Raw genomic sequence first — 64,039 nt, 5'->3', positions numbered from 1 at the left:
TCAACCTTCATTATGGTGGAATGATGATATATCTAAACGGTGTTTAAAATCGGAAGAAAATTGTAACCTCTAGAGAAACCACAACCTAATAATGCGATTTTTTGACCAATCAGGGGCCATAATCCAGGAAGTTACGTTCGGATATGTATGATTAACAAAGGGAACCAAGATCTTTAAGATTAAAATATATATTTAAAGTTTCATCCAAATCGGATAAAAACTGTGGCCTCTAGAGGGTCCACAACCTTGATATACCACATTTTTACACCCAAGATCGTTCGGTTATAAACATGCATTTCAAGTTTCATCAAAATAGGATCAAAATTGTGACGCCTAGAGTGTCCACAAGCTACAAACGCGATTTTTCGTATATTCAGGGGCCATAATCCATGAAGTTATGGTCCGGTACATGTCAATATCGAAGGGAATCGAGATCCCTCGGAGATAGACCTATATTTCACGTTTCGTCAAAATCGAATAAAAATTGTGACCTGTACAGTGTCCACAAACAAATTGTGGGTGGACGGAGGGACGGAGTTCCGGACGGACAGGGGCGACGAAAATATACGTCCTCGTGAAAATGTGGGCGTATAAAAAAATCGGTTAAAAATGTAACGTTACCAATCCTTGTGACATTTTACCAACACTGTTCTTACCCGCATTGCCGCTTGGTTCGCTCGCTTGTCGCTTGTGTTCCAGACCTGGGCCCTTATTCACGAAAACTTAAACTAAGATGCAATCGAAATTTTAAGAAATACTGCAATTCGATTGGCTGACCAGTAAAATCAATTTGCATATATCCAATGAAGTTGCAGTATTTCTTAAAATTTCGGTTGTAACTTAGTTTAAGTTTTCGTGAATAAGGGCCCTGGGCTGGGGTGTGGTGACTGTTGATTTTAAATGAGGAACAAGATCAAGTGGGGATAGGGGCGGGGGCTATTGCCCCTGAACCAAATTGGATCAAGTTTCTAAACTTAAGGAAGACAATTAAGATCATTTTAATAGATAATATGGATTAGTTTTGTATTATATAAAACAATTAACTTCATGTTAAAATACAGTATAAAAATAGATTTTATCAAAATATATATAACGTTCAAAATTTTAAACAAAGCACACTATACTGTACATGTGCGTTTGGATTAATAATACATGCACTAAATGCTTAAAATAAAGCTTATAACATAATGCTTAAAACTTACAAAACCAGCCAACAGTGAAGCTGGTGTCCCCCGCTGCAATCCCAAATAAATATACGTGTATAACACATATTAATTAATTGCACATTTATCTTTTTGAACTGATTATCTATACTTAGTCGAAGCAGAAAATGTTCACGACCGAACTCGGTAAAGGTTTTGAAGTGCCTGGTAGTGTATCTCCACATTAAGTTTCAATACTCCCCATAAACTTAGAAGTTATGTTGTCCCAAAGCATCGACCAATGAAATTGCTTAGATCTGCTTAGCTTTAGCGGAAAATGTTAATTATTGAACTGCCAAGGCATCACCTAATGAACATATCCCTCAAGTTTTAACATTCTACATCAATTAAAAGCAGGGTTGTTATTTTCCGATGTCTTGGCCAATCAAATTGCTTATCGCTACTTAGCCTAAGCAGAACATTCCCATCATCAAACTTAGTCAAGGTATTGATATAATGAAACTATACTCCCGCCCAATTAGAACTAAAGTTATCGTGTTCCAAAGTCTCAACCAATCGAACTGCTTATCTCTGCTTAGCCATAGTGGAAAATGCGCACGATTGAACAATGTCAAGGCATTCAACTAATAGACAGCTACACCAAGTTTGAACATTCTAACACAATTGCAAGGAGGGTTATTGTGTTCCAAAGTCTCGACCAATAAGATTGAAGTTTCTACTTAGCCTAAGCAGAAAATTCGCATCACCAAACATAGTCAAGGTATTGATGTAATGAAACTATACACGAAGTTTCACCACTCTCGCTCAATTAGAAACAAAGTTATCGAGCTCCTAAGTCTCGACAAATCAAATAGCTTATTGCCCTGCTTACTCTGAGCCGAAAATGCTCATTATCGAACTTAGTCATGGAACTATCCACAAAGTTTCATCACTTTAACTTAATTAGAACCAAAGTTATCATGTCCCAAACCACCAACCAAATTGCTTATCTCTGCTTAGTCTAAGCAAAGAGTACTCATCTTCTAACTCCACCAAGACATTCACCAAATAAACACCTACACTAAGTTTGAATATTCTACCTCGATTAGAAGGAGAGTTATTGTGCTCCAAAGTCTTGACCAATCAAATTGTTTATCGCTCTGCTTACCCTGAGCAGAAAATGCTCATTATCAAATATAGTCAAGGTATTGATGTAATGAAACTATACACCAATTTTCATTACCCTCACTTACTTTCGCTCATGATTATTATTTACAGCAAATGCCCATATGAGATGAAGTTTTATTACAAAGCTGTTGGTGGGTTGCATTTTTAGAACTAACTTGGGGCACAAGTATTGTATTAAGTGACTTGTGCTTTAAAGTATTCTTTCTCTGCGATAATAAATATTTGTGGAGTTGTTTCCCTTCTCTTGCATAAAACAAATATCGAATAATTTACCCCGGTTTCTGAAATCAGATAGTGAATTTTATCACTACATAAAAAAACCCAAAACACACAACGTGACAGCAAGTTGTCATGTATTTTCTTGTTAAATCAATTTAATGTCGTTTGGATTGTGTCTAATTGTGAGTTGCTAGTACTATACATCTGCGTACACCAAGGTGATATCGGACTAATACAGTCTCGTAGATTGTTTCGTAAGTTGCCGGAATTGGGTCTCATTACTACTGTCCCGTTCAAAATCGTAATTGGACAGAAACACATTTTCTTGATTAAACCTATTGCTTTTGCAAGGTCTAAAACTATGTTCTGGTGACCTGGTTAGGAATAAAACAAGCCAACAGTGAGGCTGATGTCCCCCGCCGAAATCCCCAAATAAATAGATGACACATATTAATTAATCGCACATCTATTTTTTTCAAATGTATCGAGCAAACTGATTATCAACTATACACTAAGTTTCATCACTCTCTGTCAGATAGAATCAAAATTATCTTCTCCCAAAGCATCGACCAAGGAAATTGCTTATCTCTGCTTAGCTTTAGCTTGATATGTTAATCATTGAACTCAGTCAAGGCGAACATCTACATCAAGTTTAAACATTCTACCTCAATTATGTTCCAAAGTCTTGACCAATTAAAATGCTTATTGATCCTTAGCCTAAGCAGAAAATTCTCATCATCGAACTTAGTCAAGGTATTGATGTAATGAAACTATACACCAAGTTTCATCACTATCACTTAATTAGAACTAAAGTTATCGTGTCCCAAAGCATCAACCAATCAAATTGCTTGTCTCTACTTACCATAAGCAGAAAATGCTCATCTTCGCACTCTTTCTTCGAAAGGCGGGGGACGCGTTCACTACCAAGATTCTTTCACACTTTTATTGTATTTACAATAAGTATGTGATTCGTTGAATATTTATGAATATGGATTTTATGAATCACATGACCAGATTTTCCATTTATTAAGGAATGTTCATTTGTTCTAAAGATTTCTCAGTTTTGATAAATATTTACTTATGAAAAAGGCATTAAATCGGGATTTGGTATTGAAGTTTAAATTGTTATACGCTCACATTGTAAACGTGGTAGAGTCTATAGTAAATATTTTATGTGAAACATAGCGATCTGAGAGGACGAGCCCTGTTGATTACCATTATTACATGCATTAGAATTACACCAAGCTGTTAGATTATTGTATATGTGCGCTTCCCCTTGCCATATTAACAGGTACAACTTTTTATTATAAAGGTTTCTCATGTGGCAGATCCCCATGGTTTTGCTCGATTTGTCCAAATTTGTCCATTTAACGGTCGGAACCCAAAGGCGCAAATAAGATAGACTTTAACTTTATTTTAAAAATGTTCACCTTTTGTGTATATAACCTGCTGAGGTTATAGCGATAAAAGCGTTGCAGTAAGGTACGTATTTATAGAAGACACACCTACATATCAATGTATTATATAACGCATTTAACTGTTTCTTTTCCTTTGATGTACATGTATATATTCAATTCGTCAAGTTGAAATTTTTAATTTTTGGCGTTGTTTATAGAAAGTACACCCCAAAAAAGTAAATTCCGAGAAATCAGAATTGAAAAGTTACATCTTTTCGACATTCGGCTTATAGACAGATCAAAGAGACCGCCCAACATTTCTTCATATGTTGACGTTTGGGTTGTATACTTAAACCATTTTAATCAAAGAATAACTTGTGAATTATATCAAGTATATTAGTCGCACACATTTGCCCATTTTGCACACAGAGATCTATCTTCTTCGCGATTAGATCTCGGCCCTAACTGACTAAAATCACCAATATAGGATTTAAAATAACGGTCAACGAGCTTCGTGTCCATGTCTGTTCTAAAGCGGAGCTATGAAATGAAATAAAATGAGGTTAACCTCCCACTGTTCTGCACCGACGGGGCTAAGCAAGACGGGTCAAGTGAAGCTAATTGTAGCCTTTCATGAGCAAAGATCTATAGTTTGATATACAAATTAAGCCTTAATGTCACCCTGCACCCTGCACGTTTCAAGTCAGTAGCTTGAAGCGTATATATGGTATTAGTGTCAGTGGCTTGTGGCACGAAGTAACAGTATATTGTCGCATACATAATATATTATGTCAACGCTTGGGCGACATAATATATTGTGTTGACGCTCCAAGCGTGTTAGCATATTAGACCTGTAGACTCAGTGGAATGTACGCGTCATCAGAGCCATAGAAAGTGTCCCTGTAAATAAAAGAGGGCATCCTTATCAGAAAAAGGGCACCTGTGATGTCAGAATTTCAAAAAAGGGCACTTTTCTTTCGGATTAGGGTTAGGATTAGGGTTAGGGTTAGGACACAGAAAAGAGAGAAAAAACAGAAAAGAAAAAAACAATCGAAACTTACCGATTCCATGATGGAAAATACCGCCAAAATATGTCTCCAAAGCATTCATTGGTTATCAAAGCGCCAATTAAATCTATCGTTGCAAGTTCATGCCTAGTCACCTCCATCCTAGTTCCAAGCGTTGACATAATATATTATATCGCCCAAGCGTTGACATAATATATTATGTATGCGACAATATACTGTTACTTCGTGCCACAGGCCACTGACACTAATACCATATATACGCTTCAAGCTACTGACTTGAAACGTATCGCCTGCACGTTAATGTAATAAGGGCAATCAAATTTTTGCATGTCCCGTGCCGTGAGCTTGTCGTTCTTGCTATACTAGTTCAAAAATAGATAATGAAAAATGGATATATTCTGAGCGAAGTTAAAGGTGTTTGAAGTTTGATTAGATAGTCTCGATTTTCAAGTACCGATGCTACGATAATTATTCATCTAACGTTAAATCCATTCATTATCACGACCATCTCATTGAAGAGCAGTTTATGTGTTCGTTGTTTGAATACATACCTACTTGATAATTTATATAACATTTGCAGTGAAAAAAACCCCAAATAAACCTAGACTACATAGCAATAGGAAGATTTGGCTCTTACATAATGTATCGTTAACGTCATAAAATAAAAGTAAATCGTTTTTTATTGAAATAATTCTCTCGTATTTATAAAGTGTGAAGAAACCCTATATATTTTAGCTAAATATATTATGGGCTATACCGGATGTAAAACTATTGAGACATGAAAGGATTCAAGTGACATTTTGATGAGAAAAAACGCTTTGTGTTAATGGTCCTCCCTTTTTTCGTTGGGGTTAAGGTCCCCTTCCCTTTATTGTGATATCACAGAAACTTGCCAGAGAACTCAATCGTGTTTGCACGGCTAGTCCAACATAATAATAAGCTTGGGAGGACGAGATACAGAGCCTAATGGTTATGTTATTGTGAATTTCTTTTTTTTAAAGTTAAGATTTTCACTATTTTGTTACCCTGCTTCACGAATATAAAGTTTAACATGCTATTTATCCCACTAATCAATAACCTATCAGAAAATGTGGGATTTTACTTTAATATTGTACGAAAATATTTCCTTTAACAATGTCCATTAAAGATCCACTGGAACGTTGTTAAGTCTAGTATCGTATCTTGTTACGAGTGCAACTAGTTTTCTTTCCCACTTTGCAATAATGCAGGTAGATACTCATATGCTTCAGCGCGTCGACCCTTTCAAAGGACCTATTGAAATATTTAATATAGGCCGTCGTGTATTCATCCAGTGGCTTCGTTTTATTTTGGTTTATCTTCAATCTTTTTCATTTTGTCAGTGAAATATTTGATTGAAGATCTTTTTCGGTGGAAGACACTTGTCTTTTGCGATTAAGACTCGGTAAGATTGTTAATGCAAGATGGATGACACATTATGTATTGGGGACAATATAAGTTTATATTCAGAAGATGCAAATGGCTATGTTTTATCATTTCAAACAAGGTAAGCAAACTCTTGTTATTGTTCATATTGTATTTTAAGGTTATGTATCTCACCCATCTATTGTGTTTTAAGTTTATGTATCTCACCCATCTATTGCGTTTTGAGTTTATATATCTCACTCATTTATTGTGTTTTGAGTTAATGTATCTCACCCATCTAGTAAATAAAATCTTCATTGTGGTCTCAGTTCATCGACATCAACAAACACTGTTTCTAATTTTTATATGGTTAGTTTTGAAATGGTAAAGAAGCTGCGCTGGGAAGCCCACTGTGTTCACCGTAGGTTTGCATTATAAATTAATTATATAGGAAATGATAAATCTATTAATACATTTATTGGATTTATAATCAAGCAACGAGGTTTTGGCAACAACGTCTTACTTTTCTACACCAACCGGGTTAATTTTTTACTTCCAACTGATAGGGATCTTTATGGGATACATAAGCACTTTTCCTTGCCACACCCCCGACCACTGACAGATGGAACCAGAACACCCGGATCGAACTCGTTACTTCCCCTTTAGTGACTCACAAAGTTCTGACCACAAGCAAATCTTGTTTATAAAGCAGTTGATTGTGTTGATCTTTTTAAACCATTCAGTGAAGTATGCATTTAAAGTTTATACCGTGTAATAAACATGTAAAATACACTGTTTCAATGGCATTTAGTAATTGAACTAGAGTATACAGGTCACAATTCTATGGAATACAATTACTGCTTTTTACTGAGCGACGTTTCGACTAGGCTTCTCTAGTCATTATCAAGCTATGATAAAAAATGAAAATATGACAGGACAATATATACATGTACACCACAATGCTAAGTTAATGATGACAAACCAGGGATGTAACTTATCGGCATCCCTGCATCGCATCAAGAAAGTAAGATTATTACATACATGTACATATTTTCCTTCTGTTCTTCGTATCTGATCAATGAGTTTGACTGCCACATCTCCATACTGATGTCTGATAAACTGTTTCAATGGCATTTAGTAATTGAACTAGAGTATACAGGTCACAATTCTATGGAATACAATTACTGCTTTTTACTGAGCGACGTTTCGACTAGGCTTCTCTAGTCATTATCAAGCTATGATAAAAAATGAAAATATGACAGGACAATATATACATGTACACCACAATGCTAAGTTAATGATGACAAACCAGGGATGTAACTTATCGGCATCCCTGCATCGCATCAAGAAAGTAAGATTATTACATACATGTACATATTTTCCTTCTGTTCTTCGTATCTGATCAATGAGTTTGACTGCCACATCTCCATACTGATGTCTGATAAACTGTTTCAATGGCATTTAGTAATTGAACTAGAGTATACAGGTCACAATTCTATGGAATACAATTACTGCTTTTTACTGAGCGACGTTTCGACTAGGCTTCTCTAGTCATTATCAAGCTATGATAAAAAATGAAAATATGACAGGACAATATATACATGTACACCACAATGCTAAGTTAATGATGACAAACCAGGGATGTAACTTATCGGCATCCCTGCATCGCATCAAGAAAGTAAGATTATTACATACATGTACATATTTTCCTTCTGTTCTTCGTATCTGATCAATGAGTTTGACTGCCACATCTCCATACTGATGTCTGATAAACTGTTTCAATGGCATTTAGTAATTGAACTAGAGTATACAGGTCACAATTCTATGGAATACAATTACTGCTTTTTACTGAGCGACGTTTCGACTAGGCTTCTCTAGTCATTATCAAGCTATGATAAAAAATGAAAATATGACAGGACAATATATACATGTACACCACAATGCTAAGTTAATGATGACAAACCAGGGATGTAACTTATCGGCATCCCTGCATCGCATCAAGAAAGTAAGATTATTACATACATGTACATATTTTCCTTCTGTTCTTCGTATCTGAAGGAAAATATGTACATGTATGTAATAATCTTACTTTCTTGATGCGATGCAGGGATGCCGATAAGTTACATCCCTGGTTTGTCATCATTAACTTAGCATTGTGGTGTACATGTATATATTGTCCTGTCATATTTTCATTTTTTATCATAGCTTGATAATGACTAGAGAAGCCTAGTCGAAACGTCGCTCAGTAAAAAGCAGTAATTGTATTCCATAGAATTGTGACCTGTATACTCTAGTTCAATTACTAAATGCCATTGAAACAGTTTATCAGACATCAGTATGGAGATGTGGCAGTCAAACTCATTGATCAGATACGAAGAACAGAAGGAAAATATGTACATGTATGTAATAATCTTACTTTCTTGATGCGATGCAGGGATGCCGATAAGTTACATCCCTGGTTTGTCATCATTAACTTAGCATTGTGGTGTACATGTATATATTGTCCTGTCATATTTTCATTTTTTATCATAGCTTGATAATGACTAGAGAAGCCTAGTCGAAACGTCGCTCAGTAAAAAGCAGTAATTGTATTCCATAGAATTGTGACCTGTATACTCTAGTTCAATTACTAAATGCCATTGAAACAGTTTATCAGACATCAGTATGGAGATGTGGCAGTCAAACTCATTGATCAGATACGAAGAACAGAAGGAAAATATGTACATGTATGTAATAATCTTACTTTCTTGATGCGATGCAGGGATGCCGATAAGTTACATCCCTGGTTTGTCATCATTAACTTAGCATTGTGGTGTACATGTATATATTGTCCTGTCATATTTTCATTTTTTATCATAGCTTGATAATGACTAGAGAAGCCTAGTCGAAACGTCGCTCAGTAAAAAGCAGTAATTGTATTCCATAGAATTGTGACCTGTATAATGTAAAATACAGTTCCATTCTTGTCATTCGCTGGTAATTTCTACAAACTGAAACGTTTGATGTTGTATTTGTTATTTTGTATTTGTTGGAATTTTTCTTTTCCAATTCTTATTATTGAGTTTACTTCAGTCTAACCAGTACTGTATTGTATTGTATTGTATAGTATGTATGGCTACCATTTCACTTACAAGGTGTCAAAGATAAGGCCGCTTTTTTGTAACTAGCCATTTAGTGGATGCGGGCCTGTGGGTCTAATTGTATTTCCAGGCGAAAAGGTGGTCGCCATTGACCTCAGAGTTAATATTAATGTATTATATAAACCTTCTAATGGATGCATTAGTTAAAAATGCTTTATGCAAGAGCTAAATCTGTCTAGTGCAGATCTTTCTTCGGGCTTTAAATGTTATTTAAATTATTAATTAGACATTAATTAACTTATCAAGACCGTTATCAACTCTCGATGCCATCGTTAGCCTGCGATATTTAGTGGATTTGAATACGTATTGTGATGAATGATTTAACGCAAAACTGGATAATCGTAACCGTGTTATTATTGTACAAATGGTAGTAATGACGATCGAATGTTCAATATGAAATCTTATGCGGGGGTGTATGTCCGGAAGGCATAATATTCTATAATATATAAATCAAAAATATTTTTTTCAATTAAAAAATTTAAAATATTTAGTTAGTTTAAGCGAACTTTAGTGCGCTGAAACCTCAAGCGTAAAATAGCCTGTTTAGCGAAAAATGTCAAGGACATCTGTAAAACGCACCCACATATACCGAAGTTTTAATCTATAGAATATTTTGTATTGAGGTTTACATTCTTGATCATGTCGTGATGAACTGAATTAAATGCGTTTCATGTACTTTAAAAGAAAGAAAGAAAATAAATGATGCTTTATTTCATCTTTTTATGCGTGTCAGCATTTATTTTGAAATCGGATATTTTATTTCGCAATGCGATATTTTATCTTACTCAATGCACCTAATAGTGTATAAACAATGAGTCAGCCTAAAATGCCCCGTCGCCCCGCCTTTTTACATTGCATACAACATGTAAGTTTTTACATATAAGCATATAATCTTAGAACATTATTATGATGTCAAATCTTTATTAATAGTTAATATATCATAAGCATTCCTAACATTGATATGATATACTAGCAATACTCTGACAAACGTTAACAACAGTATCAATAATCATCATTAACACCAACATTGATCTTCAACAGATTCAACTTGATCAACAGAAACATCAACATTGATCATCAACAGATTCAAATTGACTAACAGAAACACCAACACTAATCATCAGATACATCATTAATGATAATCATTAAAAAAGCATTATGTAAGATTTATCTAAAAGATTGATCGTTCTTGTTATAATATTACTTCAAATATACACAATGAGAAACGAATATTGAAAATTTTATTCAAATTACATTATTCTGGGTGAATATCAATACTAAGTCTCTGTTATCCATTTTTAAATTTTGCGGGTGTTCTAATCCATTTAAATCTCGGCCATTTGATGGCCTACACTGTTCATCATAGGCTTGTAAAAAATGTCTATAAAAAAATAGTTGTATAACATTTGAAGCCAAAATAAAGACATGCGATGGGCAAATTTAGCTCTTACATAATGCATCTTTAACTTCAACATTGGTCACCAGAAATGCAACATTAGACATCAGAAACACAACCGTGGTCGTCAGAAATACCAACTCGACAGTCAAAAACCATTTAATGATCACCAAAAGAAACGGCCAACACAGAAAACAATTTTCATGCTTGATGATCTGAGATACGCGAATTTGGTTTGACAGGCAAATTTACGTTCCGTTTTACCCTTTGATAATAAATGCTTTAATATTTTGTTGTATTATAGTTCTGTGCATTCGGAGATAGCCGTAGCATCAAAACAGGGGAGTGTTCGATCACATATATCTAATCAACAAGGTACGTCTTTCTGTACAGTAGTTTAGTACCTTTTCAAATTAAATTATAGAGAAGTTTTATTATTCATTTATCGCATTTGTGCTTTTTATATTAATAATGTTCAGTAGTTCAGGTGAACACATTTTCTATGAGATTCTTTCGTTTTATTAGCCTTTTTGGCTCTAACAGATATACAATTACACGTTATTTATTATTTTGAATTATATAATCAAATAAATTGGCATATTAGGAATTGCTCTATTTGCAGTAAAAGCGTTTGAAGTTTGTGTGCCCAATAAATATAAACAGAGATCGAAATACTTGAGATTATTAGAACAGCTAAAGAAAGAACCAGAGAATATTAATCTGAAGAATTCTGTTGCTCAAGCCAAGGTAACGTGCATATACTAATCTGATTAAAATCGGATATCAAATTGGTTTCGTTTGCACTTTGAACTATATTTACATCCGATGAGATTCATGTTTCTAACGGAGACGGTGTTTTTAGGTCATAACGTCGGTATGGGTATACGTGGTTTCTTTTGGCTCTAACTTTTGGGTATTTTAAACATAAAAGAGTGGGTCTGGTAGGGTTTGTTATATACTCTTCAAAAAAAAGTAGGGGATATTAAGAAAAATTACAAAGCTGCGAAAATGCACTGCTGTTTTTATTAGAGGTAACGAGTGTATGTTAATAACAGGCCAATTGCCTACACATGAACATAAACAGTTCATATGGGCGGCTTATCTAACGGCATCATTTCACTCGCAAAGAGATACACTGTCAAAATTGAAAATGGAGGTTTTTGATTTTTGTCTTAATAATGAGTAATTGCTCCACCAATCCTAAGACATTCAGCAAATTCGTCGTGGCATACTCCTAATCAACCGTCCTATCACGATTTGGGGAAATCTGACCCACTCCTCTTGCAGTGCCATGGCCAATTCTTGCAGTGTTGTCGGTTGACGTTGACGCCGACAAACACGTCTCCCGATCAAATTAGACGAAACACACTAAAGCAAAGATACGCTATTCAGTACATCTTATACAAGAACCGGTAGGAAAGCAAACATAGATAGGATAAACCAGCAAGCGGCATTTTTCAAAGTGTCAAATTTGACAATGAACCCCTCCCACGTGTATGGCGCTATTGTGTGTCGCACATGCAGCTCAGTGGTCTGTTGGGGCGATAAGTTCTTCATCTGTGAGTATACTCTCAAAGAATGTCAAGTGTCCATGACTCTTTATCATATCACAACCTGCATAGGTATTTGCATTTCAATATCCCCTACTTTTTTTGAAGAGTATATATGGCCATGGCTGATCGATATACATAGACCAGACACTGACATAATATCGTGATGACAGAAGTAGTTTAGATTACAATGTAGTGTTAAAACCTGAAAACTTAAACGAAACGAAATTGTTATCTAGCTTTTTAAACTTTATATACGTAAGTCCATGTTTTAATTGAAGATAGAAGCTTTTCATAACACACGAAGAAATTATTTAATAGAAAAAAAAAGAAAGTTCCCCGAAAAAAAGCTTTGTTGGATGGATCCCCTGGTACTACCCAGAATTATAATAATATGAAACAGAGAATTCATGTCCTACATCACATTTACACGAATATCTTGAAGAAATCCCATTTCTATCGCTTATTTTATTCAGGGCCTATTCTGGTGCATCTTTACCCCAGGATAAAATCCCTTCTCTGTTCGACATGAAGCAGGCCAATACGAAGATAATTCTCGTTTACATGACCTATTTGAGTTTCTTCCTCCCCCATCAACTTAATTTGAATCTCCTATTAATCACACGAATTTTATGCTGAAAGGGCTTCTCGGCGAAACCCCCAAGGCTTACCCACTCCTTTCCTTGGTTTGTTCTTATTTATCACTTAAACTAAAAGCAAAATGCTTGATGAAATACATACCATATATATCCGTATGTGACGTAGTATTTAGTTATTTTTCTTACAGATTGTATATTTTTTCCATTCGAGTATTCGTATCTATTCAGATGTTTCACACGAGCATGTCAGTGGAAAATACAAACACCTAAATATTTCATCACGCTAGATTAAACGACTAGCAATAGGGTGTTGCTTGAATTTATTTTTTTTTTCTGTGCCACCTCATGCATATCAAAGGGAACATCCTATTTAAACAATATTAAGATATTAGAAATCAGAGGGGGGTATGGTATTTGGGTCAAATGATAACAAAAAGTGAATCTATCAAGTAAAAATGTAGTGGATTACTTAATTTATTTGTGGTGTTAATTGAAGTTAGAGATGACTAACATTAAACTTCAATTTACATCCTCAATAATTACAAAAATAAGAAATTCTTGCTCATGTCAGGCCTTTATTACGTTTCTTAAACCTGAGATATATGAGACTTAAAACACACAAATGAAAGACAAAAAAAACACCTACAGGTGGAAAGTCGAAAAACTAAAATTAAAATAAGAATCTTAATAATCGCTCATGTGAACAGTAAATATTGAATAATTAATATCTTTGCAAACCGAAATGCAATACTTTTCACCTATATACGAGAGTGTTTCTCTTTCTAGTATCTTTTATAGACCATGTAAACAGATTTTTATAGTGAGTATAGACAGAAACACCGGTGTCCCCCCCCCCCCCGCCCAGCATCACCCAGCATCACCCAGCATTACACAGCAATCCACACGTAACCATAGCAAAACAAAATATGTTAGCCACAACCAAAATTGTGTTGACATCTTAAAGACCCTCCCCTTTTCGTTCCAATTATTGAAGAATTTGTGATATTTAGCCTATATTAAATATATTTTACATTGAACAAATGTTTTTCTTAAAATATAGAGTGACAACTGATTGGTGTTTATCTTAATGCTATATTATTACAGATAACAGCTGATCAAGAAAGTGAAGATAATGGGTCTGAACAAAAGAAACAACAGGGTAGAAAAGTTGTATATGGACAACTTATACAGGTAATATACTATGGTTCATAAGTTTTGTGAAATACCTTCTTGTTCTGGAAAGGACAGGGGGCAAGAGACAGCGTATAGTCTTTCGGTGGGACGAAACCGAGGCCCCGTGTATACATTGACCAACACGTAAAAGATCCCTTGGCAGTTGGAATACGATATAAGGGTAGGCCGTGGCGAAATGTATGACGTATTTCATTTCTTATTCTGGAACACGCCACTAGCTTCATCAGTGGCAGGATCGTGTAGTTCACATTTTGCTTTACTTTTGCAGTTTAAATTTTACTGCTTGCGTTCTGTGCATAAATGCATTAAATAGGATTTAAAATGTTTTGAAATTACCCCTCCCCACCATTCCCCCTGGCAATAACTTTGACTTTCCTTTCGTACGCATTCTGATTTATCAATCAGCGCTTTTTTACCATGTAACGACAGCTTGAGAATGCCTTTTACCTTGATTAAGTGTTTCGACTACCAAAGCTTTTCGAATGATTTTCTGGAAAACAGAGTTTGATATGGAGTCGATTAATCATAATCTGCGATTGGACGCGCCTTTAAAAGAAACATCTTTAGCTAAAGATGAAATGGAATAAACAAACAAAATATAAAATCTTGGTATTGTTGTAATCAGACTTCTTTCAGTGGCTTATGACGGAGATCAGACAGAACCCGCTTATTGAAAGACTATTAAAGAATTTACTACAGAGAAGAAAGCACTTAGCATCACATACGAGATATGGACGCGTAGATTAAACTTAAAATCAAAAGTGTTAATCGTCATTTGATTTACAATTTGAAGACGGAAAAGTATTAAAAGTATTCCTTTCATTTCAGATACGTCATTTATTTACTGGTAAATATGTACATGTATCAACAACGAAAACTTCTAATACGGAATCTAATAATATGGCGGTAAGTTATATCTTAAAACATGGGTATTAAATACAGAATGTTTGTAGAGTGTGGTGGATTTGACACAGCTCCAACATGCTACATTTATAACCAAACTGACTATGCTTGAAATCTAAATTTGGTTGATTTGACGCAGCACCAACATGCTACCTTTATAACCAAATGTGTTTGCTGTATTTGAGCTATCCTTTACCAGCAAGATAAATATGCAAACTTCTGGATTAAAAGTAAGAGGACTAACGGCCTCCATAGAGTGTTGCACGGTATGGTTAATGATACAGATAATGGCAGTCTTTAGCTAATACTATTAAAAATGAATATATCAACAAAAGTCAGTTACAATAGACGGTGTCCATAATATAAATTTAAAATAGAATATTCTAAGATAATTATGAGTTTTTCCTTGTATATTATCAAGGTGGAATTGAAACCAGAAAATGCTAAACACTGTCGATTTCGAATCATGCCACGATATAAGGTTAAATCTGAGGGTGACGTGGTAAGTATTTCTTTTGAAAATACTTACAATAGATCAGCACTCTCCATTTCTAAATCATATTTATTACTATTTGTCAATCACATCTCAGATTAAAGTCACCAAAAAATCAAAAGCATTTATTGTTTACGATTTATATTTAAAGATTAAAAAAACATTTATCCTGATTTTGTATGATTACAATATTATTTATTTAATTAAAACATATTTTGATATATACTATTCAAAAAAAGTAGGGGATATTTGATTTTGGGGGCATAATACTAAAATATGCAAATGACTACGAAAAAAGTCACTATAGAACCTAACAGAAGAAACATTTCCAGTTACATGTGACGACCAAACGCACCAATAGCTACCGCATGGAATGCAGGTGATGCTTGGGATCATCATGGGGGTCCAACCCAAGATTTGCACGACTCTGACTTTGAATGTTACAGTCATTGTGGCATTGAATTCCAGGGTGGAAACATCAGTTTAATTGTTTTAGTGACCAGAAAACAAATTTTGATATGCGTCGGCTTACCCAAAATGAAAGGTTACGTGCCCTTGGCATGCTACAGATCGGCACAACACAGGCGGTTGTGGCGCGGACGATGAATGTTTCTCAGTCTGTCATAAGCAGGCTATGGTCCAGATACCGTGATACACAATCTGTACAGGACAGACCACGCTCAGGTCGACCAAGGGCGACAACTCAAGCCCAGGATCGATTTATCCGTACCTTGGCCTTGAGAAATCGTGTCATCACAGCAAATCAGATCAGCGCTCGTCTTCAAACAGACACTGGTGTGAGAGTGAGTGGCCAGACGATTCGGAATCGACTGCATAGGGGTCACCTTCGCGCCCGACGTCCTCGCGTGATCCCTTGTTTGAGAGATCATCACATTCAGGCAAGACGTCGTTGGTGTAGGGATCGTCAACACTGGGATAATCGACGCTGGAGCAATGTGATGTTTTCAGATGAGTCAAGGTTCACTGTTGATTTTTTGGACAGACGTAGGAGGGTGTGGCGTCGTCGAAACGAGCGCTTCCAAGACGTTAACGTCATCAGACATGATCGATTTGGGGGTGGTTCTGTTATGGTGTGGGGAGGCATCACTGTTGCTGGAAGAACGGCTTTACATGTTGTTGCAGGGCGTGTTACAGGCCAGTACTACCGGGACAACATCTTGGCAGTCCATGTTGTGCCGTTCGCACGACGTCATGGCCGCCGTTTCATCTTCCAGGATGACAACGCAAGATGTCACAGGGCCAGGATCGTTACAGGTTACCTCCAACAACAGAACATCACCACATTACCTTGGCCAGCACTGAGTCCCGACCTCTCCCCCATCGAGCATGTCTGGGACATGCTTGGACAGAGGTTACGTCAACGTCAACAACGTCCTGCCAATGTCCAAGAACTTGCTGCTGCGTTGCAACAGGAATGGGACAATCTGGACCAAAATGACCTTAGACGTCTCATTAGGAGTATGACACGTCGGATCAATGCTTGTTTGGCAAACAGAGGAGGATTTACCCGTTACTGACTTGGTTGTGATGCTGTGTTCACTTTGCTGTTTGACCCCGGGTATCATTTTGCCCTTATAATGGTCAGTCTGTGCCTTACTTAGTCTAACGATCATTTGGAATAAATCGATGAATGTGAACTTCATTTCATTTTGTCATTTGTTTCTTCGTCAGTTTCATTAGGTGACTTTAATAACACTTAAAAATCAAATATCCCCTACTTTTTTTGAATAGTATACGTGTACTTGTATATTACTTGTTATGTAATTTAGGTTCAAGTTGGGGATCAAATCGTGTTGGAAAGCGATAAATCAACTGGACAGTTCCTACACGTTAGCCGCCAACTTTTTCCTAAAACATCAGTGTATACTCAATGGTAAAAACATACATTTCATAGTAGACATAAAATAATTTTAATGTAAATAATCTCTTCAAGCTTGAATTGTGGTTAATGACCAGGTGCTAAACAGTCCAGTCAAATCAATGACTTTTCATTCGATTACCAACCCAGGCCCTTACTCATCTTGTTGTTCAATTCAGTTACGATTTACACGAAACTTGTCATGCTTCTTACTGGGACAATTTTGAATCGATTGCCGGACTTCGATTTTAGATATGACGTGAAAATTCCAAGATGGAAGCGATGGTGGCATAACTGGTTCCCGGATCATAGTATTCTCGTACTTGTTTAATTAATTAGTTGATTTATTGTTTAATACAAAAATAAAAGAGACACGGTATCAGATACTGTTGTATACGTAATTGTATTTTCAAAATTACACATTAACAATTTTATCATATAGAATTTAGGATCTTTTAAAATTAACTTCAAATTGTTTTACTACGGAATTGTTTTACTGTAAAGCACCAATACATTCTTAATCTATTTATTCTAATACCATACAGCCCTGAGTTGAACCTATCTGTTATCCAAAGTGGTTTTACTTTACACAGAAAACACAAACGACTATACGATGATCACAAGAAAATAAAGGTGATTAGTTAGTGAACCTTGCTCATGTAGTTTTTGTTGTTAATTGGGAAGTGTGTCACACTGTGGTGACACTTATCCTAGGTCACGGCAGCTAAATCGTCAATATGACACTATCGGTATCCAATCAGACTTTCACGTTGTGTACTTTTTTAAATTGATACAACTCGGAGAACCTGTGTTGTTATAAGGCCCATTTTATATACGAAATACAGGAAACTGCAACATCTATGATAGTGCCTAATATGAGTTATTATGACATCTACAGCCAGAGTTTAACATCTACAGCCAGAGTTTAACAAGCCAAGAACTCAGACTAAACGACTGAAACACTACACGATTGCTCTACCCGGCCTCTAAGCCAAGCCAAGCGTTTTCTCAAGGAACGCCGTATGATGATCTCCCAGGAACCTTAATCGAGCCCCTTCTTATAAAGATGATACGCGCATGAGTCATAGACTGATCCCCTGGGAAATTGGCAAGGTATTCCCCTTTACCCGATTGGTCACCTGCACAGAAGCTACCCTGAATTTAAACACAATGTTCTGATATGGACACCAACGGTAAAGGGTGGATGAAGGGTGTCAAGTTGTCTTGGATAGGATTTTCAGACTATGACGTCATTGACTGATTTTAATCAGCAAGGTACCTGATTAGCCCAATTATAGCCGTCACCCATTATGGTAACGACTTCAATACATTAAGCAGAACACCATTCAGGGAGCTTAAATAATCTCTGTAGACATATGGTATTAAAGAAGCACGAATCAACAAAATTCCATAAAAACTGAATGCGCATGTCAGACGTTGATGCGAAATTCTTCGTGATTCAAAAGCTAACTTCGTCTTCGGACTACCGCACATTCGTTGTTAATTTATTTTTCTATGAATAAAACGACAATATTTCTCGTCCGGAATACAGTAATGCATAGACATGTTCATGTTCATTTAAACGTTCCTTTCAATGTTCTAGGATGGTGATGTTATACGTTTTTTTCACAAAGAAATGGAGGCCTATTTAGTGGCAGAAGGATTATTTGATGATAAAGTTGTCGAAGACGGTAAGATACATTAACTCAACAAGTATAATTATCATGTACTGATCAATTGCAATTATCATGAAAGCAGTTACATGTAAAAATTTTTCAATTTATTCTAGAAACACCCTTTTAAAACTCCAAGGTAGAGAACATAGTATATTGGTAATCTTTTGCTGTTACCATTATTTATATTGCAGTTTAAAACGAATCAATACATATTTTGATATAAAATAATATTTTGGGGTTTATTTAACTTTCAGTCCATTTAAGGATCCGAACAGTTGATCAAAATATTCCGAAGACATTGTTTCCTAGTAGCTCTGCTGTAACTTACTGGCAGATAGAACTTCAAGAAGGCTCGATTGCAGGTTTGTCGTTGTTTATTTTCTTAGAAGTTGGAACGTTTAAGGGTGCCATATTTTTTTAGTTCAGGATATACTTACGATTTTGTTTTATATGTTGTTATATTCCCTCTTATTTGGGTGAAATATCGCCATCACTTAATGCATGTTCTAAAATTTATATTTTATTTACCTGCCTTTGCCTTCCCGTTCTCCACTGCAGTCATGTGAAAGGGATGTGGCATGGACTTTCCGGTGGAACTTTAAAAGTTCACAAGGCCAGGGGAAAGAGCCTTCTTCTTAGAGTATATAATATATAACCGTTTACGTTACAGAACATTACAATAGGGCGACCTTTCTGCAAGTATAAGGGGTCATGATACTTTCCTCATCCCTGTCTCCATTTGTACATTCTAGGAGGCGTTCTAAAGTGGGAACAACGATGTAGAATAATACACATGTGTACACGTAAATATCTGACTGTCGATATTGATGGACGAGTTACATTAACATCAGATACTTCAGATCCACGAACTTATTTTAAACTACATGCTGTTATTAGGGTAAGTTGTAAATGGGACTACACCTTCTTATTAATTTAAATTGTGCACGAGACTACACGCTGTTATTAATAAAAGTTATTTCTGAGAATAAATGCTATATAATTATTAGGGGTGATTTATATTTGGAACTACACGTTATTTTTCTAAGTTGTACATGAGACTACACACTGTTATTATGAATAATTTATAGTTGAAACTACGCATGTTATTAATGTAAGTTGTACATGAGACTACACGCTATTATTAAGGTAAGTTATATTTGTAACTACATGCTGTCATTAGAAGCAGTGTAAGTTATATTTGGATCTACAAGCTGTTATTAGGGTAATTTCTAATTGAAACTTTACATTGTTATTAACATGCTGTTAATATTAAAGTAAGTTATATTTGAAACTACACGCTGTTATTAACGTGAGTTGTAACTAAAATTATCGTTTGTTATTACGGTAAGCTTATTTGAAACTACACGCTGTTATTATTAAAGTAAGTTATATTTGAAACTACACGCAGTTATTAAAGTAAACTGTATTTGAACTACACTTTGTTATTAGGGTAAGTTTATTTGAAACTGCAAGCTGTTGTTAGGATATGTTATATTTGAAACTACACACTGTTACTAAAAGAGTAGACTGCATGCCCTCGTTAAACGATCAACAATATTCATGTACAAGCATCGTCGAGCGAATATCTGGTGGCAGTGGATACATAATATACATACATTTTTTTATAAGGTGTTTTATTAAAACTCACTCTTTGTTTCAGGATAGTGATGATATACCATTTGACAGTTATTGTCGCATGGAACACGTTGTAACCGGTAAATGGCTCCATGCCGGTTCAGGTACACATGTTTACATACTAATTGTTTTCTCTCCAAACATGCTAAATCTTGTACCAAATCATATACTGGACTTCTTTTTTAAACACTGGTCATTATTCACCTGATGTGATAAAGACATACTATTATCAGGTTCGAATTAACACCTTTTCAGCAACCTCCGTCTCACACTGAGCTCTTCCCGGATCGATCCATTCACTTGATTTGATATTTGTTTATTTGGTGCAAATACTGCAATGTCTATTTTCTGTCTTGTCCGCAGGTTTATCTTGTAGATTTTTGTTTTGCTTGTAGTGCGGTCCTCCTGCACTTACTATTAGATGATTTTTATTGGACTCCATTCCAGCCTTAGCATAATGAGAACCTTCATCTGCCATGTTACTATAATGTGTTTTTGTTTGTCATTTTAAAGCCGACTATAAATTGTCAAGCCAGCTTGATAATGAAGATGACAAATCAATGTCTGGTTTAAAATATAGTACGGCAGAACTTAAAGAGGTATGTACATTCATGTGTATGGGAACTGTGGTGGATCAGTGAGTGCGACACTGTCTCGCTAACCAGGATAACTCGGGTTCACTCTCGCTCTCGGAGAAAGTTCCTCGGAATTTTCTGGCACATTTTCTCTTGTCAGTACTGCAGGATGGATTGCCTGGCAAGGACCGTGTCATGTGGGGCGAAATACCGAGATCCCGTTACACATTGGTTAAAGAACCATTAACAGTTGGAAATCGAAATAAAAGCAGGTCGTTTAGCGCCGCTGTTCGGACAAAACCACATCAAAGCACACTGTATGGCGTAATCCCGTCTTCATTCGCCTAATGGGTGCGAAACAATAGGGCGTTAAACCACATTTCAGTTCATTTTTGTGCATGAGTGATATGTAAGATATTACATGCCTTATAAGAAACACGGTCGCCTTTCTTATAATAACGCTAATATGTTTTATTTCTTTTCCACACCACTCTATCTATCTTTCCGGTGTGGTTTCCCCTTGTCAGTGGTACAGGACGGAGGGCCTGACAAGGACAGCTGTCTAGTCGTTCGGATGGTACTAAATACCGAGGTCCTGTTTACATATTGGCGTACACGTAAAACATCCCTTGGCAGTTGGCAGTGGATATAAGAGTATGTCATAGCGCCGTTGTCCGAACAAAATTACCCTCAAAGCACACTGAATGGCGTATGCCCGTCTTCATATCCCAGTCGGAGCAGAACAGTAGGACGTTAAACCCCATATCATTTCATTTTTGTGTCTTATCATAACAAAATATTTGTTTTGCTAATACATGTATACTACACCATAGTGCACCTCCAACTATTTCCAAACATGCTCCCCAAATAAAACTTTCTATATGCAACCATTTCCATTGTGATTAACCGGTTGCATGATTTGTTTTTCGAACGAGATAACCTCTTTTTCAGATTACAGCCATTAAAAACAAACATTACGATGATGCATTTACAGTACAGTCTGTCAGCACAAAATTATGTTCTATATTTAATTATGTGTCAGGAATGGTTCCTTGTCTTCAAAAACTTCTCAGTGATGTAAGTCATTCCACTATATGGTCTGTAATAGTTTTATTATATGATTGACGAAAGTCGTAAAAGTTAAGTATTGGTGACGCGAAATAGAATTAAAATTTTTCACACCAGACTTTAAATATTAATCTCTAGCTAAGTTTATACCAGATTAACCTATATCTAACTTTAGATACTAATATTATGTTAACAAGGTTTCAGGTGACCACAAGCCAGACATTAATTTTAAACTCTAATATACCGACGCCTGGATATACGCTATTCATATATCCTGTCTCCAATAGCCCGATGGAGCAGAAAGATGGGACGTTAAACCCCATTCCATTTTTATGTATAATATGTTCATTTGTAAACTTTATAATACTACAGTATATATTCTTTGAATGGCATTCAGCAATAGGAACATAATCAAATAAAAACACTATTTATTGATAACAATTATTATTTATTTCACTGCTTGTGAAATCTTGTTGAAACGTCGCAGTGAAATAAACAATAGTAATTGTTATCCATAAATAATATTTTTATTTGATTGCAGTATACTTATAGAAAATTTATGTATGTCTTCTTTTTTTCTCCAGAAAAACGATGATATGGTTTTAAAATACAAAACAACATATGACGTCATAACGGTAATTAGCTTTGACTTTAAGTATTTCACTCATGTATGCCATAGTTAGTAAAGCAATATTTCGTATCTAAATTTAATATAAATTCAATTATTTGTATTTTTAAAGAATCTCGCGACGTTAAGCCTTTCAACAGATATTTGTTCTTATTATTTCAGGCCTTAAAGGAATTAAATTCCTTTATGATCGTACACAGTTTACCATCTAAAAATCGTCAGAAACTGATGAGAAATTTACGAGTATGTATATCAGTGGTGAAATGATTGGGGCACAGATGAAATTAGTTCTTTTTTAAAACTCAAAGAAAATATTTAAAGTGGGTGGTACTTTTTGATAAAGCTAAGAAATTCTCTAATAGCCAGCTGTATATCACGAACGATTGCACATTTCTTTATTTTCTACATTTGTTGATTAAATAAAATTAGCAAGGTGTGATTTTTTTGCTTTCAGATCGTAGATTTACTTGTAGACTTGCTGCGTATCCCATTTAAAGATACACCAGATCAAACGTACGTACATATATTAACATTTAATGTATCATAGGCTATGATTAAATATTATTATCTTTTTTTTTGTTCCACAATTTGAAATTTGCAATAGGCTTATGTGTAAATAGCACAACTCAGTAAAAAGTATGTAATCGCTCATGGGTACCAAAAAGTGTGAGTGAGAATTTCTTGAAGGGCATATCCCTTTATAACGAACGAGTTTGCTAATAAAAGAATAAGAAAAATGTCAGCAATGACATATTTTTTAGTTTTAGATTAAAATTCTCACATAGCCACCTGTGCCATAAAACATTTACTCTTTTTAGATACAAAACCCCAATAAAACAAGTCAAAGACCTTCTTAGGAGAACGTGAGATTTAAATGCCGATTGAGAGTTACTGCTCCCAAGTTTACTCACACAAACAACATATTTCTTTATAAAACCACAATACACCTTAATAAATCGTTAATTAGTTAAACTAACAATTTCTCTGTAATTATCTTCAGGTATCTAACGAAGATTTTTGTAGAAGCTTATGCTGTATTAAAAACCTACCTTGTTGGTAACAGTAGAAAGAATGAGTTGTATATAGCTAAATATATTGACTTCTTCTTAACTCAATTTACATATAAAGAGGTAATCTTAAACACACATTATGCCAGAGCTAAATCTGCCTATTGCAGGTCTTTCTTTAGGCCTGAAATGTTATCTAAAGTTTTAATTGAACATTAATTAACACGAAAAGACCGTAATCAACTCTCGATACCATCTTATGTGTCAGCTTGTCACTGGATTTGAATCCGATCTGCTGCTCAAAGCTCATTCATGATTAAATCAAAAAATGGATAATCGAGACTTTAGTAATTTGACCGAGGCTAGGCCGAAAAATCAATCGCTAATATCTCGGTTTAGGGTGGAACAATTTGACTGAAATTTTCAGCATATTCCCTTTACATTATCTATTTTTTTTAACTATTATAGCGAGAACTGCCAGCACTATATCTGAAATATCTGCCAGCTCTTTAATGTACATATAAATATATAGTAATGCAAACAGACGATCAGATAAAACAATATGTACAGGCTTTAGCGTGGATGTTAGATTATGTGCAAAATATGAGTTCATTTCCTAGATCCATTCAAATACCACTTTGCAGACAAATTCTAACAATGGACAAGCCAATCTGTATTATATTACGTCATTGTAAAGATATGATATTAACTTTTATCACCCAATAATACATTCTACAGTAGATATCGTTTGTGTGATAAACTTCATAATCTACTGCGATATCTCCTTAGGAGATATCGCTTTACACAAATCTGATTGGTCAATGAAAAAGGAACTACTGTTTTTACTTTCAAAGAACAGTTCATTTTTATTTTATTTTTTTTATTAAAAGTAACGTCTTTCTTATTAAAAATGAACTGTTTTTATTTAATTGACCTTGTTGGTATCATTGGGTCAATATAAAGGACTTTGCAATGGTTGAATTGCTGTCAAAAAATGATGTATCACTACGTGGTAATGTAATCAGTTTCAGTGAAAGTGAAATCTATAGCAAAAAATTATATTTATTTATTTGTGCATGTAAGAAAGAAATGGGTGATAAAAAACCCCACCTACTCGTCTTTTTCCATATAAAAAAAAGACTTGTAGGAGATTCTCTATATAGTATTTTATGGAAGTGAGAATTAAACATTAAAATAAATAAGTTTAATCTTTATTGAATGGTATATGTTATTGTTTCTCTTAGCAAGTTTAAAAACCCTATCGTATAATCACATTTATCACATACTCCTCGCAGTGTTTTGTTTGATTAGAGCTAATCCCAATTAACACTGCTGTAATGGAAACAAATTTCTGTTCCAAATTATGATTGGTCAATAGTCCGATTAACAACCAATAACTAACTGCGTAACAATATCATACACTTTAAACAGAGCTCCAAATTGGACCAAATATGTTTACATATGTTACGTCATAACTCACGATTTTATTATGCCCAATTAACCAGTGCATAGCAGAATATTGCAGAAAAACTAATTGTGGGACAAACGAGGCTATCAACACGTATACAATGTAAACAATACTGTTTGGAGACGAACAATGCTTTCACCGTTTTTAATACCTTAAAGACCCCAGATCAAACGAAGGGCTGTCATGTTGCTGTACTTGGGATAGATTTGATTGAACGGAAAGAATAGACACACTCCCTCAAAAGCTCAAGTATAAGAAGCCCATCCAGCAATGGCCAGAAAGAGATTTCTCGGACCATTGCTTCAGGATACACGGACTATTTTCGCAGGTCGCTTGAAAACAGGGAGTTCCCCTATAATAGAACATAAGACTAATTAATACGCTATTTAATATGATACATGTATACAATATTTTCTTAATTCAGGCAAAGATTGGTCTGTACGCTGCTCACATGGTTATGGAACTGATTCGTGATAACAGAAAAATTGTAGATCGCGTGTCACATGAACAGATAGATCACTTCATAGACCTGCTGAATAGTGAAAAGGTTTGTTGTACGCCCGTCCAGAATTGTATACTTTCTTACGGTATTTAGAACTAGTATATGTATGTGACGATATTAACCAATGTTCACAGAGTCCAAGGTAGCTCTATGGGCTACTATTTTAGAACGCCTGGTATTTATGTATATTATAATATACAAAAATTCAGATCTATAAATATTAGGAACTACTGATCATTTATATGTTAAATCATATGTTTGTTGTTTTAGGGCTATCGCTACTTAGCCTATAACTATTAGGCGTGTCGTCTTGTTTTTTGTTTGTTATCTATAGGAAGTTATAACTACGTGTATCATGATTGTGTAGTATGTGGTGTTTGTTATTTTAGAACTACCAATATTTAGATCTATTAGGCGTATTGTATGTAATATATTATGTTTGTTATTTTAGAACAAAATTAGAACTGCTATGTGAATTGTGTGTAGCATGATATGTTTGTTATTATCCGCATTTTGTGTAGTGTATAATGAAGTGTTTGTTATTTTAGAACTACCGATATTTAGAACTATTAGGCGTATTGTGTGTCTGTGATGGTGTATCAATAGCTGATAATCAAACTTACATCACCAAGAAATGGCTGATAAAAGACACCGAGGTATGATCTCTCATTTCAGAAATATAATCATGTATCGTATTGTGTTAAATACATGCAGTTGATCAATGCACAAGAAAATAAGTTAAAAATAAACGGTGTTTAAACTCAGTAAGTTATATTGATACATGTTTCATTTTGATAAATTACTCTACTTTGAAAGTATTGAAATGGATTATTTATTTTCAGGATTCGGGTCAAGCTAATGTACAAAAGCCCGATTTAGGTCACGTGGTGAGTGTATAATTGTACAAAATAATAATACTCTAATGGTATAATGTAACTGTTTCTGGTATCCAGTATTATGTGTTAAACATCAAATAAGTGTCCTGTGTCTTCTGTACGACACACGTTACTGCTCTGACACAGGGGGACTGAGCTTCGGACCGTCGGACTTCCGAATGCTCAGAGTGGCCGGCGCCAATCATCTCGATTGAACAAAAATTAGCATTACATCGTGTTATCGTCATATAACAGTGGGGTGGTGGAAAGGTGCTTCAAGTTAGTTTCTATTGATCGTCATGTCACGTATTCTTCGCCGTGATGGAGCCCTAAGGAAACCAGTTTGTGCGAGGTCCCCGAACTGTCCAGCTCATGCAGCCTGCTCTGGCATGATATATATGGGATTCTCATTGTTAAACCATATATCTAACTAAAACGTGTACGATCTAGAGTAGTGGGTCAGAATCATGTACACAATATTTATACCTGAATGGGAAACTAAAAACAAATAGCATCAAATCAGTATTACATTTTATTTTCAGACACGAATATACTTGAACAGTAAAAAGAATGAGAAAACTCCAGACACTATTTTACGTTATGGCGGACGGCTATGGAAAGAACCAAGCAGTATCTCCGCACAAACAGTATGATATAATTTTATTTACCTTTACTGAAATAATCATTATCAGACAATATGTATGTATTATTTATTAATTGAACTTAAACTAAAACAGGATCAAGACAACAGGGAAAGAAAAATGTCGAAAGTAACTGCATAGGCTGAGGGAACCAAAATAGCAGAGCCGCATAAATAACTAGCACTCTAAATGGGTAATAATAATGAAGTCATTATGTGGGAGAGAAATGGGGTTTAACGTCCACTCGACACAAACTAGGTCATTTCGGGACTAACATATGGTTCAATTTTATTTCCATAATTCGCTTGCGCGTAGGGGTCTTTAGCTGTGGGAGGAAACCGGAGGACCCGGAGAAAACCCACGAGGTTGGACAGGCGACCCTACTCTATGTCACGTACAACCGGTGAATCGAAACCCCGGCAGTTGACTCAATGACAAGTCATTATGTATTTGCTTTGTATTATTGCAGAGTTCCCAAGATGGACCCCAAGAACATGAAATGTACTTAGAGCATCAGTTGGAATTATTTAGAATGTTATGTCAGGTAAGTTTATAAACTAATTATTATATTATGGCAATCTCGGGCGTACCACGATCTAAATAGTTTGATGTTACATTTGTTGACCTAACTATGGTACAAAATTGTCATGGTTTATTGATTGATAGATAAGCAGTCATTCAATTATGTACGCACGAGCGTGGCCATGGTAATTTGTTTTCGCAGAAGGCTTATAGTCCTCTTCTAAAAAAAAACCACTTAGGTTTATTTGTTATACTTAAAAGAGCGTTAAGAGTTCTTATAGTTCTCGCTATAATAGTTAAATCTAGATAGTGTAAAGGGAATTTGCTGAAAATTTCAGTCAAATTGATCCACTCTGAACCGAGATTTTAGCTATTGAATTTTCGGCCTAGCCTAGATCATCATTACTAAAGTAGCTACGATAAAAAACATAGTCTCGATTATTCATTTTTGGATTTAATCATCAAGGAGCGTTAAGCAGCAGATCGGATTCAAATCCGGTAAATATCGCAGGCTAGCGATCACATCGAGAGTTGATTATGGTCTGGATAAATTGTTTAATGACTAATTAATAATTCAGGTAACATTTCAGGCCTAAAGAAAGACCAGCAATAGGCAAATTAGCTCTTGCATAATGTATGTTTAAGTCCATTTTCACGCGCGATTTGTCAGTGTGAGTACGGTCATGTGCGTAAATATAGCCCCGGTTATCCAAGATAATATTAATTGTATTCAAACGCCTCTGGTATACAATTATAGTAATTAGTCCTTTTGCCAATAAGGTTTGAAAACAGTAATATTATGAAACCATGTTTACATGCATACATATCAATGCACTGCCCTAATTAGTATTGAAATACCCCCGGCCAATGCCTATTTAAGCCAAGCATGTTGTGTTCATATGCAGTATCCTTAAACACTGTTAAACTGTTTTTCTATACAACAGGGACAGAATGAGTTTACTATTGATGTTATAACATCGCAGTTGAAATTTCTGACATGGGAAGAAGCGTTTGATTGTTTAAAAGATGATACAATACCAGGCAGATTAAGAGCTAAATATTGTGAACTAATAATCAGTAAGTTTTTTTTATACGCAGAAAAAAAGTTAGGCTCAGTTACATTTAACAGACACAGTCAGAAACGTACTCGTACAACGGATAAATTCTGGAATTATCCGACCTGTCTGAATTTTTCCTCGGACAAAATGAAAATATTTACTTGGGCGTTTGGGTGCCAGATGATCAAAATGTATCAACATTGCGCTGGTTATTATTTTTTTCTAAAAAGATTAAAGATTAATAATGTTAGCATATACCCTCAAAATACAGATATTCATAAACCTAATCTAAATGTGGGCCATTTGTTTTTTCAGCTTTATATGTAGACATTGTTAGCAATGTTTCAGTAATTGATCGTGTAAGGTTGTCTTATAACTATAAAGGAATTTCCTCTGACGAAGTAAGTAATGCATGTACATTCTTAAAGGAAAGTGTTGAAACCGTGTAGAATCAGCACGATGGCTGTCATTGGCTCCTTAATTTGATGATAATTTGCATTGTAGTAGGCTTAAAGCTTTACGAAATATGCCACTTGTTGTTTCTTTCTAACACATGCCGCTGTTTTATTTTTTAAATTATATTTCAGTCAACAGTTGATCAATCGTCGTCACCTACCACTGAATATTTTCCACAACTAAGGGATTGGATAGCTTATTTTCTTGGTAATAATGGTGATATGACAGCATCGGAGTTTGGACATAACATGCTGGTTAAACAGGTATGGTTATGTTCTAAAATCCATTGGTACAAATACTGAAACCAATTGTTGCTATGAGAGAAACCGGCACTGCTTATGCATGGATATGATATTTTAATTCATTTTTTCGACTGAAAAGGTTGATGGGGTAAACGTATCAACCATTTAGCAGAAAACGTGGCCGTACTGTCACTTTCTTCTTGAATTTTTATTTTGAAAAGTAGCGATTAGAATTTGAAATATCTACATCAGAATTAATAAGATAAATGTATTACTTCTTAAAGTAATTTTGGTATTTGTGCCATGAGACCACCGAACCAAAAGTTATCCGTGTACGTTTCTAATTTATAATATATTTGACAGGTATTTAGGCTGGTGTATTATCTAATTATGTAATGTTTATGATATATTTAACAGATATTAAGTCTAGTGTATAATATATTTGACAGGTATTAAGGCTGGTGTATTATCTAGTTATGTATGACTTTTATAATAAAAGAGAAGACATAGAAAGTTTACTTAAACCATTACTAAGTCTACTAGATGGTAGAAATGATAAACCTTACCCAGATACAGCGAGGGGTAAGTATTAGTAATTTAATATTAAAAGAACAAATAAAGGTGAAAAAGTTCTCTTGATGTGATTCTTTGCTTTTATAAAAAAAAATAGTGTAACGTGTCAAATCGCAACTTTTTAAATTAGACACTCGAATATAGCCCGGTTGATTTGATTTCGGTTTATATTTAATTTTATATCGTCTCTTGGGAAATGCATTTAATTGTACTATGTTCTTGTATGGTTCGTTTCATATGTCTTGTTATGAGGTTTGCCTACATTGTCAATTTGTTGGGGTTTTTTAATAGCGGCGCTGGTTATTTAAGATACCGGTATGCAACTATAGCGCCGAGCTTTGTCATTGTAAAATGTGTGTTGATTGGAAGCGAAATGAAGTTTCTTGAAACTGGTTAATTAATGTATAAACCATTGTTGAAGTATATTCATGTATTAATGATATCACTATATTACAGGGCACGATGCCTCCCAAGTTCGGAAGAATTTTCGTGAAGTTGCCAGATACCAGAAAAGTCCTGAAACACGAGCTGTTGTTGATGCTAAGATACAGTAAGTCCACCGACAATGTAAGCTTGTCAATTAAATAATCCGCTTTATAGTTTCTACCTACGTGTAAATTAATTACTACCTCGTTAGAAAATAGTTTACTAATTATTAAAAAATGTTTCTACGTGGTATTTTAATTTCAAACCAAGTAGAAACTAAGTTTTCCTGCGTAGAATTTATATTATTGCTGACTTGAATTTTAAAAAATATATTGATGCCATCTATATGCGCTGTATTATTGTTAATATATTTTCTAAATGCTCTTTTTGATACTAAAGCTGTATCTGGTTTTATTAAAAGAAATAAGGCCCGGTTGGCATGGCAATGATTTTGATAACGAGATGTCGATTTCCAAGACTCAGATACAAAACGGTCTAAATTCCTCGAAGATACTAAGGATTTTCAAATGATTACGTTCAAATGGACACATATCTGTTAAAGATAGAGCACGGAGTCACTGTTAAATTGTATCCATTTAATTGTTTATTTATAGAGCCTTGGATGTTTTGAATCTTATTTTTAACTTCACCTTTAATCTTAGAATAGAGGTATGTAATACTGTTTGTTAATGTCTCTCCGAGAAAAGGTGAACAAAGTTTCAGTAGTTAGCTGAATCATTTAAAGGGATAGTACATAGATAAAAGTTCACACTTTCAGTAATCTTTTAGAACTAGAACATTCTAAAAACTCGTAAAAAGTGCATTGGTCCAATCGAAAAATGAGCCATGTTTTATTTTTTAAAAATAATAATGTTTTGGGACTTGTCTTTCATTACATTTCAATATTTTTAATTTAGAAATTAATTCAACTATTTAAATCAACGTATGATGAAGCCAACCAATATCGCCTGTTTCAGCCAGAACTTAGTGTTCTTTTGTACGAAGGCTTTACCTTAGAACATGCGAAGTAAGTTATACGATAATAACGTACAGGTTATTAATATGACGAAAATATTAGTTCGTAATTAAGTGGTGTTGACTCTGATATAGAAATGTTAGTTTATGGTAAACATGTACGAGTGTACATGTCACAACCAAGTGCTAACAAGAGGAACATTTATGTGAACAATTCTATTCCAAATTGCTTAAAGCGATACTTTCATATTTTCTAAGAAAGTCAAAACATAATTATTTCTGTCTTTTGCTCAATAGGTTGTCAACTCACGATTATACGATCGTAGGTATCATTATCACACTTATAAAATCATTCATATTTGAAATAATAACACAATTATCCCCCTTGTTTTTCTATCCCCCCCCCCCCATGAAATAGCTATCTTCAAACGTTTGAATTTGAAGTTGAAAATGATATTTTTGCCAATTTCTCAACTGGCAATAGTGGATTAAAGGATTAAAAGTATTATTCTTTAACAAGGTAGGGCTGTTTATAGATACCATCTATTTTAAGGCTTTATTTTAATATATTTTAAAAATATAACTTGAAAACATGGAATTCTCGCTTTAAACTTCTCAACATTTCCATCCGATCATTATTACCACCGCGAAGGGGATAATAATAACGAAATAAATCGACCCACAAGGACGTAAACGGCAACCCATTTGGTAAATTTATGACCTCCATCATATGGGCATAAAGGCCAACGCGGGTATTTTGTTTAGAAGACCCCTAACCCTAAAAGCGAAACATAGTTCCGACACACACACGGACGCTTTAAATCCAGGGACAGACGAGGGGAAAATAAAATAAAACGAAACAAAATTAAAATCTAGTTTTAATCAGATTGAATGTCTTCAAGTGACTGTTACATTATAAGCCCATGTTGAAATTAAATTTAAATCATTTGGAAACGGTAAGCAATGAAACATTTTTTTTTTCAGAAGCTCAAAATCGGCAGTAAAAATTTTGGAGAACATTTTTGAAGAAACAGAATTTTTCATACCTGATAAAATTACACAAATTCTTCTGGTAAGTACAAAGATCAACATTTAACATAACCCAAAAACCAAGCATTTAGCTAAATATCATTCATAAAAATTAAAATACTGCAAAATATTAGCTGCGTAAATATAGCATAGTACATATTATTAAACGACAGTACACATATCAAAATTTACATTCAAATGCGCCACAAATTCCGAAAATTACAGATGTCTAATATATCAATTGACAACAAATTGATATTGTTGGGTTGTTTTTTTCAAGGATTTGTCTCATTATCATTATGATGAAATGGTATGTAAATCCATGCACCTGTTAAACAGATATTATTCCTTTCATCAAAAACTATTTAGTCAAGCTATACAAGCTCAGGTAAGATTGTTTTTTTTAGAAAGATTAGATTCACTGCAATCATTTCACTTATAGCATGGTGCTTCTTCATAAAATAATCTGAGAATTTTATGAAATACATCTGAAAATTCATTTAGATTCTTTTTGAAGAAAACGAAACAGAGAGTCTATGCAAGCTAAAACAATCACCCGTTAGTAATACTGAATATTAATCTTAAAATCTGATTGTTTAAAGGACAATATTGGTGCCAGTCATTATCACATATGTGATAGAACTGGTTAAACACGTTCCAAATATTATTTTATCACAGAGATCAATGCTACGATAGATGCGTAAACAATGCTTGACAAAGTGACAAACGCAAAAGGAAAACACGAGTTATCCCTCTATATAACTGATTGCAGTGACGAGTGATAACAGATACATGGGCAAATTACTGCTCACTAATAATTGTTTCGAAGACCAAAAGTGGCGTGCACGTAATGGATCCTTTGTCAGTTGGAATTTCAAATAAAGAGTAAGCCGTAGAGCCGCTGTCTGGACAAAATTTCCCTGATAGCACACTACATTGGTGCAGAAAAATAGCTTGCTTGATAAACTATGCTGGAGTTTAAAATAACATTCGTCTGCACCTAAGAAGTTTATTTTTGTCCCCATGCTGGCTTTTCCAGCGTGGTATCACCTTGTCAGTGATTCAGGGATGGAAGGGAACAGTGTCTTGTTTTTCTGATGGTACGGAAAAGCGTAGTCCCGTGTAAGCATGCACGTAATGGAACCCTAGACGGAATTTGAAATAAAAGTAGGCCGTATCACCGCTGTCTGTGCAAAATGAGGGGGTTGGATGGCCGAATGGTTAGCACGTGCGTGCTGTATCACAAGGCCTGTCATTGAGTCAACTGGCGTGGTTTCGAATCCCTGGTTGTACGTGACAAGGAGTAGGGTCGCATGTCCAGCCTCGTGGGCTTTCTCCGAGTCCTCTGGTTTTCTCCCACTGCTAAAGACCCCTACGCGCAAGCGAATTATTGAAATACAATCGAAGCATATGTTAGTCCCGAAATGACCTAGTTTGTGTCGAGTGGACGTTAAACCCATCTCTCTCTCTCTCTCTCCCTCTCTCTCTCTCCCCAAAATTTTTGTTTTTGTTTATAAAAAGTATATAATTTCTAATAAAAACAATACAGTTTCTAATTAACAAAATGACGTGTTATCACCAGGAACCTTCAAATAACGACATATAATGATATGTGATTTGAAAATGAAATGAAATGGGGGTTTAACGTGCTAATGTTCTGCTCTGATTGGGCTAATGAAGGCGGGCACACAAGTCGAGAATGTAGAATAGCCGTTAACAGCCACCATATCTAGTGCTTGCAATATTCCCGAGTAATACCCCTCGTTTAACCTGTCATCACTTACTTTAAGAACTGTGGAGGTTTGTAAGAATTTATAAGATTGTAGACGGCCATAATATAGTATTTTGTCAACAATTGCAAAGACTGGGCGTGGTTGGCTTTAAGAAGTGTATTGTTACTTTAAGATATTAGGAATATATTTCTTATTCTAGGTATTAATCACGGATTCATCTGTTGAAATAATGAACAGATTAAGTATTATTCTTCCCAAACTACGTCGCTTGGCAACAGCAAAACTCAGTGATGACCAAGCCGTGGAACTTAGTAATATTTTAGATGAAATGAAAAGGTAAGCATCGTCAACTAACTAAATTCAAGAGATTGCGACGAGTGGTTTGTTTGAATCTTTTGATTACTAGTTTGAAACATGAGTATTTTTTTTCTTGAATTTCAGAATGTGTCATTTAGATGGTGATGTGTGTGAAACACATAGGATGAACCAAACCATTCTTTATAACCATGGTAGGCTACGTCTTTAGACAATATGACTGTTCTTCTTTTTGTTTTTCTTTTAACAAAGAATAAAATAATCAAATTAATACAAAATGATATTATGAATTACTTATCTCTTGTAAGACGTGAGATAATTACCAATTTTGTTTGTTCTTTCGTTTCGTTTTAGGTGTGCTCGAAGATGCTCTAACAATCTTATCTCAGGCAATCGACGTCAAGTTGTTGGTATATATATTTGAATTCATAATTAATATACTCGTATTTGTTAAATATTGATTCTGCAGCATTTAACAGCGTGTGTTTAAATTGAAATTAACTCCGAACTCCTATTTACTTAACCATTGACATTGCTGCTATATACAAACTACGGCGAAAGCAGTGGTTGCCGAGAACAACATTTTACATATCTTACTAGTCAGGAATAGAAACGTGTTCTATTTCATATTTAAAATATCGCCATTATGAGTACAATATTGTGGGTTTCAAACTAATTTCACAAATCATTAAAGTAACCATTTGTTTATATTATTATGCTTGTGTATATATATAGATATCCAAAAAGACGAGTAGGAGATTTTATTTATCACCCAATCCTTTCTTACATGCACGAATAAATAAATATAATTCTTTGCTGTAGATTTCCCTTTTACTGAACGTGAATACATTACGGCGTAGTGATACATCATTTTTTGACAGCAATTCAACCATTGCAAATCCTTTATATTGACACAGTGTTTCCATCAAGGTCAATGGTCAGTTAAATAACAATAGTTCATTTTTAATTAAAATAATGTTACTTTTTAATAAGAAATGAACTGTTCTTTGAAAATAAAAAAAGTAGCTCCTTTTCAACTGACCAATCAAATTAATGAAAAGCGATATCTTCTAAGGAGATATCGCATTAGATTATGAAATATATCACACAAGCGATATCTACTGTAGAATGCATTATTGGGTGATAAAAATTATATAATTTATAGGATGGATATGTCCAAAATTTAAAGAAGGTATTTTCTAAGACATTTGTGCTGCTACAATGGATGACTAGGAATAATAAAGTTATACAGATGAGATTGTTTGATAGATTAGATATGTTACTCAATAAAGAAGGTGCTCCAATAGAACTAGCTGAACTGCTTACTGAGGTAAGTCATATAGTTCATTATATTAGTGACTTCTTTCTTGATCTACTACAGATAAATCACAAATATAGCTACAAGAGACCACTGAACGTTTGCCATCTTCAATCCACTTTTAGAAGTAGATGATGGTTTTCCGATATTTCCATCAATTTTGTAAAAACGACTTGATCATAAAACGCTGCCATTTACCCCCATTCAAATTTCAACCAATGCTGTAGATTTGGTACCAGTCAAGTTTAACCAATCGCATCACACTGATAGTATAGGGAAGCTGAAAAAGGGTAATCGAATATAATCGAATATTAGTGATTTTCCTAGGGCCCAGTTCAACTGTAATCCCTGTATCGAGACAAGTAATAGTAAATGGACCTTACAAACATGTTTCAGATATTTACCGGGAATTCAACTACGTGCATGAAGATACAGGGTCATCATGTTCAGAGAGTAGTAACATTAATAGTGAAACATAGGTCCGAGGTTCCTCAGTTTTTAGATATGTTAAATGCTGTAGTAAAAGTAGAAGAACTAGATCTACCAATGAAGAGAAATCAAGGATTTGTAATGACGTATTTCATGCAGTATAGATCAGATGTTGCTCAAGTCATTGACCAGTCAGATGAAGCCAGGTTCGATATCTTTTAAAAATATGTTTTAAATTTCACAACTGTGTACTATTTGTTTGGGATGTCACATGTACAATGGATAAACTAATTAGTTGGCGTGAAACCCTACCTGTATAGGAATTTGGTTGATGTTTACTTCTAAAACTATATCAAGATATTGCTTTTAATGATATTTTAACTCAATTCCGTATACTGTCAAGATTTTAGATTTTATGATATTATTAAGGCAAGTAATAACTAATTCAGGCAAAACCTGAGATATTTATTTTAATGATATTTTAAACCAAATCGTTCATCCTGTCAAGATATAAGCTTTAATGATATTTTTTAGTGAAACATTATGATTCAGATATTAGTTTATAATATTTTAAAGTCATTCACGTATAAAGTCCAGATATTAGTTTTAATGATGTTTTTAAATCTTTTACTAATAACATCTTATGTTGTATAGGAAATCGGTATTAGAATCAAGAAATACACAAGAACTGGATTATATGACTTCAATGGTGGATCTGTTAGCCACATGTGCAGAGGTACCGCAGTACTTTCTTTAAATTAGGCTTATGACATTTATTAGCTAGCTGTTCAGTAGATATGGCGCCCATAACCCACTAACCAGGGTGTCCTGTTTTTGATCCCGGTTCCTCGTTTCGTCATTCGAATGGGGTAAAAATACAAGGTCCCATTTCTACTTGACGTGTACGTAAAAGATCTCATGACAGTTTTAATTTAATGTTGAAGCGTATACCCAATAAGATTACGACGTTAAACCCCATTTCATTTTATTTTATTTATATAATATTGAGAATGGAGTGTAAAAAGCCCTTTGGCTTGGGTTCATTTGTCTTATAGCCAGTTTTATTTTTTATTTATTAGATTGAATTCCTTTATGCGTTCATCAGTTGAAATTAATTAGTGTTTGTATTTTCAGGGAGAGAATAGTTTTATAGAATCTATTTGTCAGACTATATTTAAAATCAATGATCTGTTAGAAGTATTAATTAATAAAGATATCAGTGATAATGTGAAGAAACCATTCCTGCGTTTCTTACTATGGGTTTATATGAATACAGCTAGTGGTATGATAGAAAGTGGTGCCGGTGACCTTCCTCATGATAGGTATGATGTTTTATATTCAGGATTCAAAATGGTTCTGTATATAGTTGAGCTCATGTCAAATAGACAATAGAACGTGCTAAAATCAGTACATGTATCAAGCACATATATTCTAAAATATCAGAGACCCAGTCTAGGTCATGGGTACTAATAGTACTATATTATGCAGTCGTCACAGGTACAGATCGGTGTTTCTTAAAATATCTATCAGTGAAAGGAGTGAGCAACCGAATGAACGGGATAAATTTTATTTAGAGAGTAGAAAAGGAAAAAGCTAATACATGCGAATTTGTTTGAATTGCTGAGTGATTCAATTGTATTTCTCTTTGCTATCGTCATTTTATTTTATATATTGCAGAAAAATCTGGGAATTTATCAACAGTACAACTCATAATCTAAAACAAGTTAAACTGTTTATAGAAAATAATAAAGAGCAAACTAAACAGTTGCTGAAACGGCCGCCATCAAGGAGGTAGGGACCTTTTCTCAAATATTGATGAGGTGTTTCCTTTGGCTCAGAATTACACCGTCGGGCAAAACATATGGGCTTACCATCCACTTACATAATATATGTTTCAGCTATATTTCAATAATACGTTTGTGATACCATGGACCGTATATAGACCTCGCGGGTTTTCTCCGGTTTCCTCCCACTGCTAAAGACCCCTACGCGCAAGCGAATCATTGAAATAAAATTAAACCATATGTTAGTCCCGAAATGACCTGGTTTCTGACGAGTGGACCTTAAACTCCAATTTGACTTCAATAATGCGCTTGTGCGTAGGGATCTTTAGCAGTGACTCCCCAGTTGACTCATATACGGTCCATGGTGATACGGATCTTTAGCTGTGGGAAGAAACAGAAGTAACCCGAGAGAATCTAGGAGATTAGGCAGGCGATCCTACCTGTTGTCAAGTACAAACACAATATATCTAGCCCATGATCAACAGCGTCCGCCACAAATCCACAGAAGACAATGTCAAATGATTGTGGTTTCATGCCATGGCATTTCAGATACAAAATCTGCTTTTGTCCATACCGTATCATTTCAATTTGGAAGTACATCGTTGTTCTGATAACGTCGTACTACTAATACTTCGTTACGGTACCATATATATGATTACTGTCTGACACTGTTTTAAATTTTGTTTCCTTTCTATTTTGATAGCCCGGGAAATAGGTATGTTCATTTTCTTTTTATTAACCTAAATTCAGTATTTTTATATATTTTTTCTTAAAGTTCAATACAAAAGTTCTTTGCATTGGTTATGTTTTGCGATAAGTGCATGTTATAATTTAAAGTACCTAATATTCCTTGATTTAGGTAAACAGATAGTGTTTGTTATGGGTGATATGATTTGTATTTCTTAATCCAATGAAATCGACCATTTTATTTTTGAGCCAGAATAAAAATGGGATCCATATTTGGAGATGAATATTTGGAATAAAAGTTAATTGACATTAGATGTTCTACTTTTTGTAGTTATGATATCAACAGTTTAGAAGAAATGAGGGGAACTCTACATTACCTATTTGATGGTGTTATGCAATTTTTACAGGTAATTAAACATTCAAAATTTACTCCCTTATAGATAAATCCCAGATAATCTCGGGAAAAAAATCACTTAAATGTGTTTTAGTCTCAAAAATGGGAAACTTAAACATGCATTATACTACAGCTAAATCTGCATAGTGTAGGTCTTTCTTTGGGCCTGAAATCTTATCTAAATTATTTATTAGACATTAATTAACTTATCAAGGCCATCGGTACCCTGCTGATTTTTACTGGATTCAAATACATTTTGTAATGGATGATTTAACGTCAAAATGGATAATCGAGATTTTGTGAATTATAGAACCAACGCGTGTAATGGTAATCGAGACTAGCCGAAAATTGAATCGTTAATATCTTACCTTTGGTCAGTATTTGTGGCCCTAAATGAAACGGTTTATGGCTTCTAGGATTTCTTGTCTATCTGGTCATATCCCCGAATACTACTACACTTCACAGGTCGAAGTTAATAAGTTCTGGAATATTCTTTACATACAAATAGATATAAAAACCCGGGCTACTGAAAACTGGTGATCTACGTTTCGTTCCCCCGAGGGTGTCTATATACTCTGATATCAAATATTCCTTTAATATTTTTCTTTTGATAGTTATTTTGTCGGAGTTATTTTCAACAAGATACAGACTTTGCCCAAGAAACAAACCAGTTGTCAAACCTTGCCCTGGTTTATGTAGTAAGTTGTTGAATGATGTATCATTTATCAATAAACACTATCTGTCCACAAGTAAACATAAAGGAGCTAACCTCATTGATTTAATAATAACGTCTTTTTATTTCGACCAGTGGTTAGGACAAGCTATATTATGATTACGTGTTTTTATTTTTTTTTAAAGACTAAGCGGAAGTCAGAGTTTATTTACTAAGTTTTGTTTTATTTGACTTACTGTGTCGCAACACGCAATCGATATTAACCAACATAGCCATTTTGTATGGACGTAAAATTTTGAACAAAGATAGATTTGCTGTACAATACGGTAATAAAGTAAAAAAAATGGACCCAAATCAAAGAGGGCGTGCTGGCTTAATCACCATTCCTCTTGTAGGTCATTTGGTAGATTATGATTTAATGTAGGGAAAAGGTTTGATCAAAAATCATGTACCCACAATATTTTGATATGTTAACCATACATAACGCTGTATGTTATCATTTTCTTTCCGTTGATAAAATTCAGGAATTCCTTGATGCTATTGCCCCACTTGTTAGTGATGAACGACAGATGAAGAATCTTACTGCAACAATGAGTGGATTGATGACGGCTACAAATGCCATTCCTGAACAGGTAAGAATTAATATCTCACCCGTCATAAATTATACACGCAATTACTACTCTTCCTTTGTCTGCGATATCACCCTAGAAGGAAGCGGATGTTAAGCCCCACTGACTGACTGACTGACTGGCAACTCTTCCTCCCAACATTCATTAACAATCAATATTTATTCCATTGATTACTTTAGTATTTTCACCCCTCTTGGTATATTTGCACAAATATCATTGGAATATAAGTTAATTCAGGGGAAGATAAATCTCTGAACCCGCTTATCAATACTTATTAAATTTAATAAAATTTCAGAAAATGGAGGAATTCCATGTGCGATATGGAGCAAGGATTAATCGCGATATACTTAGTGATGCTAGAGAGGTAAGGTATTCGTTTAAATATTTTAATAGTCCAAAATCCACAGAAAGTATATCACATAGTAGTGTAGAAACCTGACATATGATGCAGAATACTTAGCAATTTAAAGAGTTGAAGTGATATAAGGATGTGTTTTTATACGTCCACATTTTCATGTGGACGTATATGGTCGTCGCCCCTGTCCGTCTGGGCGGTCCATCCGTCCACAATTTCTTTGTGGACACTCTGAAGGTCACAATTTTTATCCGATTTTGATGAAACTTAAAATATATGTCGGTTCCTTTCGATATTGGCATGTATTTCGGGAAACTCGAAATGAAACTGTTCGACAAAATGGCTGCTCTTTGTACGCAAATTGTGTATAAGTATGAAAATACAAGGGTTATGGACCCTCTAGAACTCACAATTTTTATCCGATATTAATGAAACTTAAAACATCTTTTTTCAAAAATTTCAGTCCCTTTTGATATTTGCGCATTTCAGGCCATAATTTTCTGGATTATGGCCTCTGACTGTACAAAAAATCCTTTTTGTTTTTAGCTTGTTCTCTAACAATCTCTTGCAAAATGTGGGCGTATCCTGCCTGGCAGCCGCTGGTTCAATTATGTTTTATTTCAGAGTTATAATGAATATTACGCGGCAGAGGAAGAGATAAACGTTAGTTTAAATGTATTTGTGGGTAATATGAAGATATCTTATGGTGGTTTGAATACAGTACAGTATCAGATCAAATTCCCCAGTAATAAAGGTAGGTCTACCGTCTACTTTGGTTTTCTTTGAAGACAATGTTAAATAAGCGTACCTGAAAGGAAGGGGTTCTTATATTGAAATTGTAACAATTTGCCTGTACGGTCCGGACGATTTATAATTAGCTTCTGTGTACATTTATTTCCTTGTCTGAAACCTGTCTGTTAAATTATTAAACTTATCTGGATAAATATGTTACGGCGCTGCCCTGTTTACAGTTATATGTCGACATACAGACCCGGTTGTCGCACGTATGAGATAATACTTAACGTCATACGAATTTCCTTTTATTAGAGTATACTGAAGAAGGTGGTGATGAAGATTTGCCTCTCGGCCAGGAATTTCAAAATCATCTGAAATGTTTTGTCAACCCAGATGCCAAGGATCCCATATTAAAGTTCAAACTAGCAGAAAAATTAGTGATGCAGCTCAGGTCAGTATGCAATTTAGCAATCGATCAGAAAATATATTATTTTATTTGAGCAATGTTTTATTATATAAAAGTTGAAGAATTATTTGCTGGTATTTTCGTTATAAATTTATATTGCTGCAATGTTATATTAATAATGATAGTTTGTATTTTTCAGAATTTCCAGTAACTTGAACAATCTTACTGAAAAAGAACGATTAGACCAGACTGAATTAGATATAAAATGTTTTCAGTTATTACGTGGTCTCATACACAATGAATTAGTTAAACTACCTAGAGACTGGAAAACCAATATGAAACGTAATGCAAAGTAAGAAATTTTGATATAGTTAAATATGGTAATAAACAAAGAAAAAATGAAGGGGGTGCCCAAGTTCAGATTTTGTCATTGATAACGTATGGTTGAAAGGTTTTCAATCTAATGATCCAATGAAGTTCTATGGTGCGTCTATTGGTGGTAGATTTTGGGAGGTCAGGATTGGTACCCAATTGTTTAATTATTTGGTAGTCAAGGTTTCGACTAGAGTGGCTCGGTAGGTGGAAGTGGGAGGCAACTGGGTGTCTCTTTAATATCAACATAATGTTCCTTCAGTCTAATTCGAAACAGTCTTTTTGTTTCACCAACGTATTGTTTTTGGAATAGGTTGCAAGTAAGTAGGTAGATAACGTTTTTGCTGTGGCAAGTGTAATTGCTATGGCAATTATAAGATTTGCCAGTTTTGCTAGAATAAAATGTTTTCTTTCCTTTTAACGTATTGCAATAATTGCATTGGGGATAGTTACAGAAGGATTCTAAATAATTGTAACTTTTCAGACTTACCTCTGGTCTCACTTAGACCCTCCCCTTTTCCTAACTCTCCTATATACACCCCATCTAGTTTTGGTCAATGGTAATACCCTGCCTTTAACTCCACCCGGACTTTTTAGGCCCTACTCTAGCCTCGCCTTTTCCTAAACCCGGGAAGGGGTCTTTTTGTAAATCCCGGTAAGATCCCAAAACCCCGGTAAAATCTCAAACCCCGGTAAAATCCCAAACCCCGGTAAAACTCAAACCCTGGTGAAATCTTACCGGGGTTTCAATAGAGTATAGAACCTCGCCTAGTGAGCTAAATCAGTCTGAAGAGTTCGATTTGAAAGAAACTATAGTCACTGCTAAAAGGGATAACTGGCCAAATCGCCCAGGACAGGGGATCGTGATCGTCAATTAATTTGTCATTGTATTTTATAGACACTGCTTGTCCGTCAGTCCGTTTAGACTTTTTGTGAAGGCGGTATATATTGTCATCCCGATTTTAATGAAACACATCAAATTACTGTATTTTGGATTTTGTAGCTATTCGATTTTATTGAAACATGTTATTTTGATTTCTATCCTTGTTCAAATTTAAATACAGTTTTGTCTTTTATTTTGTAAATTATTGTCCCTTAATATCTTGTAAACTTGATCCAATCTATATTTTTATTACATTAAAATGAAAACTCGGCATCTTGAAATCTTGGAAGAGCACGAATTTGTCAGTTGTTCACTATTTACATCCTAAGCTTTGTCCGTTTTGTGTTTTTTGGAAAGCTTGTGTTATTTCGCAACAAAGTCGTTTTATTTTATTTTCAGATATCTGAATGCTATAGAATCTGTACAGACGGCCATTAATTCTTATGATGTAATACCCAGTGTTAGTACACATTTTACCAGTCCTATTGATAATGTCGTTAGAGAATTATTGGCCTTTATGTGTGCTCTTTTATTCAGTGGTAACGAGGCAGTTCAGGTAAGATTTCCAAGTATATTATTTGGGTTAGATTTGGGAGGAAATTGTACTTCTTTAATTTTGTCTATGGCTTTGGATTCTTCGATTACGATTGCCACTCGTGGGGAATATAGTGCCTGTGTCACTGGCATTTAAAAGGTTCAATAGTATTTCTGTTTGGAGATTAGCCTCTTGGGGTAACCGAAAACAACCCCGAACACTTCACGGTTACAATTCGATGTGGAGTATATGTACAAACGCGGCTGTTTAAACGTTGAATTCCATACCTTTTCTTAAAGATTGTGTGACTTGATCAATCATGAATAGTACAGTAGTACAGTCGAATCAAGTTTGTATCAATCCGGATCCAAGCTTCATTATTGTTATATATTTTAGAAATAACAAACTTTGGCGAATTTACAGCTTGGTTAGGGTTAAGAAAACTGAAATATTTCTTTGTTTTTAGAAAAGCCTTTTTGCCTCTTTTACTGGAACAAGGGAAGAAACGTTCTTTTTTGCCGTCAAAAATAGGATCCAGAGAGCAACTCTTGCAACAAGGGAAAAGTAAGTTCTTTGTTTATATTCAAACTAATAATAATGACCAATGTCCATTGGTAACGCACTATAATCCCGAAGCCAGTGACTCAAAGTCGGAATGGATCGAAGTTCATCTGGTACTGAAGGATCTAGCACCGACAGGTTTCAGTTTCTAATTTGGAGTTTATTTTGAATATTTGATCGTAAGTTTAGGTTCTGAACAATTAACTGGAAGCCAATGCAGTGATTACTTACTATACCCGGAAGCCATTGTTGACTGATCTCACAGATTTTAAGAGTGATATCAATTTGGGAACCCATGTTATTCATGATTATACACAACGAAAGCTGCGAGAAAAATGGACCTTTATGTTTTATTCAACTTACTACTAGTGTATATTTGATAAAAGCTTGATGGATGTATTAGATAATAGCCTACTCCCACAATTAACATGATAATCGATCAAATTTAATATATATTACAGACGTTTGTTAAATGCTCAACATCAGGCTAAAATTGAAGAAACAATAAATCAAGCTAGAGCTCTTCAAAAAACCATGAAAGGAAGAGCGGTAAGTAGAAGTCTATTATTTGAAAGGGGTCAAATCGACAATTATTTTACCACCCGTTAGTACCCCTTTATGTTTTATTATAAAAAGTGTAATTATAGAGAATACTAGTAAGTGTTGGGGGGGGGGGGAGGCAGCTCAAATAAACAAGACAAACCTAACCTACGGAAATAATACAATATACAACAACCAGACAGCTCAAACAACAAACGTATATAGTGAATGAATCGGTCGAGGTTGGGGGGTAGCCGTAAGCGTCCACTGCACTGTACAGTCCCTTGTCTGGGCCTCAAAATTAAAAACAAATTAACAATGAGGGAAGCAACGCTAATCTTTGTCGGAAGATATGTTGACGCTATTGTAACTTAGGTATTTATATTATTTGATAAACAATTTTTGTAGAACTTTAAAGTTGTAGAAATGAATGTGCTAATGTATTCGCGGACCATTAACCGAATTAATTTTTTTTATTTCTACAGTTATTAATAGAAGAAGATGCTAGTGCTATGTTAATGCCAGATGACCTAGAGTTTAAAGATGATGCATATATAGAACTGATGTTAAGAATGATGGGTTTGATGTGTGATAATCAGTACACAGGATTACAGGTAAACTACTTACTTCTAGGGCTAGATTCAGGGGAGGATGGCGTTAACCATATTAATCGTTAAAATATTTTAACACCTCTCTTCACCACAAAAATATTAGCGCATCAACCTACTGAACTTCAAATTGTTTTTTTTTTGTCAGGGATGTTGTCTTTTATAAAGTCTATACCTTCCTAATATGAAAGTATCTTATTTGTTAGCTCGTTTATTATCTAATCATGTACTGATGTATTACTTTTGGAAATATGGATATATCGGTGAATTAGAGCTAAATCGCCATGACGATATGAATGAACTAAGAAATCGACGATATTATAATTAATATTAAAGTACAACCTAATGCGCCAACCTATAGAGAACTGGTATTGGATGCTCGGGAAAATGTTCTATCACTAACTCGGGAAATGCTGTAGACATGGATTTTGGTATTTAGGCCTACTAGAAACTAAAGTCGGAGCAACGCCCACCAGTCGTTGGAAAGCTTGAAGTTAATGAAAATCAATGTTTTTAGCATGGAAAGTTTATAATTATACATCAGGTGTTTAAGTTTATTTTGATTTACAGAATTATTTAAGAGAGCAGCCAGATAATATCAAATCCGTCAATGTAGTAGCAGAAGTCACTAAGTTTCTTAGTTTACTGTATAACAACATTGATGACGTCAGTATTCCACTTATTACAGAAGTTTTTGATACATTGGTAGAATTTACGTCGGTAAGTTCGCTTTGTAAATTAAGTTTTATTTAAATTAACATTAACATTATTAAAATTATCTGAACTCAGTTTAAGAAAAAATATAAAATTTTAGTCTGCGTTTTGAATTAACTCTTTGCGCGACATAAATAATCCATATGGTTAAGATTTTTTAAATGGATTGATTCCTTGTACTTTAATGTGGCAAGATGTTTAAATTTGAATACCCCGTCAGATGACCATTTAAGCTAACTGATGTTTTTATTTTTCAGGGTAATTTCGCTAATCAGGCTGTAGTGTTCGATAATAAAATCTGTGATTATATATCACATATTCTAAAGCTGGATACTTATAAAGGTTGCACTTTAGAACAGGTAAACGAAACATCCAAATTTGAAATATTAAAACACAAAATTAGCGAATTCAGAATTTATTGACAGTTCATAACGCATAAACGCCATAGGATTAGACAAGAGTTTAATGAATTATTCTATGTGTGTTTTCTTTTTAATCCGATAGGTTTACACATTAAAGCAGTCAATAGTCACATTACTACGTTCGCTTACAGAAGAAAATCCACCAGTTCTTGAAGAAGATGATGATGATGATGAAGCTGATGGCGATGATGTTGAAGTGAGTTTTTCTTTAACGTTAATGGCGCTGTTCGGTTTGCCTAGTATAAGACAGAGAGAGAGAGAGAGAGAGAGAGAGAGAGAGGGGGGTGGGGGTAACGTAATTATGTTCATAAAATCTGAACGGCATATTCGTTCAAAGTTATTTTTAACGTGTATATCCACGTGTACACTTGATCTCTGTTTTTCGTCCAGTTCGACCGACCCTCTGTCCTGCACTACAAGGGAAAGAACTCTGTAAAAATCCCTAGGTACTTTTGAGAGAGAGAGAGAAAGAGAGAGAGAGAGACACACACACACACATACACACACACTCCCACACACACAAACTAGGTCATTTCGGGACTAACACATGGTTCAATTTTATTTCAATAATTCGCTTGAGCGTAGGGGTCTTTAGCAGTGGGTCTTTAGCATTTGCCCCCGCCTAGTAAAACAGCCGTACATTTTGTGCAATGAATTAAGGAAAATGGTCACTTTAAATTGACAGGTCACGGTTTTTAGGTGTCAGTCATTGTAGAAAATTCTGCCTAAGATCTGAAATCTGATGTGGCTAAATGTAAACCCCATCTAGGTGTTTATATACCTGATGTGTCTAGATGTTAACATTACCCACGTGATAATTTGCCTAGATGTAAACCTCACCTATGATTTTATATATTTATATATTTAAATACTGAACCTTCAACATATTTCAGAGACCATCTAAACGCTTAAAAGAAAAGACGTCTTCGGTAAGTGTCGAATACTATCTACTTGAAAAATATTTTTTAAGTTTTAGCCTGTAATGAAATCGCATTTAACGTGTCGCAAATTGTCCCTTTCATTTTCTTTGTTTGCAAAATACCAGCAGTACCATCTCGAAATGATTATCAGCCCTTTAACCATTCGTAATATAGTGTTACCAGATGGTGCTGTTTTTAATAATCTTTGTCAGTTCAAAATATAATATTGTCACTTTGCTTTACAGGAAGTTTTTGAATATTTAGAAAAATCAGTTCTTACATATTGCATGGTGAAAGCTTACCAAGATCTGTTGGTATGTTATAATTAAAAATTGTAAAAACAAAATCATTTTTAAAAACATTATCAGAAGGGTAGTACTGTTTCCTTGCCAAACTAATAACCCGAACTACACGCCAATTTGTTATGATGTATGTCACACACCATCCATCCCAGAATCGTGTTATTCATTCGACTTATAACATAATGTGGCTGACAGTATTGGCCCCACACCTTTAATTTGCCGAGGCCGTCATTATTATTTATGTCGAATGAAAAGCTATGTGTTAGGAGCATTCTGGTTAAATCGATTGATTTAAAATGAGACCAGATTATTCTGATTTAAGAATCGGTAAACTGATACAATCAGGCGTTTAACCGGTAGTTCACAAATAATACTAACGCTTGACCACTACTGAGTATTTAAGGTTACGCACCGCCCGTTTTCTTTAGTTGAAAGCCTATTATTTTTATTAATCGTATTTCAGCCGGAATATTCAAATCTACCAGACCTCGATGATTATCTACACATTTCGTGGTCACACTCGACTATTCAAGAATATTGTTTGATTACATTTGAAATAATCTTGTCTTATTTTTGCAGTCACCGCAGAAAGAATACGGGGAAAATGCAAAATTGATAAGTTCCGTTGGTTTCAAATTCCATCATTTATTATGCCGTAGAATTGATCTCCGTGGAAACGAAGATCCAGAGGGTATGTGCATTTTACATTCTAATATTAGATGGATAATGGATGGAATACCGTCTAATTTTCCTGTTTCACCTCTATAACATATTATGAGATACATCTATATCAGATTTGGGTAAAAATTGAAAGTCGTATTCGGTAAACAGACTGATGTAATCCTATGACACTTTTCCAACTTTAATCAAAATATCACACTACACTAACCTAATCCATCACTTTCGCCAAAATTCAGTCCATGTTTTTAAATTTCATATACCAGAACTATATGAAGATGATCTTCTGCGAGCAGCATGGAAATATTTCTCTAATAGTACACTTTCTATTGAGATTATTAAAGATGACACGCTACAGAAGATTTACTTTACAGTTAAAGACAAGGTAATTCGTTTGGGCAATCCAAGTTCCCATATTTCTTTATGGTTTTCCGAACCCGTATCCAATCTCTACGATTGCTTCAATTATATGTCTCAAAGAATCACGGAATGTGGGTATATATATGTCTAGAAAACTGTTAATATGTGAAGCTGTTTTGGAATGAATGAATGAAATAGGGTTTAACCTCCTACTTTTCTGTACTAATGAAGACGGGTATGAAATGTGCGTTGAGGGAAAATTTGCATGGACCGTAATTGAATTCCTACTATCAAGGGTTCTTTTACGTGCACGCCAACGTGTGCATGGTGCCTCCGGTTTCATCCCATCTGAACGACAAGACACTGTAGCAAGCTGTTATATGAATATGTTTTAGAATGTACTTCGTGAAGAAAAGAAAGAAAAGTTCAAGTATGAAGTAGATCGTTCAAGTCCTAGTAACAAATTACGTGATTTCATGGAATGGTCCAGTGACATAATTGAAGACATTCGATACCAAAGAAAAATACATTCTAGTGTTATAGCCCGATTTCTTCTGAAGATATGGTAAGTAAATTAACTAAATGTCTCTTTCAAATTGACTGATTGTTGTATAAAATGTATATTTAAAATGGGGTTTAACGTCCCACTATTCTGCACCGATTAAGTCAGGCGTACGCCATGCAGTGTGCTAAGAGGGAAACATTGCCCGGACAATCTGATTAAAATACAGATCTATATTTCGTTTCGTTTTTTATACTTTCGATGACCTACACAGCCTACTACACTACATGAAGATCTGACTGGGTGTAGTGATAGGTCGCGTCAGACGTCATACGAGCGATTTTTGACCTATGACCTGTGCTCCACACACCAAAAGCTCGCTGTAACAGACCGTTTCATTGGCTACCCCCCCCCCCCCCCTCATCACCCAAAACACGTCAATAACAACAACTCTTCCAGATCCTGGTGTAGTAAAGACAAGTAAAACGAAATAAATTTTAAACTATAAAAAACGAAACGAAATCTGTGTTTTAATCAGATTTTTTTGCCCCGGCAGCGGCGCTACGTCATATTCTTATTTCGAATTCACGTCAACATGAACACACGGTTAAGGTTTCTTTTACATACAGTCAACGTGTACACAGGATCGTGTTTTTTCGTAACATCCGAACGACTACACCCAGTCCTTGTAAGATTAAGATATTACGTACTGCACCACTGACTGGGAAAACAACGCTGGAAATTCCCGGGAAATCTTTCGACCAACACCGGGATTGAATCCCGGGCCCCATGGTAAGTAATCCAACCTTACTCATTGAGCCAGCGTGGCTCCTGTATATTAGAAAGAAATAGAGACGTGGTTGTTTTGAAATGTATAATAATATGCTTTTTAAGTCACCCAGTCGAATTTTGCTTTAAATGAAGTTATCAAGTTTAGACCTAATAAATAGGTCACAATTCTATGGAATACAATTACCGCTTATTACTCAGTTCAATTACTAAATGCCGTTGAAACAATTTAGACCTAATATCTAGGATTATTCTGTAGTCCCGAAATGACCTAGTTTTTGTCGAGTGGACGTCAAACCTCATTTCTCCGTCTCTCTCTATGATTATTATGTTAAGTAAAGTGTGTATTGTAAGTGCATGTAGATTATTTAAAGAATATTCACTCTTTAAAATGTTATATTTTTCAGGCCATTGCTGAATCTGTTTGCCTTATTATTATCTGTTGCTATAGCTGCAATGATTTTAGGTACCTGGAAAGCTGATGCTTCTGGTGACGTGTAAGTTTTAGATCATATTTGGATTAATACTAATCCTCCACTGGTTAAATCTGATTAAAGTCTTAGACATATTATAGCGTGGTATCGAATTAACCGAGTTCGAGATATTGTAAACGATTGCATACTATTGTATACTATTTTCTAGTTTTGCTCACATTAAAATCTTAAAGTAGCTAAGTCCCTAATTCAATATCATCCAAAGTCTTCCACTATGAAAACACGAATTATTTGTAAGTTTAAATAAACAATGGTGTTGTGATCTTACCGGGAAAAGATGACTTCTGATATCCAATATTTAAGACAAAATAAAAATTTTACCATCGGTACACGAATCGTGTACCATAATGCGTTTTAGCGGCATTTGTAACAAGGGAATCGTAGAACGAGGCTAGACATATTCCACAAGTCATGTCAAACGATGACGCCATATTCTTACCTGGAGAGCATGCACAATAAATACTATCGGTGAAGATTAGAATAACCAGACGCTAGAGATTGCCATTCGATTGAGACATCTGGCGTATTTCGACGAACATAATTGATTTAAAATTAGTGTAAAAACGGAAATGATTGAATGTACATCAGTTTATATACATTCGTATCACATTATTATATGCATTGCGACCCATTTGTGTCAATTTCTAGGTGCCAAATATTATCGATGTTTATATCCCAAAGATCTTGGTTTATTTCGATATTTGACGTCAAGAGCCTGAATTATGGCCCCTGGTTATATGCAAAATCGCTTTTTTTAGCTTGATCTCTTGCAAAATGTGAACGTACTTTGTATGGCAACCGCTTGTAGATCTGATACTTGATTTGTTCGCAGAGATGGACATCTCCTTTCGCAAAAAACATTTCATGATAAGGCCAGTTTTGAGATATAATTTAATATAAGAGAGCCGTTTTTAACGTTCGATAAATTTTGTGACCCCTGTCATATGAAATAAAGGGCCACTTTCAAGAATATGCGTATCATATGGGACCACCGATTAAATATTATTACGCGTTAGCGTTATAGGCTTAAGAGCCCCTGGCCTTTATCTTCACACGATGGAGGTCATAGAACGATAAAACGGCCGATTATTTCATTCTTCTTTATGCCGTAAGAATAATGAATCAGGTGTATTTGTAGGCTTCATCCTTCCCATGTGCAATTTTCATCCATGCACCCAAGTTTCATTTTCCAATGTAAATGAAATAACATTAAGCCTGCGGTACTAACTTTATATTTCATTCATTTGGCTAATTAGTTTAATGCTCAATATTTTTTTCTGCTGCTGGAGGACGTATTATTGGTCCTTACAAGCTCTAATCTATGTTTTGGCTTGTTTTAGTGTTGTTCCAGATATAAGTGATTATCCACGTGTTAGAGAAGCTACGTATATTCTTGGTGGTATACATAACTTGACATCACTGCTCATGTTGATTAGTTATCTTCTGTCAAATCATCCAAAATTACCTCGATGGAAAAATATCAAATCAGCCTTAAGGTAGATATAATTATTACTATATAATAGACACAAAACTGTACTATAATGAATTTATAAAATGTCATTTAAAGCTAGATTCCTTTAAATCTAAATAGAATGATCTTGAATTTACTGAATGTGGTCTCATAAAGACATTTAAATTAAAAGAGTATTTAAGGCATGTGAACCATAAGCGGAATAAATCTGTTATCGTCTAAAATGTAGACTTATTTCATTCTAGAGGACCTAAGTATATGAACATGGAAGGAAAGAAACCAGAAAAACAGCGCCATGTTAATCTGTTTAGTTTTAAAACGTTCTATTATGTGGTGAGTTCGTCTAGATTAGCCGGAAATACATTGAATTAACTCGCTTGAGCACGGGGTCTTCATGCGTAGGAAGAAATACATTCAATCATTCGCTGGCGCAAAGGGGTGTTAAGGCGTTGGGGGAATCAGGGGTAATAGTCCGGTCGCCAACGATTATTTGAAATGGGGGCCGTCTTTGGCGCCATCTTGAATTTCTCAAAACGTTCAAAGGGGACCGAGATTCACCCGGAAGATTCTGAAAGAGGACACCATAGGCTACTAAAATCATACAATTTCCAGGTTCAGCCATAGTTCTGCCGGACTATAACTGAAAGAAACCTACATTGATATGCTGGAGTAAAAAAAACGAAAGAAACTCGTGACTTGCATAGATAAATTGTTTGATGATAATGAGGAGTGCACGCGTTTGGCTACTCTACAGATGAAATAAAAGTCGTGCACTTGCTCTATTAAACCGTGATTAAATAGCGAAATTATAATTTAGTATGATACGTATTACATTGGTTTAGAGATATTTGTGTTTATATTTTTTCAGATGTTTCTAGCATTCTCATTTGCTGGAACATTTTATCATGGTTATTTCTTCTCCTTCCATCTACTACATATGGCTAAGTTAAATCAGTTGTTAATTAGAGTAATCCAGGCTGTGACTAGAAATGGTACGTGTAATTTTTGTTATATTTCCGTAACACTTGGTCCTATTGCTGCTGTGTATGTTCAGTCAGATATTTTACTTACAAATAAACAAGTGATATTTAATTAGTAGAGAAAGGGTTATTTACAAAATTTAAGCAATGCTTCCGGTATCTGCAGCGACTATCATCGTGTAAACACCTTATTGACAAAAACTCATTTTGTTGTTTATGTCAACAACGTGCACGTCGTCTATTAGTCTTGAACAATAATGGATTTATTTCTCATTCAATTTCTGAAAATTCGTTTTCAATTCTTAAATATAACTTAAAAGTATAGTGATCTAAACAATTTACCACCCCACCCTTCCCACCTCCCAACCCACCACCCCTGCACCCATCTTAAGCTTAAATTAATGTTCGTGGATAAAATGGAAAGCAATCGTGTATGGTCTGAAAGTCTGGAGTATTTTGCCTTGGTTTTGAAACAGTATCACAGTTATAATACATTGATTTATTTCTTCTATTACAGGACTGTCGTTAATATCGGTAGGATTGTTGGGTCTAGCTGTTCTCTATATTCATTCTTTATTTGCCTTTGCGTTTTTCCGTGATTATTTGGATCAGAATGAAGGTCGTCAGTGTAATACAATGTTCCAATGTTTTGTAACTGTTATACATCATGGTCTAGCAGAAGGAATGTACACGGTGAGTAGTCCGAGAATTACCAGAATTCGGTATAAACGACTTAAGGCCCGAATTATTAATCCAGGGGTCCCAGGGTTCAACCCCGGTGTTGGCTCAGAAGGATTTTTCAACCAGGTTTCCCCTTTGTCGGTGGTGTTAGACAGGGTGCCTTGCAAGGAACCGAGTCTAGTCGTTCGAGCAGAACAAAAAAAACCACGAAGTCCCTCGTCCAAGTTGATGTGCACGTCAAAGAACACTTTGACAAAGAGTAGGCCGCTTTTTTTACTCACAGCACAGTGCATGGCGTAAGCCCATGGTAATTAGCCCTGTTTATGCAAAAAAGTATGATTACCCTATACAATATTGGAAACATTTATATAATCTAATTTACCGGAAATTACCTGAATCAATCGAGGAATGCCGGTTGCAGTATAACACAATATAGTAGTACTAGATGATCCCAAGCCCACCCAGCCCCAACCATATACCCATCAGTTTAGAAATAAATCAATGGAACCGAAATTTAAAAGTAAAAATTGTTGATGACCCAAATCTGATAGATCAACAGTGTACACATTTGAGTTCAGATTGTTATACTTCCATAACCAAAAATTGTATTTTCTAATATGGTCATTACTTAAGGTTTAACCATATCATTTGCTTGGTTTTATTCAGACATTTGAGCAGCAGTTAACAAATAAAACATTTGCTCAAACAGCAGCCGTGGCAGCCTTTGACGTCATCTTCTTCATTATCATTACGACCATTGGATTAAACATTATATTTGGTATCATCGTGGATACCTTTTCTGAGTTGAGAGATTCCAAGGTAAGTATATATTGTATTTTGGATGAACTTGTGTTTTTAGTTTATATATTGTTCTGTACTGAAATACAAAAATTACAGGCCTGTCTCTAACTTAGGTTTTATTTCTAAAATATTGGAGAAACGTATTGCTTCTCAGATAAAGGCCCATCCAGATGATAACTGTTTGTATGAACCAGTTCAAAGTGCTTATAAACAATTTCACAGTACCGAAACAGTTTTAACCCGGGTTTCAAGTGATATTTTAATGGAAATTGATAATAGAAAATGTACATTTTTAATTTTATTAAATCTGCTGCTTTCGACACGCTGGACCCTTCCATTCTTCTACGTAGACTTCAATTTAAATTCGGTATTTGTGGCTGTGCATTAAATCTTTTAGAAAGCTATCTTGTGGGTAGAAAACAGTGTATTTTAGTTAATTGCAAATTGTCGTCTGAATCCGTTTTGTCATCTGGGGTTCCCCAAGGTTCTGTACTTAATCCGATTTTATTTACCCTCTATACGTCACCATTAGGTGATATTGTCAGAAAATATGGTCTCAGCTTTCATTTGTTTGCCGATGATACTCAATTATATATTTCATTTACACCTAATTGTCCATCTTCTTTCAATTTATCAAAACTGCAACTTGAGAACTATATTAGTGAAATTAGAAAATGGATGTCAAAGAACTTTCTAAAATTGAATGATGATAAAACCGAATATTTGTTATTCGGCTCAAGGCGTCAATTAAGTAAATTTGCACATGATAACCAGCCTGTTGTAGTTGGTAATTGTGATATATTTTCATCTTATTCTGCTCGTAATATTGGCGCAATCTTTGATTGTTTTATGCTTATGAGAGCTCAAGTAAATAATATTTGTAAATTGTGCTATTTTTATATCAGAAATGTAGGTAAAATACGTAAATGTGTAACTGTAGAGGCCACTAAGTCACTTGTTAATTCTCTGGTCACTTCTCGATTAGATAACTTTAATTCACTTTTAGTTGGTTTACCTTTAAAGCTTATAGATAAAGTACAAAAAGTACATAATACTACGTTCAAAGATAAGGGGCATTAATGTGGGACTTGGTAATGGTTATTTTCAAATATATTTACGCCGTATTATTATTCAGTATACATTATAGCGAACCTTTTCAAATGGCATTCCATCAACACCGTATCATTAGATTAGTTTTTAAAATGTTATGTCTTGGATAATTTTTAATTTTCGTGAAAGGTTTTTTTTTTGTCGTTCAGAAATAAAATGCAGGATCAGGAATCATTCAAGGTGATCGGTAAACTGTTAATCAAGTATTGAAAGAAAATGTTCATGTTCAGCTTTCTGATAATTGTGTTTAGAAAATACAACTGTTTACACTACAACAATATTATATTTCAGTGGCAAATTGATAACGATATGAAATCCAGTTGCTTTATTTGTAGTAGAGAAAATTATGATTTTGAGAGACAAGGCAATGTAAGTAATTGATTCTCTCGGTTTCTGTTAATTATTTTCAGACGGCAAAATAAAGTGAACATTTAATTGATACTATAGATTATATCATTACCTATTTTTAATGGTCAGCTCTTTATCAAAATCTAGCATAATGCATTTTCATGTTAAATGAGCTGATTCTCATTGGTCAAAACAAAGTATTGAATGTTGGTCCTCTGTGTTATCTTAATTAGTGATTGGGTAAGCACTAAATAATTGTTTGTTTTGTCGCGAATGATTCAATAAATGGGGTTTAGCGTCTACTAGACATAAACACGGTCATTTCGGGAGTAGCACATGGTACAATTTTATTTAAATAATTCGCTTGCGTGAAGGGGTCTTTAACAGTAGGAGGAAACCGGGGGGCCGGAGAAAACATATGGTACATTTTTATTTCAATGATTCTCCTGTACTGGGGGGTGGGGGCATAGGGCCCGGTACAAAAAACACGTACAACCTTGGGATCAAAGCCACGCCAGTTGATTCAATGACAAACCTTATGACACAAAGCGTACACGTAGACCGCGCGACCACCCAATTAACAATTAAGAAGAATCAGTAAGAAATATGATTCATTGTGCTTTCCATGATAAACCTGTTGATTATTTCCAGTGTTTATCTGAATAAATTTTATTTTAGGGGTTTGAACATCATGTTAAGAAAGAGCACAACCAATGGTCCTATTTATTCTTCTTTATACATCTAGAGGATACTCAGCCTAATGACTATTCAGCTCTAGAACTATTTGTTAATAATCGGGTAAGATTTTATTTTTATTTGACTTGTACGAACGAGACTACTCTTCTTAAAGGCGCATTTATAACCGGTAGTAAAACGCTATGTAGTCTCGATATCCAAGTTCTTATTTCCTGTGGTCAGATATCTTGGAAATTTAGCAAATCAGGTGAAATTATCTAAGGAAGGAGCTATACGATACAGAATCTAAAAGATACCACTCCTGAGAGTTAACGAGCTTAGATTATTGGGCGAGACGCATTGAGATTATTCTCCTTATTAAATTATTTTCTTTCACAGCGTTTAAGAAAACGTTTAGATTTCTTCCCATTAAATCGGGCGTTGAGTCTGCAGTATGAAGAAGATAAACATACGAAAAAACTTGAAAGTTTGAAGAATCAGGTGGATTATCTTGTATATAAACTGAAAACCACGGTGAGTTAAACATTGAGAATATAATAATTCTTTGCTAGTAAACATTCCAACAAAATCAAACTTAAAATTAGACAGATTTCATTTGCTTTCGGGATTGAATTATGAGCTTCTTCAGTGTTTAGGGAGGCATACCAATTTTTGCAACAATGCTAATGCTAATTAGAATTATATATTGAACTAACAACTTCTTAAGGGACAATATTGGTGTCAGTCATTATCACATATGTGATAGAACTGGGTTAACACGTTCCAAGTATAATTTTAACACAGAGATCATTGCTATGATAGATGTGTAATGAAGGTTTCTACAAAAGGAAGTGACGAACATAAAAAGAAAACATGAGTTATCCTTCTATATAACTAACTAAGTGACGAGTAATAACAGATACACGGGCGAATTTCTGCTCACTAATAATTCCTTCACGAGACCGGGTTCATCTATTTTGAAGATAAAAGTTTGTAATTAACTTGTTTAATTGCTATTTCAATTTCCAGGCAGCCGAGAAGGGAAGAAAGTTAGAAAAACAAAGACAAAGAGAGTGGGAACAAAAACATGTGAAACGAGAGTAATAAGAAATTGATTATTAGAATTGTTTTTCTATCCAAGATTTACTTGGTATTGGAGTCAAATGTTGCTGTTTGGGCAGAGAGTTATCACTCGTTATTCAATTTTAAAGTTTATTTTGCTAATGTGGTTTCAGAAAAGACTAACGCTTGATTGTGTATAGGTCTATGTGGCAATACAAAGTCTAAACATAATTCTGGGTCCCGTACACAGTCCAAACATGATTCTGTGTCGCAATACACAGTGCAAACTTATATCACACGGGATTTTTATTTTTTGAAATTATTTTGTAAGTTTTAAGCATTATATAGGTACTATTTTGAGCATTTAGTGCCTTTAATATTAATCCAAACGTACAGTATACATGCCTTTTTTAAGTGCCTTTTTTTTAAAATTTGAACCCTATATTATTTTTATAAAATTTATTTTTATATTGTATTTAACATTCATTTTATTTTTTTAAATATACTACAAAACTAAAGCATAATATCTCTTAAAATGATCGTAGTTGTTTTGATTATGCCTGGAAACTTGACCTGATTTGGTTCACGGGCATACCCCCCCACCCCCCACCCCCACACACCCCACACACACCGACCATATAAATTTACGTCAGTATTGATGAAATCTCACAAAGATCTCAATTACATCCTCTATACAAATATAACGGTTTATGGTGAACAGAATGTTTAGTAGTGCGATTTGTTCACTGGAAGCGCGAACAGTAGCGGTAGTGGTTATTTTCTGTTAAAAAGAGTTTTTTCCCCTTTAACGATTTCAACGCAGCATATTGAACCTTATATTTCGGTACTCTATGTCATTTTTGTGTTCACCAGAGTAGGCCTATATGCTTTGATACAAAAAATTTAATAATGTACGTGACCATTTCGTCATGACACGGAATAGCACTACTGGTAGTCAAATTTCGACATAATCAGCCAAGCTCTGATCAATCGATTAAATAACACACAATGACGTAGCTTAAAAATTGTATTAGGTCACAGCCACATCCACTACTACAGAGCTGCAAATATTTGTTAGTCATGTTAAAGGGGCTAAATCGCTAAATTGACCCAAATGGGTCGCAACGCATATAATAATGTAATCTGATTGTATATGAACTGATTTACATTCAATTGTTTCCGTTTTGACTCTAATTTCAAATAAGTTAGGTCCAGCGAAATACGGCAAGGGTCTCAACCGAATAGAAATTTCTAGCGTCTGGTTATTCCAGATAAGATATGGCGTCGCCGTATGACTACGAAACAAGGGCCAAAGCTATTTTTAGTCTCTCTCTCCCTTTCCCTTTTACCCCCTTTTGCATGTCGATTTTTGTTGACTTTTTGGTGTAGAATCGAAAAAAAGGGTTTGAAAATACATTTTCTGCCAGGTTTTGGTGAATATTAATGATTTTGAGGCGGAAGGATACAAGAGTTGTGAGGTTGGTTACGTTGAAATGTAGGGCCAGAAATTGCATGTTTACTTGTCTCTACTTCCAGCTTGTGTATCTCAAGTTTTTCATGGTGAACCTCATACATGGTAACATGTTTATTTTGTCTTAAATTTTGGATATCAGGAGCCTACCTTTTCCCGGTAAGATAACAACACCCATGTTGATTTTAATTGACAAATAATTCGTGTTTTCAACGTGTAAGACTTTGGATGATATTGAGTTAGAGGCTTAGCTACTTCAAGTGGAATCAGGAGTTCTAGAAAGAGGAAACATTTCCAGTATCGTGCACGACACCCGTCATTATGTACAGTTTCCAGTCACTGCTTGTAGTGTTGTCTTGTGGTGCACTGTTAGGAAATATATGACGTAATATTTTTGTGCCTTTTTGGACCAGGAAGTGGTTCTGGTTGTTCTTCTTTTTGGACGCAACGCTCAATTCAAGTACGATCGACATGAAACTGGGCCCGTTTGTCCGTTGATGATGGTGTGTCGATTGATATAGCGTAACAATTCAAAGATGGCTGTGCTGAAGTCCTTCTCGGTTCCTAGTCCCTATCATCCAGAAAATATTCTACGAATATTAGTCTGGATGCGTTATCAACTATTTAGAATAATAGTTAATTGGATAGACTGACAAGTCTTTCACATTATCATGAACAAAGTCTAAGGGAGATAACTAGTCTTAAAACAAGATGTTGGCGCCCATGAAATTACTAAACGATTTCTGGCTTGTAAAATTAGCAATGAAGTATTTATGTTTGTTTTTTAATCCCTTACCACTGTAGTCGATGTTGATTTCCTGTGATGTTGAACTGGACAAATTATTATATACATAATATTACCAAGGTTGTGGACACTCTAGATCTCACAGTTTTTATCCGATTTTGATGAAACTTACAATGTATGTTTATAACCGTATCTTCTTGGATTATGGCCTCTGATTGTACGAAAACACAATTTTTAACTTGTGGGCACCCTAGAGATCACAATTTTTATTGATTGAAAAACCCGTCAAATATATCACAGTTACGCCATTACGACTGAGTACAAATTCAAGTTCAAAAGGTCGCTCCCCTTTACGCAAATGATGTAAAAGAATATATAATACCCAGGGCGACTATCCGATGTAAACTGTAATCGCGACTACAGTCTGAACCAGCACCCGAACGCAAATGGCCCGTACCATTGGCCCATGTCAGTTGTTTCGCCTGCTATATTTTCTACTATTTACTCATTCCTAAAACTATATTTTTGACGATGGGGATGAAGAAATGCTTTTAAGACATTATCTTACAACGCTGGCTCCATCCGGGTTGTCGTGGGCTTATATTCGAATAAGAAGATCTTAATCTGTCAAATTCATTAAGAAAACTGAATAAAGTTCAAAGTTGTTAATAAACCATACCCTAACCCCCATTCTCTAACTTCCGGGTGTTACCATGGACCCTGAAATGCTACGGTCCATGGTGTATATAACGCATTGGCAATCGGCAGTTTTATATTTTTCAGACAAATCTACACACGTATCATCCTTTTCAGGAATCCTTAAACTATTCCGACCGTGCTCTATCGCATGGTACGGTTGGGAGGTCACAATTTATTTCCGATATGTGCTTATCAGGCGCTGTATCATAAGGCCTGTCATTGAGTCAACTGGCGTGGTTTTGAATCCCCTGACAAGGAGTAGGGCCGCCTGTCCAATCTCGTGGGTTTTCTCCGGGTCCTCCGGTTTCCTCCCACTGCTAAGGACCCCTACGCGCAAGCGAATTTTTGAAATAAAATTAAACCATATGTTAATCCCGAAATGACCTAGTTTGTGTCGAGTGGACTTTAAACCCCATTTCTCCCTCTCTCTTTAGTTATGCCAAATGCCTTTTACGCAAAATGTGAAATATGAATAAAGTTTGTGGACCTTTCATAGGCCACAATTTAATAAAAAATTAAACTATGTGTTGAAGATCAAAAGTTCTTGGATGAGTTTCACTTTGGTACGCATGTGACCTTTTCCATTGTAGAGCTTTAGCCCCTGCAATAGAATGTAAGTGGGTAAGGCGCTGGCTCGCTAGCCTGGAGGTCGGGTGTTCGATCCCTGCATTGGCCGAGAGAGTTCATCTCGATTTTCCGGCGTGGTTCCCCCTTGTCAGTGATGCAGGACGGAGGGCCTGACAAGGACAGCTGTCTAGTCATTCGGATGAGACGAAAAACCGAGGTCCCGTGTACACATTGGCGTGCACGTAAAAGATCCCTTGACAGTTGGAATTCGATATAAGAGTAGGCCGTAGTGCCGCTGTCCGGGCAAAATTTCCCTCATAGCATACTGTATGGCGTATGCCCGTCTTCATTAGCCCAGTTCGGAGCAAAACAGTAGGACGTTAAACCCCATTTCATTTCGTTAGAAAAACTCTATCCCGCCGTGTTTTAATATATCAGCCAATCTGTCATAGATACAACTGTCCCAGACCCTCCGTACGTTGAAGACTAGGGGGTTCTGGGTGACCGAGACTACACTTCCATATATTACTAATAATATCCTACTTGTTTTTGGGTCAGTATCGTCTAAAGTATAGCAAATAGTGACACGGAAAGGCGTGTTTTCGATATGCATATTCTACATAGCATATCCAAATTTTAAAAGATTTCATAAAGTTATGATTAAGTGAAATTTGCATGGCCATTTCGCTATGGACAATTACAGACGTATCATAAAAGCCTGGAAGTATTGAAATTAAAATATTGAGCCGTTTGGAAATGATTATTCAATTGTGTTAAAAACCAATATTCGGACATAAAAATAGTCTAAGTATAAAAAATATCAACCTATAATTTGGATAATATTTAATCATACAAGCTATTGATTTTATGAGAGCCAAACAGGAGGTCCCGTGTTCTAAAAGGTAGGGAGGGGGTTGGATGGCCGAATGGTTTTCTCCGGTTGTACGTGACAAGAGTATGGTCGCAAGTGAATTATTGAAATACAATTGAACCATGTGTTAGTCCCGAAATGACCTAGTTTGTGTCAAGTGGACTTTACCCCCCCCCCCTCTCTCTCTCTCTCTCTCTCTCTCTAAAAACTACCTCGGGGTTTTACATATCACCACAACCAAACTCAAAATGATGAAATTTCATCAAAACCTTGTTGAAAATCTTAATTAAAAATCTTTTCTTTGAGCTTTGAGATGGGTATGACAGAGAGCTGCGAACTGAGAGAAGTTAAGCGTCAATTGGGTGTCTGTTAATAAAGCCCGTTTATTATAGTATTTTTATTATTATTTTTATTTTTTAGCGTTTTCCGAGATTATATCAGGGTTATCGCCCTTATTGTTAAATTTGTTTGACCTTATAACTCATAACGTCCATTCAAGAGAGACCACCGTCAAAATCGGTCGCATTATTTCTTGTAAATATATCTTTTTTTTCATTTTGAGTGTATCATTACAGGCCCGGGACTGTACAGCGCAGTGGCAGACAGGCTTACGGCTGGTCCCCAGACCCATTCTCTTGATTTGATATTTGTTGTTTATATTTTTTGCAATGTCTATGTAGTTTGTCTTAGCCGCAGGTTTATCGTATAAGTTTTGTTTTACGTGTAGTGTGGTCCTCCTGCACTTACTATTGAGTGTTTGCCTTTGCTGTGTACTAGTGATTTGTTGTGCCCATGGTTTGTTTTACACCTTTTCTGTTAGACACGATGACAGACTATAACTTTTCATTTCTTTAAAAATAATATGCCGAAAATAAATTTTTGTTACCGTGTTGGGCGTTCTACTGAATTTGGGGGGGGGGGGGGAGGGGAGGGGAGGGGGGGGCGGTCGGAATAGAGCAGTAAGTCTTTAAACCCGGTTTTATTTCATTTTGTATTTGAGTTAACTGGGGTAGTTTCGATTCGATTCCCAGTATACGTGACACGGTGTATGGTCGCCTGACCAACCTATCGGGTTTCCCCGGTTAGTTTAAACAATATTTTGTTCAATAAACTGAATTGGATTGAACAACAGGCAAAGGCCTATATAAGTTTTGTCCCACTGCTAAGATTCCTAGCGAATTATCGAAAAATTGAGCAATCTGTTAGGCCAGAAGTTTAAGTCGAATGGACGTTAAACTGCCTACACGTGCCTTCCTCAGACCTGGGTACCCCCTCAAAAAAAAGCTGCCACCGGGCCTTGAGACAAGTGTTTAAGGTTTTACTAAATTACTTGCTATATTCTATGTTATTACTTTGTCCAATCAGTAACATTTATGTTAGAGCCCGCTCAGAGCTAAACAATGCGCTGTCAAAGTATAACGTAAAGGGCAAAACAAGTCGTGTTTAATCGCTATAACCATTTATAATGTTCTAGTTAATTCATGCAATCAATGCAATATCCTGCGCCTGCGCTTCACTAATTTCCGCTACCGGTAAAAGGGATGCTGTCAAAA

At 35.1% G+C, this 64,039-nt stretch overlaps 1 protein-coding gene across 1 annotated transcript; it reads left to right on the top strand.

Moving 5' to 3' along the window:
* Window positions 1–6,280: 6,280 nt before the first annotated feature.
* Window positions 6,281–58,646, top strand: LOC126812792 (inositol 1,4,5-trisphosphate receptor type 1). Its single transcript, XM_050539102.2, has 70 exons — window positions 6,281–6,499; window positions 11,198–11,268; window positions 11,516–11,640; window positions 14,147–14,233; window positions 15,065–15,142; window positions 15,561–15,641; window positions 17,423–17,526; window positions 18,057–18,144; window positions 19,115–19,202; window positions 19,442–19,549; window positions 19,940–20,085; window positions 20,848–20,926; window positions 21,336–21,421; window positions 22,349–22,474; window positions 23,050–23,100; window positions 23,256–23,336; window positions 23,548–23,606; window positions 24,094–24,223; window positions 25,993–26,115; window positions 26,619–26,726; window positions 26,913–26,957; window positions 27,488–27,592; window positions 28,056–28,130; window positions 29,053–29,185; window positions 29,482–29,567; window positions 29,754–29,885; window positions 30,314–30,446; window positions 30,894–30,987; window positions 31,478–31,532; window positions 31,781–31,890; window positions 32,823–32,910; window positions 33,148–33,255; window positions 34,800–34,936; window positions 35,042–35,109; window positions 35,270–35,325; window positions 36,081–36,245; window positions 36,630–36,868; window positions 37,317–37,398; window positions 37,797–37,984; window positions 38,340–38,453; window positions 39,150–39,161; window positions 39,465–39,540; window positions 40,142–40,225; window positions 40,725–40,832; window positions 41,125–41,193; window positions 41,809–41,938; window positions 42,232–42,370; window positions 42,525–42,677; window positions 43,980–44,136; window positions 44,582–44,679; window positions 45,138–45,225; window positions 45,702–45,830; window positions 46,395–46,544; window positions 46,796–46,897; window positions 47,043–47,156; window positions 47,854–47,889; window positions 48,126–48,194; window positions 48,762–48,873; window positions 49,127–49,245; window positions 49,616–49,785; window positions 50,919–51,008; window positions 52,346–52,501; window positions 52,722–52,809; window positions 53,345–53,468; window positions 53,974–54,149; window positions 54,804–54,956; window positions 56,340–56,417; window positions 57,075–57,194; window positions 57,471–57,605; window positions 58,101–58,646. Exons 1-70 carry the CDS (start codon window positions 6,417–6,419, stop codon window positions 58,173–58,175), a joined length of 7,425 nt encoding a protein of 2,474 aa, XP_050395059.2. The 5' UTR covers window positions 6,281–6,416; the 3' UTR covers window positions 58,176–58,646.
* Window positions 58,647–64,039: the final 5,393 nt, after the last annotated feature.

Source organism: Patella vulgata, chromosome 1 (assembly GCF_932274485.2).
Source record: "Patella vulgata chromosome 1, xgPatVulg1.2, whole genome shotgun sequence".
Taxonomy (NCBI): Eukaryota; Metazoa; Mollusca; class Gastropoda; family Patellidae; genus Patella; species Patella vulgata.
This window is presented reverse-complemented; position numbering and strand designations above follow the sequence as displayed.

Coding starts and splice junctions, on each gene's coding strand:
- LOC126812792 (XM_050539102.2), top strand. CDS start 6,417: ATGGATGACACATTATGTATTGGGGACAATATAAGTTTATATTCAGAA. Junction 35,110..35,269: donor AACCATTCTTTATAACCATG/GTAGGCTACGTC, acceptor GTTTCGTTTTAG/GTGTGCTCGAAGATGCTCTA. Junction 56,418..57,074: donor ATTTTGAGAGACAAGGCAAT/GTAAGTAATTGA, acceptor ATTTTATTTTAG/GGGTTTGAACATCATGTTAA.